This window comes from Colletotrichum chrysophilum, assembly GCF_026319265.1.
Source record: "Colletotrichum chrysophilum strain AFK26 chromosome Unknown scaffold_99, whole genome shotgun sequence".
Lineage (NCBI taxonomy): Eukaryota > Fungi > Ascomycota > Sordariomycetes > Glomerellales > Glomerellaceae > Colletotrichum > Colletotrichum chrysophilum.
In genome coordinates, this window is record NW_026517386.1 from 13048 (window position 1) to 80770 (window position 67723).

The following is a 67723-nucleotide window of genomic DNA, read 5'->3' on the forward strand; positions in this document are numbered from 1 at the left end:
CCGCTGAAACGTCAGCAATGGTGATGTTGACCTTCTCGATGCCGACCTGCACGCCAGCATTGATAGTTACGAGCTTGGCAACCTCTGCAGCGAGATTGATCTCGGCGTTGAGGTTGTCGACGTCGAGCTCGATGCGCCCGACGGAGAGCTCAGGGACCTTGAGGTAGACATCCGCAGGAGGTGTGCTGGACGGGGCCGTGGTCGTTCCACCCCCGCCGCTACCATTTGTTCTGGTTCCTTGCGCAGCTGTCGAGGTTGGGGTAGTCGCGGAGCCGCTTGCTTGTGGTGTTGAGGATTGTTGGTCGGCTGCCGTGGTTGTCTCAGCAGTGTCCGTCGCGGTGGGAGTTTGTGCCACCGCGAGCGAGACGAGGACCGCGAGAAGGAATGAAAGAATGGAGTACCTCATCTTGATTGAGGTGCGTGCTTGTGTGAAGGAGTGAATGAAGGAACGACGACAACACCAGATGGGGAGAGACGAGGAACGGATTGACGCTGGTGAGCTGTAAGATACTCCAGTCACGGCGACAGGGCCGCCGGGGGATATAAGGCGGCATCGTCCTTCAGCGAAATCAAGGTTGTCAATTTACCTCATCGGCGTCCCCTGTCCATCGCGGAGCAGTGACACATCCACACCCTAAGCGGGAATGGTCCAATGCGGTTCCATATCTAGGGCGGATAATGACAACGGTTCCGAAAAGGCGGTGCTGGCAGCTGGCCCCCCGCCGCCCCCCTTTCCAAAGCGTGGCTAGTCATCTCATGCCGAGACATGCTGCAAGCCCCCGGGCCGATGGGCTGCATGTTTTCCTTGGAATCACTTCCAAGTTTCCAAGGTAAAGTGAAATTGCCGTCCATTATGCATGGGATATCGATGTCGCGTCGACGGTCTGGGCCTTACGCCGTGGGATGAACCAGTAGGGTGATTCGCTTGAACGTGGGCTTCGCGTGCGGAGGAGGCTTCCGAGAGGATAACCGACTAAGTGTGGGCTTTGGGGATGGGGAGACTTACCCATGATCTTAGCATGGATTTGTATTGAAGTGGTGTGGGTGTGATGCCTGCCGGCGTTGGGAGAATTCCCTCGTCATCACATCTGGGCCTCGCATCCCCTCCCACATGCCTCAATAGACCATACATCTATCCAGTATTCCCCGCGTCCATGTGAGCAGTAGACCTTGCTCGTCTGCGGCCTTTCTTCCTGTCGTCTCAACATCTTCAACGGCCTGCTGTGCCATTCATTCGTTCCTTACGAGACTTCATCAAATCTTCGCCATGGGCCCCTTCATCAGCAGGGCATTCGCCTTGCTTGCCGCTCTTTCAACTGTCGCCCTCGCACAGGATGACACCAAGGATGATGGCTATTTCGGATACACTCTCGAACGCCGCGGTGACAATGAGTCCGCCGTATACGAGACAGAAAGCACCAGCACCGGCATCGATACGCTCAACCCCATTCCAGATGTGTATCTCAACGCCTCTGTATCAGTCGGCGAGATCAGCATCGAGGTGAAGAACATCACGGCCAAGGTGAACCTCGACGCAAAGGTCCTCAACCTGCTGCACTTCCAGGCTGGCGTCGACGCGAGCATCGATCGTGTCAAGCTGGGCATCTACAACGTGTCTGCCAAGGTCGAGCTCGAGGCCCGCCTGGAGAATGTCGTAAAGATGGTCGACGACGTCCTCACGAGCATCGATCTCAACCCCATCATCGCCACGCTGGGCGACACGGTCGGTGACATCGTCAACAAGACTACCGACGTCATCACGAGCCCCGTCGAAACGGACGCGAGCTCGGTCGCAAAGCGCGACCTGACCTACCGCATCGAGAACAACATCTTGTACTCAGTCAACGACTTCTCCGGTCGCACACACACAAATCGCGTGCTCGCGCAGAACGGTTCGCTGTTCGACGTGTACCTGAACAACAACGGCGACGAGACGGGACGCCGCGTTGTCGGATATTACAGCCGCGACATGACCTTCAGCGGCCACAACAAGACCATCTCGATTGACGGGCAGGTCAAGGAGTTTGAGATGCAATACGTATATGCGCCATACCCCGGCTTGGAGGCGTTCAGCAACATCTACATGGACACGACTGGCAAGGTTGTAAGGACGAAGATCGTGGCTGAGGCAGAGGGAGGAGGCACTGCGACGATTAGCAATGAGGATCAGTGAGCGGCGCAGACGGCCTCACGGTAGAAAGTGAGAGACAGGGCCTCGAGGCGCCAATTGAAATTGATTCCCGTTACCAACGACATCATAGGACCAATGCCATTGTGGACATCGAATTGCCGGTTAAGATGGTGAGGCATGCCAGTCTGTAAGCAGAAGAACCTCCGACGTCTGGATCGTTCGATTGAAACGGGGAGCCGCCTGTGGGACTTTGACACGCCCCCCATATAATGGAGTTGATATTGGTGGGGGCGTGTTCGTGGGCAGGCAGACGGCTGTTTTTTTTCTCGCAATGGAACGCGGTCAAAGCTGAATGCACAGAGATCACATCAGTGGGCTATGCCTGTGTGATGGGAATAACTTGGTGTTGTAAGATAACATGTATACCTGGGCATACAACTTCTTCCCTTCTAACTATCAGTTGTCGTGGCTACATATACGGAGCTACAAGACGTGTTACCACAGACAGTTTCTGAGCGGTTGCAATACTTAACAGCGCTGTTATTTCTGGTCCAGGCACAGGAACAAATCCTCCGCGAACTGCGACGCTCTGAGTTCTCGGGCTAGGGCCGGACGGGCAGATCATTCATCTCAGCCCCCATGTAGCAGCGCACGGCGCCGCCAGCGACCTGTCCACCATCGTTTTGTGCTTAATATGAAAGTTGTGCTGGAGTTATGAGTCTCGGTGCAACTCTTCCCCGCTGCAGCATGTCAGAACCACGATAAATTACCGCAAGGTCGCACCCGTTGGTGACCTGGATCTGCCTTGCGACTGCAACGTGGGCGCGCTCGGGTCGGTTACACCCAAACGATCAACCGTCTCAACGACTTGCTAGTCACCGTTAAGTGGCTGTTGGCAAACTGGAAGTGATCTCGGTTGAAGTCGCTTCTACGGCGCTGCTTAATTGTTGGACCGTTGGTAGTGTGACTGAATTGTGCTTTCTTTTTGGCCACATTTTAGCCCCTGAACCCCGCGGAGGCCGTTGGCACGGGTTTTCTTTAGCCGTGAATCACAGCCCACAGCTCCAATTTACTCAAGTTCTAGCCAATGTCATCGCCCGACCCAGCTTTATTGATGGAGTTCTTTGATGGAAAAGAAAACTTCACTGGATAGAATCCCATGTTGTCAACATGGAGGTAACCTTGTAGGGTGGGCTCTGTGAGGTGGTCCACTGCGCAAGGAGATTATCGCCAGTAGGATCTCGTGGCCTGTCACCCTCTTCTCATCGCCCTGCACGGCAATTCGTCCGACCAGATCTCGATAATTTTTGGAGCCAGTGCAGTGTTGGCAGATGCAGAAATCAAGGCAGAGGAAATTTGGCATGTTTCACACGTTCGATTCTGGCTCTTCGATGATTTCCGCTTTCGTCGACGTGCGTCGGATAAGCGAGTGCTGAGGGTGTGTCGACGCGGTTACGCGGCACCAATGCAAGGGCAGCGAGAGGGAGTGATGCGCTCGCTCTAATGCGCTGCGACGCTGCGGCGTGATGGAAGCTTGGTACGGGTAATAGTTATGCTTGATTAGCCAGAGCGTTCAGATGATCTGATGGCGGCATACTCAAATCCTGCTTTTGAGAAAAGGGGTAATATTAATTAGATGTTGTCGCGGCATATCCTTCTTCATATGTGGAAGACTGCCTCGTCCTCCTAACCCTGTGCTCAGCTGCGCAGCCAACGGCTGTCATCTCATCTCCGGGGAAGAGTTGAGGGGAAGCCCAGAACGGAATTGTCCGAGTCTTTTCCGTGCTTGAACAACATGTCGTCATTAGAATCGCATTTTGTCGTAGGGTAGCATGCCCCCTGGTCGCGGGCTCCTCCTGTATCGCCGATTGTGGAAACCTTCCGAAAGAGCCCTGTCCGTTGGTTTTTGACAAAGAGTTTGCTTCCATGAGTCGTGTCTGGTTCCATTGCATCTGGGACTCTAGCAGCACACGTCAGTAAAGCGCTTAAGGTTGCCATCTGAATTTCAATCCATCAAAAATCTTTTCCGATATCACAGCGCAGACATACATCGGCCAGACTTCCCGAAGCGCACAGAGTGAGATGTCGAACATATGAGGCTTCAGCATGGGTCATTGGACGTTGGCTTGGGCATTATGTTGGGGTTTCAGTGCTCACATTGATGTGATTACTTTTAAGTATTTCAAGCCAAATTACAAAATCTCATTAAAAGCAAGCACCAATTCCTCTTCGCTGCGTGTAAAGAAATACAATCTGGCGTCGCCACTCACAACCGAATCCATCCAACCCATGTTCACGACGCTATGGAACGAAGCATACTTAAGTCAATATCACAAGACAAGAGTCTTTCAGGTGTACCTTGCAGCTTATACAGTATGTAGCTGTCGTCCAACTGCTCATGTTCACTCAGAGTGAGGATCATTGGCAACTGTGTGAGAACCTCCACGTGGCATACCTTTAACAGGTTCGCCTTCGCTCCTGATCCACCAACGATTGGACGCATTCCGAACAGTAGAATTGTCTAGTACTGGACGCTTTTGCCCCGATCTGAGATCTATGTCATGAGAATCTCTCCGAAGACACTCTTGGCGCCCATAGGTTGCATCAACTCTGGCAGCGGTTTCAAGCGCTCTTCGGCCCTTCTCTATGTTTGTGAGTGGCCTTGGGATAAAAACGGGAGTTGGTTCGGGTTGCAGCTTAGAGGCTGGGATCGAGGTTCGGACAGGGGCTGGATTCGGAATTGGTTTGATAGCTGGCTCAGGACCAGGCGGCGAGTTGCCGTTTCTCGTGTTACCGGACGGTTCTAAATGGGCCAGCCTATTGCCCCTAGGTCGTAGCGTCTCAACATGACCTTCCGTCTGAGGGCCCACGGGGGAGTCGAAAATCATATCTCCCATGTGAAGGAGCTTGTGCATTATCCAGATCAACCAGACTCCAAAACGAATGCTGAATTTCATATCTGGCCTAGAATGAAGCACATGTTTGCGCCACTCCGTCGAGCCATGCGTTATACCGTCAGGGTAGTCGTGAGGACTGCGTCTTGAAGGCAAGTCCATGGATATGTGTATCCACCGCGCCATTCCACCGCAGAAGACCAAGAAGGACATTCCCACCACAATCGCGATGAAGAGCCCCAAAGGGATCTTGCGTTCATGGTTGAAGGACGCGACGCCTAAAATTGACCCGAACGTAGCGCCAAGTAGTGCGCTGAACAGAAAAAGGAAGAAGATTCCGAAACGAAGGAAAGCCAGGTTGGCACCGTATTCGTCGCATGACATCTGGGATTCAGACATTGTTATAGCTCTCGAGAAGCAGGGCGACTTCGAGGAAACGATGGGGATGATGTTGACGAGAATATCTCACGCTGCTATGTTGGTTACGTTCGATGACTCCGCGACGATGTGCTCATCTGTGTATGTTCACGGACGCTTCTTATATGTCGTATCGCGACCTCTCTGTGGCACCTGAAGAATCGAATCGTATCTTCAAGGAAGCTTCGTATGAAATGGGTTGTTTCGGATGTGACACAGAGACCGACACACGATGGCGCTTGCATTCAATTGGTCCCCTTTTCGACTGCGTTCCAGAAAACATCGGTGCCTTTCATGAGGAGCACCTCAATCCTAGGTTGTCTTTAGACTCAGGCAGACAACGGCATGTGATATGTAGGCTTAGGCAGATAATGAAAGAAAGGCGTTCTACTTCTCCTTACCCAATGCCAAACGCACAACGGATTTTGTCTCACTACACAAACGCATCACCCAGTAGCTGACCATTAACTCTCTCTGAAAACCTGCCAATTCATGAGCAGCCTCCTCTGGCCGGCAAGATACAGTAAAACTCAAGATACATAGCAGCAAAGAATGTAATTAGTACCACCCCATGTTCTGACCGACACTGGGTTAGACCATAAACAGAGGCACCAATTGACGTTCGTCAGGAACCGCAAACAGAAAAGCCAGAATTGATTAAAAAAACGAAAAGATAAACCCGAATGATTGTGTTGAGTCAATCGCGGTGAGGATTTGAGCCTCACGCGGGGGTCGAACCCGCAACCTTGAGATTAAGAGTCTCACGCTCTACCGATTGAGCTAGCAAGGCGGGCTTGAATTGTTGACGGCGACCGAAAGTTCGAAACTCAGATACTCGGCCTGGCTGCTGTATCTTCGATTCACGCTTCAAGATTCACAATTCCCATGATTCCTTGAGTGGTTGAGCTAAGGTGGAATTCTCTAATTGAGTTTCGCATTCTTCGAACTTTATTTTCGCGCGGTGTGTGACGTTGCCCACACCTCAGCAATTGCTTCTAGCCGCCGTCGGCTCCCGTCCACCACCAAATCAGGGCGTATCCTTGTGAAGACTTGCCCCTGTTCAATAATATCTGTTGTTTGACGTCAAAGATTGTTCGGATGGTATTTTACTTGAACTATATTGACCGTCACGACATCCCTGTTGTGTAAAGCTTCATGCAGGTTCCGACTTGGTCTCGGTCGACAATGATGCTAACTAGCTTCGCGCCCTGTGCCGATGGACCGCCAAAATTCCACAGCATCATGGCGTAGAAAAGCATTGATGGCATTGATGAAGTGCCCGAAACTCTCAGTAAATCCGCAATCTATCGGATCTACAACTCAAGTACAACCTCCGCCGGAAGGCAACCGTAATCTCCGATCCCGTTGCCGGCGAAACCTTAACGGAAGATCGGTGCTCGGAGCTATCCCGTTTCTCCAGATCGCCATCTAGACGTGAACTTGACCGTATCGTTGATCAAGTATGTAAAGCAATGTGCTACCTCCAAAAGCTATTCCAAGACAATTCTTGAGTATTTCATTCTTCACACTCAGCATGTCTTCCTCACAGGTTTCTCTTGCTCCCAGACTGGGATGGATAGGTAAGCCCACCGTTCATGGCCATGCAGATTTATTTTGGTGCAGGTACTGACAAAGGCCAGGACTGGGATCCATGGGCTTGCATATGGCCTCAAACTTGCAGAAGTATCTGTCAAAGAAGCAGGGCCCAAGTCTTCGTTTCTATAATCGCACTGAGTCCCGTGGTGACCCTCTTAAACAACTAGGGGGCACTCCATCAACCATCCCTGACTTAGTGTCCAACTCTGACATTGTATTCATGTCCTTGGCTGATGATTTTGCGGTTGAATCTGTGCTGGACAAGATTCTGGAGGTTGGTCAACTGAACAATAAGATAATTGTTGACACCTCGACCATCCAACCTTCCTCGTCGGCAACCGCCAAATCAAGACTGCAAGAGAAAGGGGCAGACTACGTCGCTGCCCCAGTTGTCGGAGCAAGTCCTATAGCTGCGAAGGCGCAACTCTTGTGGATCTTGGCTGGAAAGGAGAGTTCTATTGAGACCGTACGTCCTTACATCACCGGGGTAATGGGGAAGGGCATTGTTCCGACAGGCGACGACGTTCGTCAAGCGAGCTATTTGAAAGCTGTTGCGTAAGTGCACCAAGTCTCCGGCTGGCAAAGACCACGATTGACTGAACTCACTGTTTAGGAACACCTTATCAATGGGCATGGTAGAGGTGGTGGGTGTTGCCCATACTCTCGGTGAAAAGGCCGGGCTGGGAATCAAAACCGTGGAGGCTTTGCTCCAAGAGCAGATTGGTCCGGTCGGGTTGATGGTTTCGAACCGATTGACGTCCGGTGCTTACATGCCTCCTCGGGGCGAGCGGCCATGGTCCCCTGCTACTAACGGAGTCGCAGCCGGAAGGCAAGCTCTGAAGAGCGGTACACAGCCTAAACTGCTGTCTCTCATTCTGCAGCAGCTGGAAGAAGCGGTGAAATATGCCGACGCGGCAGACCGACAAGTTGATGCTTCAGCGATCTACGGAGTTATCAGAAAGGATGCGGGTCTCTCCTTTGAGACGGACCAAGTCAAAAAGAGGGATGGTTCTATGTAGAAATACCCTGCAGATCTATCAGTCGGGCACAACCAGGCGTAGTCAAATCCCAGTGCGGCCTTTTGAATTTCAAGGTTTCAGTTTAAATGAGATGTATTTGAAAGGAGGCAAACCGCAATTTTGGTAGTCATTACTCACAGTCATTCTAGTACCGCAAGTACTACATGATCATGTAGCAGACCATCGACCCTTAGCGTATGATGCATTCAGAGGGTGCAAGTTGCCACAATGCACAAGTATTATCAAACTACCATATCTTCATGTTGAGTGTCAAATATGCTGTGAAACGTGATAGAATATAACCTAAGCGATTGGCCGCGGGAATTTTGAAGTTTAGCCAAACCAGTCGGCAAGCTGACTTGGCAAAAGAACACGTGAGCACGAAGATTTTATTTTACAGACCATGGCATGCAGCGTGCATGCCATCATGGCCAGTTATACGCATGTAAGCTGGAGGATGACGATGACCCATGAACTCACCCTCGAGCATGTACAAACATAGAAAGAATAGTGATTATGACCGGAACTCCCCGCTTCCTAAGAACTCTAGCCGTTTTCTAATAATCCGACATTATCATTAGTTCTTACTCGTAGGCATTCCATCCCCAAGTTCTGCCAAAGTGGCCTTTGGCTCCTGTGGTGGCGGTGGTGGTACCACCGGAGGGTAATGCTCAACACCGTCTAACTCGCTGACTGTATGCAGCTCGGGCACACCGACAGCTGAAGGATTAATGTGTCTTGCATGCGGGGTATGACTAGTCATCGAGCTGACGTTGCTGTCTGCATATGTCGACATGCGCTGGTTATCGATCACGGGTGAGGCATGCTTCAAGCCGTAGTACGGCGAGTGTGGCGGCGAGGTCGAGGCGTAGGATCCCTGGACGGTAGTCGTGGCGAAGGATGCTTGGATGGTCAGTCATGATCCTTTGGAAGAAGGTGATGAGAGGCTTACATCGGGCCGGGTCATACGGACGGGGGCTGCGTGATGGATCATAGGGTGAAGGGCTGTGTGGCGATGAGGCGAAGCCCATCTCGGGATGACGGCCGGGAGACGCAGGCTCCCAGTTCGGCTCGCGCCTTTCGTTCCGCTTCCGAGCGTGCCAGCCGCATCGCCAGACGATGGCAATGATAACGCCGACGGCAACAGCAGCTCCAATCGCGATACCTACGATGGCTCCCGTGGCGAGACCACCTCCCGATCCACTCTCCGGTGTTGAAGTCGCGGACGCGGAAGCTGAAGGGGTTGGTGAAGCATCCTCGCTGGCGACAAAGAATGCTCTTGCACTAGAGTCTTTGCTCAGTGTGGCCGGGATGAGGTTGTCTATCGGGCATAGCCCGTCTGTCTCGTTGCATGGATTCGTCGCGCAACATCCGATGAACGGGAACGTGTTCGTGTGTTCGTTTTTGCAGGTCCACCAGATCTCTTTCGCGGGTCTCGGATCGTCACAGCTTTGCTCCTGTATATTGGGGTAGACGTCTAGACTGAAGGACGATACCTTCCTGTCGTCGGCCGGGCATTCTCCGCCGTTGGCGCATGGATTCGAAGTACAGCAGCCGAGAAACTCTTTCGCGCTGCCGGTGCAGACGTAGAACTTTCCTCCTCTAGGACAGCTCAAGTCACCGCTATGCGCCATGCCGATGGTGTAGTGCGGTCCTCGATAGATGTATGCCGGAAGCAGGCGTTCCCCTTCTTTGGTTCTTTTGGTGTGCAGAAGAAGAAAGATATGAGATCAATTTCAAACCCTGACTTGGGAAAAGCTGGCACGCGTACTTGATTGTTAGTCAAGACATCCCGTCTGAGATGTATATAAGCGTAATTGAGAGAGGGCCCACAGGTTGGAATGCGAACCAAGCCACCCCAGCCCGATCAGCTTGGCTTGCCCGGGGGCATCATTCGGCGACTTTGATCTTCGATGGGGTGGTGTTACTTGGCCCAGCACAAGAGAAAGCTCGTCAGACGGTCTGCAGGCAGACGGATAAGGCTGTCGCTGTTGCCGCAGGGCGAAGGATGTGCCAATATTGCGCTTGTGGGGGTTCACAGCCTCTTTTTGGGGGCTCTTGGGGGTAGGCTTTTTGACGAGCATGTGGAGGCACAGGCTCACTACTTGGCATCATCAAGAGACTGGCGTTGGCCAAGACTTCGAGTATGCGGGCTGCGGAATCCGGTAAGATGAAAGGCATTGCATGAGCTCCCAGAACCACCGCGGTGGGGTTTCTTGGGCGTTTGGGAATTGGTCTCACAGTGTTTGCCATTCAAGGCTGCATTTTCATTGAATAAGGGTGTGTGTGGGATTGCACCCAAGCCGCGTGGAGGAGACTGAGACAGATCATCACGAGGGGGCCGGCTAGATTAAAGGGTGCCATTGTGAGACCTTGACGTGGAATGAGTTCATTAATGGTCTTGGAACAAGACCGAAGAGCAAACAATATCCTTTGGGGGTGATGGGTGTTCCGCCGGCTATCATGCTGTTGGAGCCAGGGTTGTTGGTTCGAGGTGTTTGTTGGGTGGCGGGGGCTTTGCTCTTGCAGTCTGCACTTTGTAGGATCGCCTGCGGAGGACTTGGCTGCTCAGCTGAAGTATCTGAGATAAGCCCAGCCTGGTTTGCGGTGCAAGCTCTAAAAATACGAGAGAGTTTGTCATCACCGCAAATGGGACGGGTCGCTCAACGGAAAAGGCTGCTGACGGTGGTGCTGACGGGGAATCCGAACTTACGAGTAGGGTGCCTTTGTGCCGACAGCACACCACCACAGCATAATACGGGATTTTGCCTTTGTGAGTGTCCAGAACCAACAAGAATCGGCCCCAAGCAGTGTGACCAACATGCATGCAATGAAGAGATTGAGGCAGGGTTTGTTGGAACAAGTTGGAAAGTGCTGCGTTTGAAGAAGCGATCGGGAAGGTTTCATGATCAAATAATTATCCTTCAAATTTCGCTCGCTGTCTCCCTTGCTGCGGGTTTGATCCCTTGCGTTTGCTCATGGCAGTCTTGGAAAAGTGGCCTTGATGAGGGCATCGCAAAGATCGACGTCGATTGTGTTGTGAATGAAGGACGAGGACCACCACCAGGCAACCATTTTACGTTGCATTGTGACGGCCCTATACTTTTTCGGGGGGCGAAATCCAATAAATTGTCTAAAATTCCATTTGATAGACCTGTGGAGAAGAAGCCGTTGATCGAAACCTTTTCTGATGGTGAAATTCAGCCGCATTCCACGAATCGTCCTAAAATGTAGGCTGTCAAGTATCACGACGAACAAAAAGGTTTCAGTAGATGCCGATTCAAACAAAGCTTTGCTGAACGTGTCATCGTAGACGTGGCCAGTCACACTTTTGTGGGCATCAACTAGATCTCTGCGACGAACTACACGAAGATCATTATAGACATGGTCGGGGTCAATTAGAAGGCCTTGAAACGAAGTAGTAATCCGATGACTCCTCCACACGCATTCAGCGCCCGCGGAATAGTTGAAATTGGATATACAACCATCCGACCACATGAGACAACACCGATGAGTTGCCGGATCAGGGTCTTCCTTCATGGGTCGGCCTGGCAGCGCCGTCCTCTCAGCCGTAGAATACAAAACTTTCGGCCCGGGCCACGAACGCTCAGTAACACAAATACGGCCTTCGCCCGGAATGGCCTGGGCTCCACACGTCACTTGGGATGGCCGCGTCGCTCATGGAACGAACTGGGCCGGGGGATGGGCTGCTTCCGGGCCGGTGTCGAGCAAGTCTTACCGGTAGGGCTTTATGCGGCAGCCCAGGTGGCAGGTATGGCACCGTCGCCGAGAGGATTTTGGAATCTTTAGACGGCCCCATTGCCGACGAAAGGATCGGAATGGGATGCCGGACATCAGCATCCACCCCGAATCCTGTGGGGGTTGCGGAACCGTTCGCTCGGTAAGTTGAGGCCCGATGTGCCTTGCCAAGGGTGCCGTTCACACATGAAATTTGAAGGCGGTTCCACTGAGGCCTGTAATCATGAGACGGAAGCTGTAGCATCGAACTTTGACAACTTCACATCTAAGACTTCATCCTCTTAACATCGTCACATCGAGCTTGCTATTTTCGTTCATGAACCATCACCAACTGAGATCTTCACGGCCGGCGAGCGGAACACTGCTGGAGTCCGGACTGCAATCTGCAAACGCAGTCTCATCTGCGGATGTAGCACTGATCCTCTCGGACGACGTTGAGACTCGTGGCGCCGCCCTGTTCTGCTGTTGACCGGCAACGTAAGGCGTCGATCCTACGATGTGGTGATCCGTGCCGGGATGTGGAGGTGAGCCCCGGGGTACCCCGGCCTCTCTTCAGTCCTGGGATCATCGCTTCCCTCCCGAGGGAATCGGCCCCATCCGCTCGCGCATCGGATGCTGCATTCGTCGGAATAGCGAGAGAAGCGCGAGTAAGGCACGCGAAGTTCAGGAGAGAGACCTCAAAGAGGGGCATCGCGCCGAACGGAAGAGCGACCGGCGTCGTGCTCAAGAACAAGCCCAAGGGAAGCCAATGATGTCTTTGGAATAGAGCCCAAGACCGAGCAAAGGGGGCCCGTCACGGTGGAACAGTCCGCCAGTCCGCCTTGGCCTGCGTCCGGGGCTCGGTCCGGGCGACCTCGTTGAAATAACTTCCTGCAGGAAGGGTTGCGTGGGAGCGAGGTTAGGTTGCGTAAGGTTGGCTGCGTATGTACACAAGCGGCGTCTATCCTTAGAATGTGGATGCGGCGCCAAGGGACCGGCCTGACTTGCACGAAATGGGGGCACGCAACGCTAGCTCAGGGACGATCAGCAGAAAAGAATAGGGATGGACTATGTGGCGCTCACTCGGCTCTCGCTTTTTGGTGCGGGAAGCGATGCGTTGGTCCAATGTGGCCGCAGACTAGCGACCGAAATGGTGTCGTTTCACGGACGTCCGAGAAGCGCACGTCCATGTCCGGCGGTCTCTCCACGGGCCTCCGGTGCGACGAACAGGCTCAGGCACACGCTTCTGTCTCCTGAACCATGGTCGGTCGGTCGGGCGATCTCGACGTTGTGATGGAGACGCGGGAAACAAACCGACGCCAACACGCACACGATCAAACATGTCAACATGTCGTATTTAATACCCAGGTTTCCGTCTCCCAATCCGGTTCTCGAAACAGCTCAGCAGAACTCAATCACCACTCTCACTCAACAACTAATCGACTTCTCCTCGGTCTATCTCGACGATACCTTTTCTTCAATAACAACACCATTTCCCCGACTTAATCCAACCCCTCCAAATCAGTCAAAATGCCTGGCCTTACCTCCGAGTCTAAGGGTTCCAAGTACGACCGCATTCCCGGCCCTCTGGGTCTGGCGTCTGCGTCCCTTGAGGGCAAGGTCGCTCTCGTCACCGGTGCCGGTAAGTCCATCTGATATTTCCTGTTTGCCCTGGACGGTGCACAACTCGATTGCCGGCAGACTTTAGTCATGGCTTTCGTGATGCATCTCGGGGTCTAGTTCGTCCGATCTCGTGAGAAGGTTCATGCAACTAACACTGGCTGCCATAGGCCGTGGCATTGGTCGCGAGATGGCTATGGAGCTTGGCCGTCGTGGTGCCAAGGTCATCGTCAACTACGCCAACAGCGCCGAGACCGCCGAGGAGGTCGTCCAGGCCATCAAGAAGTCCGGCTCCGACGCCGCTTCCATCAAGGCCAACGTCTCCGACGTTGACCAGATCGTCAAGATGTTCGCCGAGGCCAAGAAGATCTTCGGCAAGCTCGACGTCGTCTGCTCCAACTCCGGTGTCGTTTCCTTCGGCCACGTCAAGGACGTCACCCCCGAGGAGTTCGACCGCGTCTTCAGCATCAACACCCGTGGCCAGTTCTTCGTCGCCCGCGAGGCCTACAAGAACCTCGAGGTCGGTGGCCGCCTCATCCTGATGGGCTCCATCACCGGCCAGGCCAAGGGTGTCCCCAAGCACGCCGTCTACTCCGGATCCAAGGGTACCATCGAGACCTTCGTCCGCTGCATGGCCATCGACTTCGGTGACAAGAAGATCACTGTCAACGCTGTTGCCCCCGGTGGTATCAAGACTGACATGTACCGGTAAGCATTCCCGACAACCCATAACACACTTTCCAGCTCTAACATTATCCCAGTGACGTCTGCCGCGAGTACATCCCCAACGGCACCGAGCTCGACGACGAGGGTGTCGATGAGTACGCCGCTGGCTGGTCCCCCATGCACCGTGTCGGTCTCCCCATCGACATTGCCCGTGTCGTCTGCTTCCTGGCTTCCCAGGACGGTGAGTGGATCAACGGCAAGGTCCTCGGCATCGACGGTGCCGCCTGCATGTAAATTGCTATCTAATATAATCGGAGTTACGGATTACTGGGGCGGGTATTAGTAGATTGGATCACCTGTACGTCTTAGACTAAAGATACGGGACTTATAATCAATAAAGGCGCATGCCTCATTAGAAATTAGCATCATTCTCCCCAATAATTGTGATATCATACTTGTTGGATCACTGGATACCAGCTCTATAATATTATCACCCTCAACAGCCTCGTACTAAAGTACTTCCCTGGTGCCGACCTTATTACTATTGCTAATGCATATGTCGGTTTTCATGGTCGTGTTCAGTTGGTCATATTTGCCCGCACCCGACATCAAACACTTTTTTTCCTAGGAGAAACTCACCCGGTGGTGTATCATTTTGATTTTGCATTATCAACTGTGCTCAAACACAACGGAAGTTTGTGCCCTATGTTCAGTGTTTACACGAGAATAAAACCACTGCCATTCCCAACCTCCACAAGGTTTGGCCTCGGCAACTTTTGCCCAGTCTCTATAGCTTCTTCCTCGAGACCATCATCCAACGTCAACCGGCCGTGATTAAGCACCCAACTCAGAAGCCCGGAATACTGGATCTTATCATCATGAGTTCCCAACCAGTACTTTGGCTCGCTCCGCCGTACAATCTTCAGCCCGTTTGTGACCCCGAGCGTTGTGCCTTTCTCCATAAGACCAGTCTTATGAAGCGGGTGTACCATCGCTAATACACTCGACTCCGGATTTGCTTTTTGTGCGGCTTCGACAACATCTGGGTCGACCCCATGCGGAGAATACAGAATCACCTCGCTCTTTCCGTCGGCGCCAGCGAAGCTGAATACCATGCAATGGTATAAAAGCGGATACACACCGCACTCATCTGGGATGCGAAAAACGCATAGCCAGCTTGGTATTTCGGGGATGCTGGGCCACGTCGTGTCTGTATTGCGCACAAAATCTGGTATGATGACGACGTTGTCGAAGTGCTTCCACGCCGAGATAATCGCTGCCGGCTCCTTGACAGCAAAGACCCTGGTGCTAGCATCGAAGGTTCGCAGCGTCTCCTCGTGCAGGTGATCGGTGTTTATGTGAGTGACGAGGACCGCGTCCAGCCACGGCTCGCCCTCGTCTTTCGTGCCGCCCGCCGAGGTCTCAATCTCCTCGATCCAGCTTTCAATCCCGGCCAAGCTGTCGAAGGCTTCCTTTGTTGGGTGGCGCATGCGGAAGATCCACGCATAGAGGGTCAAGGCATCGCCGACGAGCCAAGGGTCCTGCAAGATGTGGTAGAATGCTTTGCCTTTTGCGCCGGCTGGTCGAGGAATCGATATGAGCCAGGTGTTGTCGCCGTTGGCCATCGTCATGATCGGCCTGTGCCGCGAGGACTCGGCCGAAGCCAGCTTTTCGATAATGTCTTTGCGCTCCATGGTGTTTGTACAGAGAGGTGTGAGCTTTCGCGGTTCTCGGCCAGTTGAGAATATGGCGGTTCGTGAACACGCGGTCGAGGGCGGGGAAGGTTTAACTTTAACATTGTCGAGTGTTTATTGTGGCGCAACAATAAGCTAACGTAGCACCTGCTGCGCCACTACTGATGATCCTTGCCTTGAGAGCTCGGGGTTTATTAGAGCTCACGTATGATTTTAGCGCAGACCGTTCGAAATATGTTGCACAAGTATGATTACCACTATTGCGATGAAGCTAATTTGCTGGGTCGGATTCGAATGCAGCCTTGGCGGGGTCGTTTTCACGCTCGAAATTGGTCAACTTCACAAAAGGAATGTTGGCGTTCCAACTAGACGATTAAGGGGATGGTCTTTGCCTGGAGGATTCAAGATCTCCGTTTGGTTGTACGAAATAGGCTTGGCATCTAAGCGCCCACGAGGAGGTAGATAGATATTGCTCGGTGTATGAGATGTCTCCTCATCCAAAAGCATTATCTGAAGATCAGTTTCTGGACAGTTCAATCACGACGTGATTCTGTGGACTCATGTAGACACTTTGGGATCTAATGCGATAAACAGTAACGTGCGCCTGCGACCTTGCAATCGAATTCTGAATCTTCCACGAATGCAATTCCCGTGGACCATCGATATGGTAACGAAGTACTGTGATGCATCACAAAAGTGACACAGATCCAGGCCATAGAACCAAAGGGAAAGCAGGATAACGCCACGTAGAGTCCATCCTCATACCGATGAAGTGGACGAACCGGTGGAGGTACTGAGGTGACAATTGAAACCTCGGCTGACAACCTGTCAGGACCCGGACTGTTGGATTCGGTGTACCGAAAATTCCAGGCCATCGTTCCAGATTCCTATCTAAGTTGCCTTCCATCATCTGGTCTTCGCAAACACGCAATATCACGTCAAATTGCCCAATCGAGTAATCATGCGCTCCCTTATTGGGCGTTTGCAAACTTTCTTTCACGGGACTTTTACCAAGGTGGTGCTGCCGACTCGTCCGACAGCCGAAACCGAGGCCGGTGAAAAGATGGGACGCATGAGCCGGAGCCAGAAGTCGGCGTGCGCCCCATGAAGGGTGTCCGATGCCGAGCTCGGGGACCGGACGCAGACCATAACAGGAAGTGGTTTCGATTCGAACATGGGCCGGCCAGTGGCGGCTCCACTCCGTTTGGGCAGTGAGACTGGAGCTCCGTTGTCGCCGCGTCGGCGTCTGCAATCGACTTAGTCCTTCTGGATTGTAAGTCCGATGCCATACCAGGTATGTAATGCCACCTTCTCGACATATGACAGAGATGGTAATTCTTAAGGATACTCGGAGAAGACTACTGCATCCCAAGGAGCTTGTAAACTTTCGTTTCCTCAAACTTGCCCCCCTTCCATCACATCTTCGCATTTTTCATGGCTGACTTCGCGAAGGGTTCCGAAGCTGAGACAGAGGCCCAACCAAGCGTGAAGCGAAAACGGACCGCAATGCCGCATACAACCGGGGGAATCGTAACAGTTTGAAAAGAAGGCAATGTTACAACAAACTATCCCTGCATTGCAGCGAGGTGACTCATCAGTGAAGCATGTACAGATGGAGATCGGACTTTGCTAACAACACGAAGACCAATCGCTCACCTCGCACAAATCTAAGCAACTTGAAAATACGTTACACATATGCGGTCTATGTATGGTAACGACAAGAGTGCATATAGCAACCACTGCGAAAATTTCGTTAGGAAAGAAGACGAACGAGAGGACAGACATCAAGAGCCATCGACGGGGAAGGGTCTTGTGTAAGATATACTAACAGCTGATGCATTAGCCTAGCGGAAGGATGACTTGAGGTTTTTCACACTGCCACAGACATTCAGGCTGAGGACACGGAATCATAATAGATACCAGACAATTCTTTCTGGTTCAAAGCTATTTACAAGAAAAGGGAAGATGTCGTAGAGACATGCCTATTATCACATTATCTAGAGCCAACGTCTCGCAGGCGCAGTCTGGTTAACACCGCCGTACTGGATACGGAACGGCTGCGTCTCAGTGACATCGTACTCCTCCAACTTGGACGCATCGCCAAAGACGCGGAGCGACTTGACGGCGAACTTGTACTTGCCCGCGGGGGCATAAGTACCATCATCGAGCTGGCCATCCCAGTTGACGGAGAAGACGCCGCGTGAGACGTACAGGTAGGGGAATGAGCGCGGCTGGCCGATGGTCTTGGTACCGAAGACCTCCTTGGTGATGTTGGGCGGGCAGCTGGTGAGCGGCACGAGGTCGGCGCGGACGAAGGGGGAGCCGAAGGCCATGTTGACGGCGAGGGCGGGCAGCACGGCGTCGGTCTCGTTGGCGGTGCCCGGGGGCGGGAGGATGTAAGTGTAGTTGGAGGGGACCTCCTCGAACTCCTCGGCCTTGGCGCTGGTGGAGGTGGTCATGATGGCAACGTCGAGGGTGACGTGGCTGTGGAGGCTGCCGGCGATGCCCTGGTAGGGGAGGATGAGGCTGGTGCCGTCGGTGCCGTTGAGGGCGATGTAGCCGGACCAGACGGGGAGGCGCTCGGCGACGAGGCTGGCGGGGGGCGTCGGGGTGACGAGGACGGTGGCCTCGCCGCCGGCCGGGACGGAGACCTTGTCCTCGCTGAAGGCGAGGGTGGCATACTCGGCGGAGAGGTCATTGGGGAAGGTGGCGGGGAAGAGGTCGCCGGCGGCGGCGAAGGTGTAGGCGGTGGCGGCGCCGATGTTGCTCAGCTCGTAGGTGACGTCGGCGGAGCCGGTGTTCTTGATGGTGAAGTTCAGCTCGGGGATGAAGTTGTCGGTGTCGTTGAAGGAGAGGTTGGAGACGCTGAGGATGGCCGAGGCGTGAGCGGCATCGTAGGCCTGGACGAGGCCGGCACCCTGCTGAGCGATGGGGGCGAGGAGCTCGCCGAAGCCGGTGCCGTCGTTGAACTTGACCGGGTTGGCGTTGGCGGAGAGGACGTTCTCGATGGTGGCGGGGTCAAGGGTCTTGCGGACCTCGGCGATGAGGGCGACGATGCCGGCGGTCTGGGGGCAAGACATGGAGGTACCGGAGAGGACGGCGTAGCTGCCGAGGGCTCTGGGGTAGGTGCTGAGGACGTTGCCTCCGACGGCACCGAACTGGGGCTTGGAGTAGGCGTCCCAGTTCGGGCCCCAGGAGCTGAAGGTAGAGACAGAGCCGCCGGTGGCGTTGTTGGCAGCCTCGGTGAGGACCTGCTCGGCCTCAGCAGGGTCGCCCATGTTGAGGACGACCTCCTGGCCGGCGGCGAGAGCCTCGAGCCAAGGGGCGGCGTTCTCAGGGGGGGTCATGCCGATGGCAAGGATCTCAGGGACGGCGGTCACGGAGACGGAACCAGCGCCGGGGGCGTTGTTGTACAGCATGATGTACTTGGCACCGGCGGCGGCAGCGTTCTGGGCCTTGGCGACGAAGGTGCAGGTTCCGCGCTTGATGAGGACGATCTTGTCGCTCAGGTCGGGGGTGCCGACAGGGTAAGCGTCGCAGCCCAGAGCCTCGGTGGAGGTAGAGTCGGTGCTGACGGCCCAGAGGGGGAGGGAGACGCCGGCCCAAGCATCGGGCTCACCGGGGGTGTATGTGAAGTTCTTCTCCTCGCCGCCGGCGATGGTGTAAGACTGCTCGATGAGGACGGCGGGGGTGATGACGTTGTCGAAGGAGGCGATGGCGGTGACGTGCTTGCCAGAGGCAGCGGTGGAAGCAAAGAAGATACCTGTAGTTTATCTTAGCATGGGGCATTTCAAAATGATTCAAAGAAGTCATCTCATACCCTGATCACCAGAGTTACCAGCGGAGACCGTGCAGGGAACGCCGGCATCGACGATTCTGGAGACGGTGGCAGCCCACGGCTCATCGGTCCAGCCAGAGGGACCACCAATGGAGGCAGTGATGATGTTGCTGCCGTCCTCGAAGGCGCGGTTGTAAGCGGCGATCAGGACGTCGTTGCTGACCTCACCCTCGCAGCCGAAAACCTAGTTCGAACAGTCAGATCGGAACTTTGGTAATAAGATTGTGGGTCACATCCGGCAGCCGGAAGATCATGGAGCAACCATATTGATATTACGTACCTTGTAAGCACCAAGAGTGACACCGGGGGCGGTACCGGTGAAACCGAAGGGGTTGCTCTGAGCGGCAATGATGCCAGCAACGTGGGTTCCGTGACCGCCGCAGTCCATGGGGTCGGGGTCGGGGAAGTGCTCATTGTAGCCGTCGTACGCGTCGCCGACGAAGTCGGTTCCGTAGCTGACCAGGCAGTCGGAGCCGAAGCAGCCGCCGAGCGCGGGGTGGAGGTAGTCGATGCCGGTGTCGATAACGGCGACCTTGATGCCCTTTCCGCTGACGCCGTCGGCGTGCAGCTTGTCGACCTGCGTCATGACGTGCGTCGAGAAGACGTCCTCGCCCTCCTGGCGCTTCTTGAGGTCGATGTAGTCGCGGCCCTGCTTGCCGGTCCAGACGACCTCGGGCTTGGGGATGCTGTACGTCCGCACGGGGTACATGGCCTTGACGGACGGGAGCTGCGCCAGCTTCGCGGCCTTCTCGTCGGCGGTGTCGAGGTTCTTGAACTGCAGCGACGCGCCCTTGAACAAGGAGTAGGTCAGGTTCATGCGGGTGATGGTGTCAGACTCGGCCTCGGCGAAGAAGTCGGAGGCGTCCTGCGGTTTTCATCTGTGAGTACACTGCGCGGTCGAGAAGACTACGAGAAGCTGTGTGAGAAGCATACCTGTCCGTCCTCCAACTCAACGATGAAGGCACCGGGAACGGTCTTGGGGGAAGTTGACTTTCCCTGGACGGCGAAAGCCGCCGCAAGAAGCGGCAGCAAGAGACTGCTACGAACCATGATGTCTGGCTGACGGATTACCTCGGGGAGACCGGAGCTGGCGAGGGAAGAAGCATCATGAACGCTGCGCGTCGGGGGGCACAACTTTTATAAGTCCATCTGCACAACGTCGTATCGCAACCCGTACCTCGGCGGTGGGGGGCTCAACTGGCCGGGGACCTGAGCAAGACAGGCCCTCTAGCGCAGGCGGACCCTCCAGAGAATCAGTCCATGGGCCATGTCGTTGTCGTCATGAAATGAATGGGGGTCCAGACGCTTGCTTGGCCAGGAAGGTGGAGGATGGACGGGAAAATGCGAGCGAGCGAGCCATGCAGGTCGTCTGCAAAGGCGCGGTGCCAGTGGATGGTGGCACGCGATAGCGTCCGGGGTAGGTCTGTATGCTCAAGCAGGGGTTGGATGGGATCACGGAGGGAGCTATGGCCGGGTTGTCTACCCAATGTTCCAATATGGAGACCTCAAGCAGGTCTCGCTGCAGAGGAGAGGCGACATCCCGGCTGGGACATGAGAAATTGCAGGGAGCAATGTGCACAGTCTGCGCTGCTGCAGTGCGTCGCGACGGAATGCGACCGCGCAAAGAAGGAAGCAGAGAAAAAGCAGAGCCTGGCCTGGCGATCAGCATATTAAACGATGCTTTCTGAGCTGCCTGAATGAGGCTCCTTAGTGGTGGAGGGAAGCATGATTGATTAATTGGCCCTGGTCATTGGAGCTTTCTGCCCAGATGGCCTTCCTATCTGGGTAAGTGTCTCCGCATCTCGTTGGTGAGAGTTGAGAGAGAGACAGAGAGTTGTTGTTGCTGTTCGAGCTGGGGTCCCTGGTCCAAGACCCAAATCATGGTGGACCGGGAAATGGTCACTGCTTCTTTACGGGAAACTTGAACGGGCCAGTTGGTGGCGAGTTCGCCGTCGGCTGATGCAGGCTGTCACTTCTATCGCTGGAGGGTGATTGGCAGACGCGGGAGATCGGGATGGGTTCGTTGGAGAGATCTCTGGGCACACGCCGAAGCGGCGCCACCCTTCTTTGTGTTCGTCTCGTCTTTAGGTTGTTGACCGTTGAGGGCGTTGGAAGAGGCGCGGGCGGACAGGGCCAGCCATGCTTGTTGCCGACGGCAAAAGGACATTGGGGCAGACTTAATGCCATCGGTTGACAGTGACAGCTGTGATATCAAACCGAATTGGCCTCCATCAATTGGCTGCCAGGCGTTCGTGGTTGGATGTTTCGTTCACTGCGAGCAACATTGACGGGCAAGGGGCCTGCTCCTATCAGGATTCAGCAAGACACAATCAACATCAGTCGTCATCGATTGTGACCGTCCAGTTTCTCATAAACCTGAGACCATACGACACGGTGCCTGTGATCCTCTGTTCGAAGATGATGGAAAGTTACGCCCAGAGCCAAGAGGCCAAGGCAACTCGACTGCCGTGGTAGTAGTGCATCGCGGACGCTGTTTGGTGCGTACCTGAATGGCCTCGTGTTGTGTGGAGCTTCAGGTACGACGGCAGCATCCACGCGGGGACGGACATCCTGGCCGTGATGTGGGTTCGGGCGATTGCGTTGGACGTGGCATGTGGCACGTCAATGGCAGTGGAGGTGCTGCTGCTGCTCTTTACAAAGCCCCAGAATCCAGAGTTCAGAGTCCAGATGAACAGGAAATTGGGTTTTAGGTAACCGGGCGCAAAGTTGGCAGAAAACAGAAGGTCGTTTGGCCCCGATTCATGACGGCCGAGACGGTCCAGTTCAATCCGGCAGGCCATCTTTGCAGAGGAACCTTTGCTAGCCGCCATCGCCTATTCTTCCGCATCAATAGACCGGTCTCCGCACAGCTGAAAGGCAAAGTGGACGACACGGTGGAGGGGGCATTGAGTGATGGGAGGGAAGACGAAGACGGCTCTGGAAGGGCTGAGTGAGGGGGCGACCACGGCCCATCATCCCATCATTCATGGCTGCCCCCGTCCCTTCTGGGGCCTGCCATCCGATTCACCTGCCGAAAAGTCGATAACGCGGTGGCCACGACCCCGGCCATAGCCCGGACGCACACAGAGAGAAGCTTGCGGGATGTGGACGGTCGACGGGTCTGCAGAGCAACGCTGCACGGCTTAATGTGAATTTGACACCACTCGAGCATATGGATGAGGTCGTAGTAAAGGCATGCTGAATGTTTTGCATTCTATGAAGAGGGGGAAACTGAGGGGGGTACAGCGTGACAGTACACGGCATATCTGGCTCAACTCCCAAGAGGACACAAGACGGGACGATGCGACCGGAGGTGGAGGTCGCAGGGGAAACAAAAGAAAGACGGCCCAGTATTGATACGCCCGGACCACCGTCTAACGGCCTGTTTGTTTGCTTTAAACCGAAAAGGGGCTGCGCCCCTGTTGGCTCTTCGGGGGCGAAGCTGGGCATCGGGAACAGGCCGCCGGTCTTCATGACTTTCCGGAGAAGCTTTGAATTGGACTGAGCAAGTTGACGAACTTTTGATATGCAGGTGTGGCGAATGAGTACCCAATTCATTTATGTTTACAAAGCCACAAGCGGGCTCTTGGGAGGTTTCGGGAAGGTGAACAGAATGCCATTTCCGCGGCGCCATCCACTCCATTAACCTAAAAATTGCTTTGAGGGGCTCACTGATTCTGCTTCTGCCGGGGGCAATCGGAAGATCGCCGGGCATTCCCTACCTCCCAGTGGTCAGCGCTATGAGCATTCCATCGCCCACGAGGAATTGGTTCCGGCGGTTATTGGTATTTAACCTTAATGAGATTCTTAACTCTGTTCGCCGCGGAACACGCGAGAGGCTCGGAAGCTAGGTTTAGGCTTAACTTTCTCGACCTCGTGCGGTGCTTTGCTGCCGATTCAGCACCATACCTAGACTTGCACCTGCTTAGGGCCAAAGAGCCTGCAAGACATGATCAATTGAAATGCAGGAGGTCCAAGTATCCGTCGCAAGAAGCGCTTCATCCAGAAATTGTAGAACGTAATCTTGACTGAGTAAACGACCCCAAGGGCCACGCCTTCAACGGTCGGTTCATCCAAGACAGTTACACGCCGATGACCTCAATACATGTTTCAACCGGACGCTGTTCAACCCAGACGGGGATGAAATAGACAGTGTTTCCGTCACACTCAAATCTCGGGATGCCGGCTCTTTCTCATGTAGAAGACTGTGGCGATCTTTAAGGAACCCCAGACTAGAGGAGTGGAAGGTGGTGGATGCATGCCACTGCTCGCGTTAGCTGATCAACCCAGCTTTCCAGGATGATATGGAGCTGTGCCTTACAGATGCCACCGTCGTAGCCCGGTCCGCTGCGTGCATCCGCCGGCTGGGCATTCTTGGTTTTTGCATGGCAGAACAGGCCCTGAAAGGCTGGCCAAGAGGCAAGAGGGTGGATAAGGCCAACATGCTCCACTGAAGAGAAGCGTGGCAGACGGAAGGTTGGTCGGCGGGTTCCATATCGCATTTTATTCTGACGAACTTTGTTCTGTTCGTGTGTTGCTAGTGTCCAATGAATTCACCCAAAGCTGCCGGAGGGTCGCTCGTAGATGGTCGCCACTCATTTATCCAATACATTCCTCCACGACGTCTGAGCATCATGAAAACGGGACTTCAGATTGCCGCTTGCTGTAATGAGGATGTACAACCTTTTGATCCATCTGTGTTCCGAAGATTCTCTGAAAGACGGCAAATACATATGCAACGGGTATGAATTACTCTAGAGAAACAGCTTTTGACCTCTCCAAAAGCCCAAGCATCTATGACAATCTATCATGCAAGTAGCTCCCTTGCAACCTCGTATGAGTTGATGTACTCAATTCCCTCTTTCCTCCAGGTATCATCTTCCACGAAGCTGTTGCTGGCATTCAGGACCAGGTTCTTCGGCGCCGCGAGGTCATACTTGGGCCAGTACGGCAGCAGCCCGTCCCGCTTTGTGACATTACCAGCCTTTGCATTGGGATCCAGGTCATTGACGAACCTCACATACGCCTGCCCAATACCCCGCGCCAACTCCAGGTGACTATCGTACTCCGGCGACGGGCCCAACAGGCCACTGATGTTCTGGAAACTGAACGCGACATTGTCAAAGTGCTGCACGCCGTCCAGCTCGGCCCTGTTCCACAACCGCTGGTCGAACCGGTAGCTGTACACCGGCTGCCCCGCCTCGCCCGCGTACAGCTCGCACATCTTCCGCCGGCCCGAGATCATGACCAGGTCCCCGCCGATCGAGGCACCCCGCCGCCACTGCAGGCCCTTGGCGGGGTACACGGAGCAGTTCCAGATGGAGTGCGGCGGCTGCGTGCACGGGTCGTTGGGGTACAGCTCGAACAGCTTCCGGATCGTCGGCGGCGAGAGCGCGTAGGAGCGCCAGAACATGAACCCGTTGAGCAGGTTCTGCTCGGTGTCGGGCTTCGGGCTGTTGGGGTTGAAGTTGATGCCCTCGTCGCTGTTGGCGCCCGTTAGGAGGGGCACCTTGACGTACTTGCCCTCGCGGATCAGCTGGCTCGGGTACCCCGTCAGGAAGTCGCCGTCGACGAGCGGGTTCCAGACCTGGCTTGGCTTGGCTGCGAAGAGGTCGTCCTGGCTGAGGCCGCGTAGGCAGGCGAGCTGGTCTTTGGCGGTCCAGCAGCCGGTCGTGCGGGTGAGGTTCTCGACGGGGACGGTGTAGTACGCCAGGTCCTGGACCTGCGCGCCCGTCGGGCCGCCGCTTTCGAGGATCGCGGCGCGGTAGAGGCCGTCGTCGCGGCCGTCGTAGCTGAAGAGGTGGTAGGCGATCGACTGGGCCCCGGCGCTTTCGCCCCAGATTGTGACCCGGTCCGGGTCTCCGCCGAACGCGGCGATATTCTCCTGGATCCACCTGAGAGCCAGCCTTTGGTCGAGGAGGCCAGCGTTGCTGGATCCTTCGGCTAGAAGGGCCGGGGTTTGGAGGAAGCCGTACATGTTGAGACGGTAGTTCATGGCGACGCTGATGATGGGCTCACCCATATCCTGGCTGACCTTGACGATTCCTGACAGGTTGTACTGAGGGTCCGCCTGTTGCATCGTCAGTCAAACTCAGACAGTGTAAGTTGAAGTTGAAAATCTCACAATAGAGCCTGTGTACAGACCACCTCCGTATATCCAAACAAGAACCGGCAAAGGCTTCTCTGGCTTTCCAGTAGGACGGACGACGTTCAGCGTCAAGCAGTCTTCCGACATGTTGAAGGTCCCACGGTACTGCATACAGCTGTAACCTTGCTGTGTCGCATCTCGGACCTCATCGAAAGAAGTGTTGAGGCTTTGAGGCCAGCGGTACCTGAGCTGGCCAACTGGAGGCTGGGCAAAGGGGACGCCTAGGAAGGCATCTTGGTCCCAGTCTGAGAGATGTACGCCCCTGTATGTGCCGTTGACCACCTGAGCTGTAGGCTCCTGAGCAGCCACAGCCCGGAGGCAGGCCAAAGCTGCAGTGGCTAAACAGTACAAACGCGTCATTTCAAAGAACCAGAAGCAGCCGCCTGGCCTAACAACTCTTCTTGCCATGATTCCATCGCTCTCCCCCTTTTATACGGCCGACAGCGCGCGGACATACCGCTGCGCTGCTCATCAACTCGTGGCTGAACCATAGGAACAGCATCGTTGGCCCCCTGCGTGATTGGAGGAAAATGAACAACCGCAATGAAAAGCTCATCGTCCTGATTAACCAGGGGCCGGAAGAAATAAGCGTCTACCGTCTGAGGTAAATCATTGGGGAAGAATGCGGGGGATGCGGGGACGCTGTCGATGGCCTATGAGCCGGCCGGGGAGCGATCTCGACTTGGGGTTGAGGGCCAGGGGGCGGACATTACCAAGGACGGTGATAGGCGTCATGGGCTTTCGATAATGATTTTCCGGCACCACGAGGCGAGTCGCTGCAGGAGGGCGTCTGCATCTCGAGAGAGAGCCGAGGGTCGGACGGAAGAATTGACGCCATTCAGGGTAGCACTGAAGTCGGGTCTCTGATGGCCAAATATGAGAGCCTGCTGCAATTTGTAAGCTTGAGATTGAGATAGAGGATGCATGCTGTACGATCTTACCTTGGTGATTGGTTATCTGTGAGCATGGCTGCTTCTTGTGAAGGCATGTGATTGAGATGAGTTGACTTGGTGGAATCGTTCTCACGATGAGACGCTGGAGTGAGACACCGTGCGCGTCACCGCATACTGTCCTGGCACACAGTAAGGGTCGGCTAATTGTCGGATGAAGATCGCCCGCTATTGACGTCAACCGAGCCGAGCTTAGAAATTTGGGATCAAAGCTTCCGATTCTTAGCTCGTCGGGAAAGTCAATTTGACGTCAACGGTCTTAACATCACGACCCCGCCAGACGATTGCTTTTACTGCAAGTTCCAAACAGTATATATACGCAGACTTTCGACTCGAAATCTCAACATGCTCTGCAGATCGTGCCGACGCGCAATTGCGCTCTCCAAGCCCGCATCAAACACCCTCGTCGCCAGGGCTTCCGCAACAAGCTTCCCGATCGCAGCGAGAACCTACTCCTCTTCCGCTATTTCTCCTCGAACGACCGCAGTCTCTTCCCCATTTACATGTCAATCCGCATCTACATTGAGGCCCGCGACACTCTCCAAGCGCACCTACTCCTCCGCGACGGAGACCGCACCACTCGAGAAGCCCGACCACCTCGATGCCGCCGAGTCGACGATATGGGACAAGCTGGTCGCCGAGTTCTCCCCCTCAGAGCTCATTGTGCAGGACGTTTCCGGCGGCTGCGGCTCCATGTACGCGATCGACATCACCTCGGCCAAGTTCAAGGGCGCCAACATGCTGAAGCAGCAGCGCATGGTCAACGCGGTGCTGGGAGACATGGTGAAGCAGTGGCACGGCATCCAGCTGCGGACGAAGGCCCCTTGAGCTGCGTTCACGGACGGAATGATATACAATGACGGAAAGATGGAATGCTGCGGCGGCATGATTGTACTATAAACGGCGGTGTACGGACATAATTATACCTCAATGGCAACTCCCCTCCAAGAAAGGGCTGAGACGATGGAAAATACAGCATGAAAGGAATTCTACGTTGGTACGTCTTATGCGAGTGACTCAATGGCGTATTATCACAGTTCGGAACGGGCAAGAGGCGTTGGTTTACGCCCAGTCGTGTGTTCCTTCCATCCTGCCCCACGAGTATTCAACGGTCAGACCGCGGTCAAAAGCGATGCGGCTTTATTCCTGCAGACAGCACCACATGCGCTTCTCCAAATCCCAACTCTCATATCCTAGAATCTTCGAAGCATCTGTCAAGATCTGCTATTTTGACTTTCGTCGGGAATCTGGCCAATGACAAGCGTCGTATTACTCCTCCTGCTCGCCTATTGGGACCCTTTATGGGTCGTCCGGACTTCTTTCTCCAGCCTCCAGGACCTCCGTCCAGGGTTGGGGACTTTTTTCTTCAAGGGACTTGCTTTATGAAGCTGACAGGCCTTCGGCGACATTCGGCTTCTGACAGTCTGGCAATGATCCGCCGTGGACTCGGCCGAGATCGTCAGCTTACTACAGGTCTCCTCGGTTTCCTTGCATCCTCGATTCAAAAAATCACAAAATTCTTCTTCACGCTCAGCAGACGCATTCCGAGCTCCCTCGCATCGTCCAATCAAGCGATCGTCGTATCGGCTCATGGAAGTGCCGACCCTTGCTGCGGCAGCACGCCCAGACAACACATCAGCCCTCGATTGGCTGGGTCGCTTTGGCGACAGGGGCAGGATGCAGTCAGATTTTGGCGAACCCTTAGAGAATGCAACGCCGGGACTTGTGCTTTTTGGTGGACATTCATACTGCCTGGAACAATGATGTATGTGAAATCACTGGACGAGATTCGAGGATGCGCCCATCGTGCCCCGATTTGTGAATGCGGCCCGGACCAGAAGACCCATGAGACAGCAGGACCCCGGCGCCGAGGACCCGGAAGTCATCCTGGACCCGAAGAGATGCTGTCAGCATCGTCATCAGACCCAGAACGATGTGACAACAGACGGGGATGCAATGCTTCTGCCCCTCGTTAGACGTAGCACGAGAGCCGGGGCCGAAGGGACCATAGAAGCCAGATAAAAGTGCTGTATGAGGTCCGTCCCGAGTGGGATGGCTCTTGATCCTTGATCCCTCACCAGCATCTGGTGTCTTCCGCCATCATGGCTTTTCCAGACATTACAGCCTCAGATATCTCCGGCTACTTCTCGCCGGTCTACCTGCTCCTCGCCTTCGCAATCTACTACATCGCCACGTCGATCGCAGCATGGCGCCGACTGCGAGCCTTCCCCGGCCCCGCGCTCGCCCGGTTCTCTTACCTCTGGAACATCCTCAACTCCCGCACCGGCCGCCCCGCCGAGACCTTTACCCGCCTGAACCGCGAGCACGGCCCCCTGGTCTGCATCGGGCCCAATGACCTCGTCACCGACGACCCGGACATGTTCCGGCGGATGAACGGCGCGCGGTCGACGTACAACCGCTCCTCGTGGTACAACGCGGCCAAGTTCAACCCGCACGAGGAGGCCATGTTCAGCATCCGCGACATCCGCAAGCACGACAGGATGAAGGCGCAGGTCGCGGGCGCGTACTCGGGCAAGGAGAATGATGCGCTCGAGAGCGGGATTGATAGCCAGCTGGCGGGTCTGACGGAGCTCATCCGAAGGAAGTATGTTACCGTGGGCGAGGACGTGAGGCCGATGGACTTTGGGAGGGTGGCGCAGTACTTTACGCTCGACGTGATTACGGAGATTGCGTATGGGAAGGCGTTTGGGTACATGGCGACGGACTCGGATATCCATGAGTACATCAAGACAACGGAGGATGTTGTCCAGATTCTGCAGATGCTGGGCGAGGTGCCGTATCTGTGTACCTTGTTCTGGTCGAAATGGGTGTTGGGGACTGTTGGACCTAAGCCAACGGATAAGTCTGGAATGGGAAAGATGATGGGGTGAGCTCCCCCTCTGCTGTTGCAACTCCATTGGCACTGACTGGCCTGCAGAGTTGCAAGAGACGTGGTTGCCAAGCGGTTCGGGCCTGATGCCAAAGATGAGCGCGACATGCTCGTAAGTCTGTCGAGACGCTGTTGCTGCGAGAAGTCAGACTGACTTTGATAGGGCTCTTTCGTCCGCCACGGGCTCACGCAGGGCCAGGCCGAGCAGGAGGTTCTATTCCAGATTACAGCCGGCTCGGACACCACTGCCACGGCTATCCGCACGACCTTTCTTCATCTCTTGACCTCACCCAATGCATACCAGACCTTGAAGAGAGAGATTCACACTGCGATTGCGGAGGGTCGCGTGTCTTCGCCAATTACAGCTGAAGAGGGCAAACAGCTGCCTTATCTGCAGGTACATATCCACCAATTGCTCTCGGTGAATGTCAGCTAACGCGAACCCTGCCAGGCCGTAATCTACGAGGGTCTCCGGATGAACGCCCCATTTACGGGTCAGTGCTCCAAAGAAGTCCCTGCCGAAGGAGATACCATCGATGGTCGCTTCGTTCCTGGTGGTACGCGCATCGCGCAGAACTTCTGGGGCGTGATCCGCCGGCTTGACGTCTTCGGAAAGGACGCAGACCTCTTCCGGCCAGAGAGGTGGCTTGAGGCGGACGAAGCGACGAGAGACAACATGGTAAGGACCACGGAGTTGACGTTCGGTCATGGACGGTGGGGATGCTCTGGGAAGAACGTCGCGTTTATGGAGCTGAACAAGATCTATTTTGAGGTAGGTCAGGCCTGTGTGATGCGAATAGGACACAACGCTGACGTTTTTCATACAGCTCCTTCGAAACTTTGACTTTCAGATCGTGAATCCCGGCAGGCCATGGCATAGCATCAACCATAACTTGTGGATGCAGCATGAGTTCTGGGTGAAGGTGACTGAGTCTGCTACGAGCTAGACGTCGAGATTTAACGGGGTATTATTTAGACGACAAGGAACCTGAGAAGATATCTTGACTTCGAACGAATTATGGCTAGACAGGATGCACTAATAAGTACGACGTCTCGATCGTTGCCTGTGGGCTATCACGAGAAACATGTCAAGACACCTTCCCAAGAGACTACACTAATGAAAATTCCAACTCCCGGGTAGAATGATGTCGCAGGTTTGCTACAAAATAATGTGCACTACTATGTTAGCAGGATTTGTTGCGGTTCTGAGGTCTTGGTCGAGGTCCAGCAGCTCGCTCTAGTTGGGGCGCGGTTGAACCAGGCCAGCCACGGACACTAACAGCCAGGTGAAACAAAACCTTCTCTTAGCCGCACTTTGCACTCAGCACAACTAAACTCTGTCAAATTCTATCGCTTCCTCACAGAAACAACACCAGCGAAATTCCAGTACGCGACACTCTGCGAGATGATGCTTCGCACGAGAAGCCAGTAGGCTCAGCTACAAGAGGCGATGAAGTGAATGGAATGACATGGATCTCCTAATGCCTTGGTGGCTCAGTGGTAAAGCGTCTCACTCGTAATGAGAAGATCGGGCGTTCGATTCGCCCTCGAGGCAACAATCTCATCCTTTTGCTCGTTTTGGCCTGCAACGCTTCATCATTTGTTATTTTTACTCGGTTCTGCCCTCTAGCTTTTGGAGAAACTCATGACCATCGACTTCATAATTCCCTGGTGTTCGTCACTTCAAGCAGATTGTCATTTGAGTTACTCAACTACTCACTGCGAATCAAGTGCTTGAAGAACTCGCCCAGGAACAACGCAGATCGCTTAGGATACCGCGTCTTCTCGGGGCTCTCAAAGTCAATCCACGTCGCACCGAACCTGTCTGAGAACCCAGCCGCCCACTCCCAATTGTCCGTAAAAGTCCACCCAAAGTAAGACTTGATCACCACGCCCTCCTGCGAAGCCTTGGCTACTTCCGTCAAATAGCTCTTGAAGAAGTCAATCCGGAACGGATCTTCGAGAACGTCGTCCGGCCCCTTGGGTTTCCAGTCGTGCTCGCCTTGTGCCGTGGTCCCGTTCTCAGTGATGTAGATGGGCACGCCGTACCGGTTCCAGATCCAGCGCAGCAACTTCGCCCACCCCCACGGCGTCGTGCGCAGCCAGTACGTGTCACTCATCGGCCCCCGCGGCACGCCCTGCTTATTCTCGTCAAACTGCTCAATGTTGCCCTTGTGGTCGTTGATGTCCGCCGGCCCGTCGCGGTGGCGCACGTAGAACGCAGAGTACGAGTTCATCCCGTACACCTCGGAGCTGCCCAGCACGAGCTTGCTCTCCTCCGGCGTGAATCGCGGCAGCCTGTCTCCGAGCTGCGCCCGCATCGACGCCGGGTAGTCGCCCGTCTTGTACAGCGGGTCCGCGAACCACGCAATCTCGAACTCGCGCGCGCGCTCGGCGGCCTCGACGTCGCGGGGGTCCGCCGCGTCCCAGGGCTCAGACCAGTTGCCGTGCAGCGTGATCATGACGGTGCCCTGCTGCGTTGGCTGGAACTCCTTCTTGTACATGTCCGCGGCGTACGCGTGCGAGACCAGCTCGGTGTGCGCGACGATGAAGGGCTCCGTGCTGGAGTCGCCCTCGTCGTTGAGCTCGCGGAAGCTGGAGCGCGCGGGGGCGTGCACGCCCGCCGCGTAGCCGGCGAGGGTGTACACGCCGGGCTCGTTGTAGGTGATCCAGTTCTTGACGCGGTCGCCGAAGCGCTCGAAGCAGATCCGGGCGTAGCGGACAAAGTCGGGCGTGTAGCGGTCTTTATCAAGCATGCCGCCATATCGGTCCTCGAGCGCCTGCGGGGTGTCCCAGTGGAAGAGGGTGACGAAGGGGGTGATGCCGTTGGCGAGGAGCTCGTCGATGAGGCGGTTGTAGTAGGCGATGCCTGCCTCGTTGACTGGATCGTCTTTGCCGCCGAGGGGGATGATGCGCGACCAGGAGAGGGAGAAGCGGTACCCGCTCACGCCGTAGCGCTTCATGAGGGCGACATCTGTCTTGTACAGGTCGTAGGAGCGCACGGCGTCGTCGCCTGTGCTTCCGTCCTTGACTTTGCCTGGTGTGTGGGCGAACTTGTCCCAGATGGACTCGCCTTTGCCATCTTTGTCCCAGGCGCCTTCGACTTGGGCGGCGGCTGTTGCAAAGCCCCAGGTGAAGTCGGGCGGGAGGGCGCCCTTGATGGACTCGTCGAACTCGAACTGCGTGGCCATGATGGTCAGTGGGTGATGTGAGTGAAAAGAAGACGGCCAACTCACTGTGTTCTCTACATTGTGCAACGCATCTCATGTACGAATGCACGACTCAAACCCCACCTCACGATCATGTGCTAATAGCTGGAGCTTCAGAGACGCGATTTCAATGGAGGGGCATTCCTGCGTCGGGATGAAATGACGATGATTCGTGGAGAGGGCATGTCGGTCAGAGCTGGCCCGACGGCTGTTGAGCGGATGGACGGCTGAATGTCACTTCAGTGGGGTTCTCTGAGCTACATGCAGCATGTTCAAATGACGTAGCGGCGCCGTGTCTGGGAGACTCAAGAAGACTTGAATTCTTGCAGAGATTAATTGTTTCTTCGTAGCTCATTTCATTTCAAGTCGATGCAAACAGACTGAAGACTCTCAGAAGGTTTAGGGCTGGGGCTCACACTGAGACAGGTATGAACAAATGAAGGCAGACTAGACAGAAGCTTAGCGCTGAGGGTGGTGTGTTGGGGCCTCAACTCACAGGCGTGGGGGTGGTTGTAGCGTCCCCGAACCCATGGAGCGGGCCGTCGTTTCTCGGCGAGAGATGCCGGTCGGTGTGTTCAACCACAGGTCTTAGTAATGAGCCGAACCATCGTGTTTGAGCCTCAATACTGCAATAGGAGTCTTGATATGATGGGTTAGTCTCTGTCCTATTCGGTTGGTTGTAACAGCTTACCGCAAGAGCCTCATAGGGCTTTGGCTGGACAGCAGGTGAGCACTGATCTACAAGATGGCTGGAGGGCAGTCACGACTGAACATGTGTTCAACATCGACCATTTTCTCTGAACAAAAGTTCACTGGAATCTTATGCGAGACTTCAGGCAAACAACAGTTCGCTAGGGATAAAGAAAAGCACTTCAAGACAGAAAGAATCAACGGAGGGCATTTGGTCGTTGGCAAATTGGCTGAGGAAAACCGCAGCACCATCCTCATAGGTAGTTGTTTGAAAACATGCCTCGTCATCTCGGTCTGCCAACGCTGTCCACCCCGCGATATCCACCTCTCAATATGACAAGCTGGGATGTTACAAGTCGATCAGCAGGGTCCATCTGGTGGCTCAGCCAACTTCAGTGCATGACCCCTCGAGCGGCCGCACGAGCCGAAACGGTTAGACCACCACGAGAGGGCATAAAGTCGCGCCAAGCATCTCACCACGTATAATCCTCACGACTTCAGTTAGCCGTATACAACCGCCAAAAGATCCATCAGCATGGTTCATCTAAAGATCTCCGAGACACGACGCGGAAAGAGCGGGCGTTTGACCATTCTCGTCGAGTTAATGAATACTAAAAGGGCGCGAAAACCCCCGGTTGCCTGCCTGGCGAGTTCACCAATCCTGAAAATCGCTCATATACATTTTGAAGAAAAACCCTCTTTTTTAACCCTCTGTTTTTATGAGAAACTCGCTTGGAGGCCTCCCGAATATCTTGCGGGATACCCAGTTCGGACAATCATCGAGAGATGACGCAGACGATGGTTGTGTCATGAGGGATAATTCGCCGACACATCCACCACCCGCGCCCACCGATCCGAACCGGCCCCTGAGCGAGCTATCCTCAACCCGGGCGACCTGAAAAGCCGGCCATGCGGGAATTTTTCAGACATCACTTCCAAGGTAACATTTGCGTCGGCCTCTTTAGCATCGACGACTGATCATCTCGTGCTAACGAGGGCAGATGGTCTGCAACGGATTCAAAGTTTATGCTTTCCGGTCTCTCCGTCCAGCAGCATCGACGCGCAATCGTCCGTGTCCCGTGCCCCCCAATCGGACTCAGAGGCAACCGAAGACGGCCTGCCAACGGACGAAAAGCAGCGGCCCATCCGCTCGAGGACGCGAGGGACCTTGGGGCTTCTGAGACACACGATGCTGTCGTCCTGGCTCAACGTGCTGCTCGTCTTCGTCCCCGTCGGTCTTGGGCTATTCCTGTCCAATGCCAGCCCAATCTTGGTGTTTATTTTCAATGGAATCGCGATCATTCCGTTATCAGCGCTGCTCACTGGTGCGACTGAGAAAATCGCAAGCGATGCCGGGGATACGATAGGCGCGTTTCTGAACATCAGCATAGGAAATCTCGTGGAGTTGATCTTGTTGTAAGTGCCCCCTGGACCCGGTCTCTCGGTATGAGAATTAACATCCGTTCTCTTGGTAGCATGTGAGTGATACTCTAGTAGCAGCGATTACAGGAACTAACAGCTCAAGCGTGGCTCTCAAACACAATCAGATTCATGTTGTGCAGGCGTCCATCCTTGGTTCAATGCTTGTGAACCTTTTGCCCATTCTCGGTACGGCCTTATGTGTCAACGGCCTATGGCATGATGACCCGGTCCTCAATACAACAGAGACACAACTTTTGAGTTGTCTACTGTTCGTCTCTGTGTTTGTCTTCCTCATTCCGGTATGTTGAACTTGAGTATTACATTTGAGGGCATCACTTAGACAAGGCAGACAGCGTTCTATCACACCTTCAACGACATCGAAGACGCCGGCGAGGCAATTCTGAAGATGAGCCGGGCATCAGCATTGATGGTACTACTGATTTACATACTCTACTTCGTTCACGAGTTCAGGACGCACTCTGCAAACCGTTCATATCACGCAGCCCCGACACACTCCTTCGACCTGGAAAGCCTCCCCACCTCCCCGACAATAGCGCCACAACATGCGAGGCAGCAGGTTCAACAGGCTGTTCCTTCCAATCAAACGATTCGCTTCGCAGACGAAGGGACACCAAAGAAAAGTCAGGATGCACCTGATACAACAGGATATTCATCGCAGCTGGACGGAAACGAGGCATCTGAAACCGACTCGGACGATGACAAACCAGACGAGCGCCGTGGTCGGGAGGCTTGGAAGTCGCGGAATGCTTTTGATCGGCCTAGCTCTCAACATTTCATGGCGAGAACGCACAGTCGGTCGCTGTCACTTTCCGGTAGCTCTCGCTGGACAACGTTCAGCCGAGAGGGCTCTTCCGTCGGAATCGAACATCGAAGATTAGTCAGGTCAGGACTCGCCAACCTGCAAGCTCTTCGGAGTAGCCATGCAAGCTTAGACACCGCCCAAGTCGGACAAGTTCAGCATTCAAAGTCCATCATGGAGAGGCTGGTTCCCGTCATGATTCTCATCATCAGCTCTGGATTGATGTCCATGTGCGCCGAATTTCTGGTTAGCACGATCGACGAAGTAACCCATCAGGGGCATCTCTCCGAATCCGTTATCGGCCTCATCATCTTGCCAATTGTCGGCAATGTCGCCGAGTACGTCACCGTTGTGACGGTGGCATCGAGGGAGAAGCTGGACCTTGCCATTGCCGTCGCCGTTGGGTCCTCGATCCAGATTGCCCTTTGTGTAGCGCCCTTGACAGTGATCTCAGGTTGGATTCTCTCTAGAGACCTATCTCTCAGTTTCACTCTCTTTGAGGTCGCCGCGCTGATGGGGACAGCACTCTTGGTGAATCTGTTGATACTGAGCGATGGGAACAGCGTCCTGCGAACAAGCGGACTCAAGGGCGGTCTCATGTGCGCGTGCTATGTCATCATCGGGTACGTCTAGACTCTTGACAAGCATGCCAAGTGACTTGCTAATAAGGAACAGATTTGGAGCATATCTTTCTCCGGAACTAGACGGGTAGACATAGAAATAGGGGAGGTCGACTTTGGCCCGCCTGAACGGCCCATTGGTCTCCTGGATATGTGATTTTGCATAATAAGTAATATAAAATAGCGACCCGATTGATCCAGTTGTCTCGCGATACATTTAACTTGAGATTCGTTTTATTAGCTGTGTCACTGATTGGGCGAGGCTCTCCAGCGGTATATGCAGCGTACTTGCTGACTGACCCCATAGTTCTTCCGTCTTCGAGCGAGTCCTTGTTGTTCCCGTGATCCTGCAGTAAAAATGCCCTGTTATAGCCGCCGAACGCCTGAGTGGGCTGGTCAGCTGTTATCCTGGCTTACGGGTTGTGTGTAACAAGACGCTCTTAGCGATTGGCTATATCTGATTTATCTTCAAGCAAATCCTTAAAGCCTGGCCCCTCACTCGATTGCGCTCGCAGGCCTTTATCTCAGACCACCCGGCGCGCATATACGCAATGTCGCAACCGCAACCACTTCGACGACGGAGTCTCCCGCTGCTGCTGCCGTCTAGCAACATCTAGCTTCAATTAATAACAGCAAAGCCTATTAGTAGTAGCTATAAAAGGAACTACTCCTTACTAGTATTTACTTCCTAAAACTAGATAACAGTGTTAAGGCACTACTTATCAACTTATAGACAGTATCAGAAGCAGGGCAGCCAGATAGGACGTATATTTATATAGGCGTTAGTTAGGAGCAATAGGACGTTCTACGCTAACACCCTTTAATTAAAACGGTTCTTTATCTCTAACTAAGAGGCGTTATTAAGGGTAGGGTCTTCAATAACAACCTAGTAGAGGTATGGTTCAAGTAGCTCGGCATATCGACGCTATTTGAGTTCATCATAACAGAAGCTCTTGAGCTGTCGAGTTAGCAGTTCCCGAGTTCGTCGTCGTCATAGATGCAGCGGTAGATGACGAAGCCCCACGTGTGTATCCCAAAGTGCGGGCGCGTCCGAAGTTCTCAGATTCCATATTGTGCCGGCGAGGTGCTTATCTGTTGGTTGGATTTGTTGGAAGAGGGCGGTCAAGGCCAAGCCGGGCATAGTTGCGATGGACATTGCTTTTTCTAGCCGACGTACAGCCAAAGTACTACGCCCCTGCAACAGATACCGAATACGTGGTAGTTGTTCTGCAATTACACAGGCGATCATGAGACTCTGACTGGACGTCGCTTAGAATGCCACAGCTCTAGCAAGGACTTTAAAGGTTTCACTGAGCTTGCCTCTGTCAAACTGCGGAAAAGAAAGCGGAAATGAATCAATCCATTAATTTCATTAATAATCTCAATGGATGGAGATTATTTGCTACGACAAAGTCGGACATGTTTAAAATGCTGCAAAAGGTGTGTACCAAATTGCGTTAGTCAATCAATCAAACCCAGTGAGCCAAACATATCTAGATGCTCTGCTAAGCTCTAGTGATTGCAATAGGGACCAGTGCAACTGTAAAAAATGCATAGCACACAAATTACATACAATCATCGAGAAAGAAAAGTATCCTTATCTATGTAGCTTAATGTATCTCAGTCTTGCCGTGCAGATAAAATGTGTCCGAATACCCATGATTGCATCTGCTCACCATCTTGTAGTTAAAATTGGCTCTTTCTAACGTTGGTGTGCTCTAGTAGCCGTGGACATCCTTGATCGGCAAACTTACGCCATGCGTTCGGGCAAAGCAACCAATCAGGTAAAGCTTAAATCACGCACTGTCGGATCGAACCTTGACTCATACGATCAAAACTTCAAACCCAATCTTTGTTTTCCACAGCCTGCCTTCGTGCTGCCTTGAAGGTCACGACCATAGTCGGGTTTCTTATCTACAGCGGAAGGATTCGCGACCGCTATGATCTGAATACGTCACAACCATACTCAACTTTCTACCCATCAACCTCATACCCTCACAAATCAAGTGGATGATCTGCATTGACGGCGACACATGACAGTCAGACAGTATGCAGTGGCTTTCACAGGCGGAAAGGTCCTGTCACCACTCCCCAACCAAGGACTCTACCCCGCCGACGTGCTAGTGTCCCGCGATGGCACTATTGCCTATGTCGGCCTTGAGAACCGCGACGAGGTCGCAAATGCCGACGTGGTCATTGACGCAGAGGGGAAATGGTTGCTTCCTGGCTTTGTCTCTGCCCATAGCCATCTATGGCAGAGCAAGTTCGCCGGACAAGCCCCCAATAGCAACGTGACTGAGTGGGGAGACGGGATCTATTCGGAAGCCCGCGAGTTGCCAGCATCAGAGTTCTATGACCTCACAATGCAAGGCGCGAGAAACCACGTCCGAAAGGGAATCACGACTGCTTTCAACTTTACGTTTTCCGCCCGCTTCCGCGAGGGCCAAACGGACCGGGCGCAGTTCGAAGGGGCTCTGGACTCTGGAATCCGGTTCTTTCATGGGTTCAACATCGGAGCCATCAGAGAAACATGGACTCCAGAGTTAGCCTTGAAGCGCGCTCGACTATTTGTAGACTGGGCGTCTACCTTCAGCCACTCAAATCAATACCTCGGCACCATGATTGCACACCACGGGATCAACTACGATACGGACATCAACACACGCATGGAGGCTGAGGTCATGCGAAAATTGGGCCTGGGGGGACAAATCCACTACTTGGAAAGTCCCCGGCCAGTAGATGTCAATCTAGAACAGTCCCGCTGGAAGTGGCTCAGAGATGCTGGTGCAGTCAACTTGAAGCTTATCCTAGGCCATTTCCTCCATCCAACCCCCGACATTCTTGACGAGGCTTCCTCATCCGGGCTCAAAATGAGCTGGAATCCAATGTCCAACGGACGCCTCGGGTCTGGGATTGCCGACATTCCCACATATCGAAGACACAATCTCCCGATCGGCATGGGTGTAGACGGAGAAGCGAGTAGCGACCGGAGCGACCCGTTCGAGAACATGCGTGTGGGCCTGTACTCCGTAAGAGGCAAGTATGAAGACCCGTCGGTGTTGGCTCCTCAAGACGTCTTTCAGATGCACACGCTGGGTGCTGCGGATGTTTTGGACGTGGTTGATAAAGTCGGAAGCCTCGAGGTCGGCAAGCTGGCGGACATCGTTCTCCTTAACCCCCCTCACATGGGCCATCTAGGGGATCCCGTATCGGCCTTTGTTTTCTCGTCTGGGGTTGAGGATATCGAACGCGTGTTCATTGGAGGAAAGGAGGTCTGGCCGCGGACTCCTCCACTTGCGGAACCCACAAGCAACTGGCCGGCTTGGGAGTTTTGATTCGCACAAGACACAGAGCGACAACGAGACAGAGTCGGGGTTGTTAATAATCAAGAAAGAGTTCATCTCCCGAACTTGTTGCGGATGTCAGCAAGCCCGGGGAGAAAGTCTTAATCCCGAGCTCGGCCGTGGCGAATCCGAAAACTTGGCGCGGTCCCGCGGCTCAAAAGATCGTCACGCCACAACCCGACATTGCGGTCGAGAATGCTGGGGAACCTGGCTCAACCACGCTGACTCGCCCGACCAAACTGATTTCGCTACCAATTTTAGACTTTCTTCTTAATTGCCTTTAAATGGATCAGACAAGCCATTTAAGGTTTCCCGACCCGTGATACAAGCATTCCACTAAACTCGAGACGAGAATTCTAATCCACTGCGTTGTTGGTGCAACTTTAGACGAGCAACTTTCGAAACTTCTACATTCTATACGCGGCTTTTACGACTGCATGCTTGCAATGACGTTTGTGTAACAGCGCCCTATTGATGACGCCTTTTAGACTAGGCTGCGATCTGCAAATCTGGAAGTCTCCGCCTAAACCTGACGACCATGCTGCAACTTGCTCAATCACAATGACTCGCTATGTCGCTGTTGTCAATACGAGTCAACGCTTCAGTGAAGACATCGCCAAATCTGATCCACAGATGACTTGCGCCCCGTATCAGCCAAAGGAGCCAAGACATCTGCAGCGGAGCAGATGTTGATCCCAATCCTCAAGAGTCGTCTTCCCTGGACTCCACGCAAAGCTCAACAGACAACAGCATTGCAGACGATGGTTCATCTAAAAGTATTAATACGGACCAGCAGCGTTACCAACTGACAATGAACTTACTCATCATCACCTTCAGACACTCAAACACTTCCAACTTCTAGACACTCCTTCAACTTCAATATCAAAATGCTTTTCCAGCCGACTCAGCTCGTCATCCTTGCCCTCGGACTCCTGTCCGCGACCGCGACCGCTGCTCCCACCGAGATTGAGCACTTGGAGGGCCGCGCCGAGGTCAAGGACATTGGTGCTTGCTACAGCTCCAGGTTCACTTGCGCCTTCCAGGGATGCCTTGCTGGTTACACCTGCTCTCAGCACACTGGAGGCACCAGCTACTGCTGTGTCAAGTGGGGTTGTGAGTCACGACCTCCGCCCTACTACTCGTCGAATAAAACTAACGCACATCAGAAACTCGCATGTTTATGCTTGATTACCACACTTTTAATAGCCACAGGTGGTGGCTTCGAACTATTCAAATGATACCAAGACCAAGCCTGTACATACTCTAGAATACGGTCTAGCTAGTAATCTGCCCTTGAAGGGCGCTTCAGAACTTAAACCGCTGAGGCCCTGCGATACAAACCCATGACTGCGGGGGATTTCTTTCTCGCAATTGACCCACATGGATGACTACCTGACAATATGGCATGACTCCCCACTAGCATCTGCCCTTGAATGCGTTGAAGATTCACGAGAGTCAACCTAATTGTCAAGGCTTTCTGGGTCTTGCAAGTCTTCGTCTCTCCGCGAGTTGTCCTGTTCCCAACCCTTCCGATCATCTTTGGGCATCCTAATAAAGCCAAAGTCCAATACCAATGCCGCCGCAGACAGGGCCATAGCAAAGTACAAGGCGGCGCGAAAGCTCGTGACGTGACTTGCGCCATTCTTAATAAGTTGCGACTCAATGGTTCCAGCAAAGCCGAGGCCTAGACTGTTTCCATAAAGATTTAGCGTGCCGATCAGGCTTCCAGCAACGCCTTGCTCTCGCTTTCCAACGCTGTTACTGGCTATGATCTGTGCAGCCACATAAACGAAATCGGGGCAGAGAGATCCGATGAAGATGGAGGGAAACGTCTGTGCCCAGTAAATTTGCTGCTCCGGCATTGTTGCCAGCAGCAAGCATGACACGATGGAAGCCAAGATCCCGATTGCCATGATGCTCTGCGCTTCGATGCGGGGGATCAACCACGCCGCCAGTCCAACTGACATTGAGGCGCCTACAGCGTAGGGAATCCATCCTATGGCAACATGAAGGACAGTCCAATTTCGTAGGAGCTGTTGCCAGGCGACCATGTACCACAGGCTGATGCCAACGGACATGTATGTGAGCAATGCCACGAATATTAGGGCCGTAAATGTTGGGGCGGCGAAGACTGTCAGGGGCATGATGGGTTCCTTGGCAAACTTGCTTTCCCAAACCATGAAAGCTATGAATAGGAGAAGGGACACGATGATGGTGGAGATGACGGACGGAGAATCCCATCCAATAGATGGTGACTGGCTGAGTGGTTGTTAGATGGCGCTTTTGAGAGAGCTTAGTTATCAAACTTACTTCCAAGCGAAGTTGAATAGCAGCAGGCCACCAAGACTGAATACGATACCCAGATAGTCGATACTGCCCCCCTTATCCACAGGCTCGTCATGTGGAAGCACAAGAAACAGGGATCCAAACATAACGGTTCCCAAGATAGCGCTATCCTTTGTCAGGTCGGTCCTGTTCAACCATGGGTTAAAAAACTTACATCACTATGAAAAACCATTTCCATTCGGTATACTCTAGGAATACACCGGCTAACAGAGCTCCAACGAGTGCGCCACATGGTGGTGAAGCTGCAAAAGCGGCAAGCGTGATGTTTCGGCTCTGTCCTGGCGGAATCATGATCGTGAGGACTGCAACAGCGTTCGGCATGATGATACCACCGCCGATTCCGGTCATGGCCCTCATAGCCACAAATGACTCGTAAGTCTTGCAAAAGGCGTTTCCTAGAGAAAAGACGACAATAATTCCACCGCCGAGAAAGAGCATGTTCTGATGGCCATAGATGGCCCCGAGTCGGCCACTTATTAGGACGAAAGCGCTTTGAGTCAGTCTAACACAAGTCTGTCAGCTCAATGCATATCATCCAGGCGTTTGGGATGCAAGACGAACGAGTATGCCGCCCCCATCCAGTTAGCCTGCCCAGGTCCAAACTCTCGACCGAGCTCAGCGCTGAATTGAAATCCGCCTGCAACGGTAGAAAACATGGAGATAAACTGGATAATCGTCAGCGATGATCAAGCACTGCGGAGGGCAGCCTCACTTGTGTCAAGTTGCAGAGTATCACCAGACATGTAATGACAATTTGTGAAGGTTTGCTAGGTTGCGGTGCCGTATCGATTTCAAAAGTGGCTCTCTCTACGGGAGGAACTTGTGATGTGGCCGTGGCCACGCGGTCGATAACGGAGGCCTCGACGTCGCGAGATGCATCTTTCGTATCCTGATCCTGAGATACGCGTGGTAGGATTGTTGTTGATTGCATTGCTTGACAGAGGCCTGGAATCATTTAGTGTAGTGTTTCTAAGGGGTAAAGAGGTATGAAGGCGAAATACGAAGGTGCGTTGCTTCCCTCCCTGTCTTGGACTGTTGCTCGGTTTTTTACTTCATTTCTTACTCCAACCTAGGAATAAAGGACCAGACGTTTCAATTATGGTCAGTTTGATGACCAATTCGAATAATTCAAAAATGACCTAAGACGAGGCATGTCTATCTCTATGAGGTAGTGGAAGCCTATGGCACAGGAATGCTCCATTTGGACCACAGTGTTTTATTGGATACACCGAAAGGACGTCCCAAATGGGTTAAAGTTGCCGATACACCAACGAACTGGATGTTGACTTTTAGGCGGGGAAGCGGGGCAGATATTCCAACAATAGCCACACCGGCGGCGCCTAATACCAGCATGGTGCGTCCCGGGGTGGTAGGATATCAGAATTTGCTGCATTTCTGCCTTCTCATCGTTCCAGTCGATCGGTGCCTGTCTACTTCTCGCGGACGAACCAATCATCAACACGTAATTAGCATCCTCATTGTGGAATTCGTCGTGATAGTCAAAACATCGAACAGTAAGACTCCGCGACGCGCAACATGTTCGTTTGCTCATGTAGATTTCCTTTCCTACTCTCCATAAAGTCGTCGACAGGATCGTTGGAGCACGGTATCTGTAATCTTACTTGAGTCTACCAAGAATGATCACCAGTCATCGCTGCAATGGGAATTCTAGGACATGATAAAACATCACGAATAAGAAAGAGAGTCATCGAGATAATAATTCTTCGTTTTAAGAAATCATATGCCGATTAAGAGGCGACTAAACTAGGTCCACAGGGACGTACTTCGACCAGTCTCCCTTCGCCTTGAGGAAGTCCAAGGGCTCCATGTGCTCAACCGCTCCTCCGTAGGGCCTGCTGACGTACCAACCGAGGAATCTCTGGATTCTTTCTGGAAACGTCTCAAGAACTTCAAGTGGAATGGCCAAGTACTGGTTCTCTTCCTGGCGACACCAGCCCGGAGTGGAGAAGGCGCTAAGAAGAACACTCGGGGCCGAGGAAGTGTTCGAGGTCACACCATAGTAAACGGACCCCAAGCTGTCGAAAATTGTCAGTGAGCATATGATCTTGTAAAACTGCAGCCAACGGGTATGCGAACTTACCAGAGAAGAGCATCACCCTTGCGAAGCTCTACGAGCGTCTCGTCATCGTCCGTAGGGTCGCGAATGTCGTTCCATCTATTGGACCCCAAAACCACTCTGATAGCCCCGTTTTCCTTCGTAATATCCGTAGCGGCAAACGCGATGCCGAAGTCCGTCTCGCGCTTTGCGGGATGCTTGGTGTGGTGGCACTCATCTTGACGGCGGAGACCCCATCCCGGAAGGCCGGGTTGCGCAGTCAGAGCTGTAGTCATCGAGACCTGCGGCTCGGCAGTGGAGACCGTTCTCTCCTTTTCGTAGTAGATGACACAGGTATCAGTAAGGAGACGTTTGGTGAGTTCGATGTACAAAGGATTCATCAGCATCTCGGTGGTGAAAGTTGAACTCTTGCCGGCGAGACCATAGACCCGGCTGTCAGAGATGGTGCCAAGTTCGGACAGGGCTTTGTCGACAGTCTGGACGCTGGCTGCGCCTTCGATGATGACAGCTCCATCGCCTTTGATGGCCTCCAAGACATCGCCTGCGTAGGCAGTAGGGGAAAAACGCTTAACGGAAGCCATAGTGTCAAGATCGGGTTGGTTTGGGAAGAGCTTAGCGAGACGTGGTAATGATTGCGACGAGAATGCAAACTTAGTTTCAAACAGATGTTTTGGACATTTTGATGTTGTGATATGAATAATTATATAGGACCGTAGGCTGTTTGGCAGACCAAGACGGAAAGTCGTTATCTTCAATACTTCGCAACTTGATGCCAGTCTAGCAGTTGCCCAGTGTTTTCTGGGCACAACGCGGAGCTATCGCTTAGGTTCGCTTAGGTCTGTTAATTCACATCGCCTTATCAATACCCAGCATAGGTCTAACTTGCGAGGCCTACGGATATTCCCGATCAGTATTTCGCATTTCGTGGGGCACCTGGTCTCGCAGATGAGTGCTTCAAGAGCCAGGGGTGTGTCTGGGTCGGTGTTATCGCACCCAAAACCCGGTTCCTAGCCTAGCATTGCCACTTTGGGAAGTGCAACCGCGTAACACGCGACAAGCCAGTGGCGCTCCAACCAGGCCCGCACTTTGGACAGACTAGCCGTGCAAATCGAAGATGGCAGTTGTTCTTGAATCTATGCGATTGAGAGAACGATAAATAATGAGGCTTATTCTGTACGAAATGACCTGTGAAAACTCCACATCATCAGCTCGCTAACCGCCGCACAATACAACGTATCAATTGCTACCTTAGATTTACATCAGTCTCGTTGTCAACATGCCCAACCCTCCTCACCAGGCCAAGAACCCGGAGATCACCTCCCTCCCAGCGACTGCTCCGATTGAGGAGATTGCGAATGTCATTCGGCGAGATGGCGGCATCATCATCAAGGGTTTCGTGACCCCAGAGGATATTGATCAGATGGATGCATAGTCTGCTCCCTGGTTCGAGAAGCTAAGGACGCTCAAGTACGAGGGTCACCTCTTCCCCCCCTCGGACCCTCCTCTCAGGTATGGCAGTATCAAATCTTTGAACAGACCACTTTTGATCCAGTTACTGAGTTTGCTTCCGTAGCAATTTTGCGGGCAAGTCCAGGACCTTCTCCCACAAATGCATCAATCACCCCACCTACCGCGACACCGCAAAGGAACTGCTACGAGAGGTTTCGTAAGTCTTCCCATCACGCCTTCGATACTTTGCGTGTAAGCTGATGTTGACCCATACAGGCGCCCATTCCGTGACGGCAAGAGATACGAATGCGTCTCGAACCCTGTTCTAGCAGTTTCGGAGGCCTTCTCTCGCGGCAAATCTGCCGCTCAGCCCCTCCACCGCGACGACATGGCCCAACACTTTGACCACATTGAGGGCAGTGGCGAAAGCAGTCTGCTAGGTCTCTTGGTTGCCGGTACCGTAAGTGAAGTGCCCGAGGTCCCCTCTGACACTGGGAACGCCACTAACCATCTTGAAGCGCTGCATCTACGAGAACGGGGCGACTCAGATCATCGTTGGTTCCCACAAGTGGCCCAAGGCTGATCAGAGGGGTCCTGCCGATCGCTCGCTCTGCTCCACCGCGGAGATGGACAAGGGTGATGCTGTCTTTATCATCGGCAGTGTCTGGCACGGTGCTGGTGCCAATCAACTCGAGAACGAGAGAAGAAATATCTACTCGTGTCACATGACCCGCGGATCGTACCGCGCGGATGAGAACCAGTATGTTGGCATCCAGCACGATGTCATCAAGACGTACGAGCCCCAGGTTCAGGCTCTTCTGGGATACTCAATCAGCGAGCCGTTTTGTGGCCATGTCGATATGAAGGATCCCATTGAACTTCTGGGCAGTAAGGAAGACCCATTTCAGTATGGCACCTTTGAGGGCAGGCCTCTGGCGACTACCGTCGCGGCTTGAGGTAATACGGGATGTCGGGCTGGAACTGAGATAGATTGAGTAATTCAAATTTAAGGTTCTGAGACTTTCACTATCCCACATGTTTTGGTCTTAAAGAACCTTCATCCAAATGTACTTTAAGGTCTAATTATCTTGTCCAACTGCAATGCGAAAGCGATCGGGTATTCAGAAACTGCCGATGAAAGTAGCATTGGATTGCTAAAGTAAAATATTCAATTCCATCCCCAGATTTTCCATGACAGTCCTCCACTTGGCCGTGCCGGAGCCATCGCTGTCGAAAGTTCCCCAGAGACTTTGAAGCACTAACACTATTGAAAGTGGTGCAGTGAACCCCAACGTAGAGTGCATCTTCTTGAACGCATTTTCACAAGTGGATCTCGCAGTTTCTGTCTGCGCATGAATGGCAATCATGAAAGCCGGCCAAAGACATGCTTGAAGCCAGGACAGCTTCTCAAACGCCACCAGAGATACTTCCACGCATGCTTGAATCCAGGAACTACTGGAGCTCAGACCATAGATCTCGTGATATACATAACACAACATGCCTTGCTTCCAGATGCTGTTGAAATGTTGAGTATCATCCATGTACCCTGGAGTCACTGAGGCAACACCTGGCTGCCAACCTTCGATCTTTCTCACCACATCCGCAACCTCGGGCATCATTTGCAGAAGCTGTTCAGTGCTGTCGGGCTGAGACTTAACGTAATGGACAGCGATGGAGAGATCGGCGACTTCACGCAGCAGAATATGCATGCTGTAGTCTGGCATATTTGCCCGCCAGTGGTGTTGCTGGACCATGAGATCGGGGATAGTGTTGAACCGAGGTTCTTGGACTAGAGAAGACATATTAGAAGAGACCATGGAGCAGAGGCCATCATCTTCTTACTTGGGAGTATCTCAAGGGGCGCGAGATCATCCATCATTTGGAGTTGCTGGGTTCCTAGGAGGAGTGTCCGCCCCATCGTCGACATCCAGTTGTACTGTATTTGCACACACTTCATCTCAGAGCTGACCTGGCCTTTTGATCTTGACAGACCCTGTTCCAGTAGTCGACGGCATCCCACCAACTTGGAACTCCATGAATCCATCCCAGTGCCAATTACCTGGGGTATATTGTCAGTTGAGTGGCCGAGATACTGAGACCCAAAAAATAGCTTACGTCAAAGATAATCGACAAGAGAACTGTAGCCCCTAGGCTCCAAATCTCTTCGTCTGCCTGGAGCGCCTCGCGAAAAGAGTCCCTCATATCTGCTCGATAGGTCTTAATCGTGTCGTGGGGAAGATCGCCAAGTTTAGTTAGATGAAGGGTCGATGCGAAAAGGATGGCGTTACGGAGGGGTCGAGAGCCTCTCGCCAATGCCCCGTACACGGTCTTGTATGGATTGCGGTAGGGCTCCACTACCGGAAGAAGTCGTGACGCAAGATTGTCGAGAACTTTTGAGGTCGTCAGCACCAACTTCGGAATCAAAGAAATAACCGAGTAGGCGATTGAAGGACATCTTACAGTGTTGCAGGAGGTAGACTTCCGAAGGCCGACTTGACCGAAAGATGGCCAGTGGTGGACTTGTCGAGCGCACAGGCCTCTGATCTCTGTCCACGATTTTGCCATCGCGTGCTCGCTTTCCGACTTCATTTGCTATACCATCGCCATCTGTGCCTGTTCTTTGTGTGGGTTGTGCCAGGGCGGCTGTCTGGAAACAGTCCCACGGCATGGTTGAGAACATTGACTCGTCGAAAGTGGTCCAGAGTGCCGAACCTGCCTCGATATCTTCGGGACTTGACATCCCGGCCAAATTTGCATCAGAATATACTTCCCACCACCTGTCCATCACACACTTATCTTTGCCCCCTCTTGGGGTATCTGCGTGATCGGTAGACTGGTTGTGAGATGTAGCAGAAGATGGGTCTATGCTTGCGTCGTCATCCGAAGACCGCCCCAAGTGATTCTGTTCTTCTGATTGCTCCTTGCGCAGTGTTTCTTGGCCATCAGCGTTGGATAGGGTTGTGGGTGAGTCGCCAACGCTGGCTGATGGCAGGGAAGCACAAACCACAGCAGGGGCTTTGACACTGGGCTCGATAGCCGGGATGTTCTTCTGCGGTTGAGTGGCATTCTGCGGCTTTGGCCCACTTGCCGCCTGTTGCGACTCATTGGGCTGTTTGCGACTGCGGCCTTGCCTTGGACGGGATTCGTTTGGTGCTCCTCTCACTATCTTTGACACCATCTGCATATGTCCATGAGACCCGCCGCGCGAGGTGAAGTCTCCTAGTTTGACCCCATACCCCCCGCATTCTACGCCTCTCAAACGACAGTTGAAACACCCCGGTTTCCCTTCATCGCACTTTTGATGCCTCTTTCGGCAGGTCCAACAGCCTTTGTTGAAGGTTAGTAGGGTTGGATAAGGAGCGACTGATAGGTAAGGCGAACCGCTTCTGGATCTTCTGGTGTTCATGGCTGGTAAGGGGGCGATTGAGTGGGATCTGGGCTTACGGCGGCTCGGCTTGATTCTGTAGCTTTGTGTAGAGGAATGCAGAATGTATGTTTGAAGTTGGCATCCAGAACGGCACAGAAGCCGTTTCCCAGAGCCGGATAAGACAATATCCAATGCGGCTACACTCGACGCAGCGTCAGCTCCATAATAGCACGCTAGGGCTACCGATACCCGCTGAGAACGGATACAGGGATGCTTATCAACCCCGCGATCTGGTCACAAAGTAGGTGCTTAAACTCATCCGGGGTGTGGTTATCTGGCCAACACATAATAAGGGGACTTCGTAATCTTCAATGTTCCAAATAACATTGGCCGTTGAGAGGCATTGCCCCAGGAATCGGCATAATGCGCAGCCAATCGGAACGGCTGCAAAGCCTTTTAGCACTGAACGGCCACACATGGTTTTCCCTAACGCAGATAACATTAACGAGATAAGCATGCAGCATCCATGGATCCTGCTGATAGTCAACTGAAACCTGATCGGGACTAGCTTTCGCAGAGTTCATGCCTGTGATGCCCTAATCCCTTTCCAGTAAAATTAGTGCTATCCCAACGAAAAAACGTCCCTATCGCAGAATACAACGAACAAGATTGCCAGCTTGAATGTCTATCACGACTGGCTTCACATGTCGCATCCCGCAATGATCCACACAGGTCTTGAAGCAACAGTTGAGTATTGAGGTGATAGGATGCTTTTGAGTAAATTTTGTAGAGCATCAAATAGACATGCTCGCCGACGTTTGAAATCCTGTTGATGATCAAATGTGTGATTGAAACCTGTAAAGGAAGTATTACAAGCAGCCGTTAAACCTCTTTGCAGCAACTCTAAACAGCCAAAATGTCGCAAGTTGAAACCCCCAGCGACCATCTTCCTCATACCTTTGGGTTATGGAGTGGAATCAGCATAGGATGGCTGACTCTGAACGTCTTCGGAGGCATGTCCTTCATACTCTTCGTTGGGCTTTCAGCGGGAGGTATTCCAGCTATTCTTTACGGCTTGTAAGTTAATTGCGAGGTTTCTACAGAAGTAAGCTGATAGAAAACTAGCATTGGTTCCAGTATCTGCGTGCTACGCATCATCATTACCTTCGCCCAGTGCGCGGCCCGGTACTCTACCGCAGGTAAAGCTCTTTTCTTTACTTCCGACCGACAAGAAAATGACACTAATATCATCAAAGGGGGCGCCTACCACTATGCAACCTTCTTGATCCCCGAAAGATACCGCCGTCAATGTGCCTATCCTCTCGGATGGCTCAACTACTGTGGCTGGGTCTTGACGCATGCTGCTTGCTGCGCCATCGTCGCGACATTGACCCTGGCACTGGTCAACTTATGTCAGCCCGAGTTCGACGTGACTACAAGATGGCAGCTGTTCTTGGTATATCTCGCAATGGTGTTCGGATGTTGTTTGATCAACCTATTCGGGCTGAGGGGAATTCCCACACTCGAGCTGGTAGGATGTATGTTGCTCTGACAAGGTTGAAATTATGAATTGGAAGAAACTCAAGTGTGCTGACAAAAGACAAAGGCTGGGCTACAGTGTTCGTTTTTGTGGCATATACAATCGCCCTCCTCGTCAAAGCACCCAAAGCCACACCGCATTCTGTGTTCGTTCAGACGAATAATGACACAGGGTGAGTGTCAACGGCACAAGAGAGTGACACATGCTATTGAGAAGCTCTAGAGATTGACGATGAATAGGTATTCCTCCACGGGCTTTGCTATCCTGCTGGGATTGTTCAACAGTTTCTCTACGCTGATGGGTCTCGACTGCCCCACGCACTTGGCCGAAGAAGTGAAGAATCCCAAAAAGGTCATCCCCAGGATTCTTCTGATTGTCATCATCTCACAATTCTTCGTCGGAGTTGTTTGGATTCTTGTCCTGGGCTTTTCCATCGGCGACCTACCCACCATCATCGCAAGCCCCACTGGGTAAGCCCTCAACGTGATGACTGCATGTCCTCCGGCTAATCTGCAACCCAGTGTTCCAATTCTCGAGCTTATCAGACTCGGTACCGGAAGCGATGCTGCAGCGATTGTGTTTTGCATCATCCTTATCATCAACCAGGCCCCTTCTGCCCTGGGAAGCGCCGTGACCATGCGCCGGCAAGGATACGCTTTTGCCAGAGATGGAGGATTGTTTTGGAACCACAAGTGATTTATCTTGCCAGCTGGATGATACAAGAAATCGAAAGACATACTAACGACTGACTGAAAGGCTTACAGAATTGTCGCCACGAACCCAGCTTCCGGTTTGGTCCATCAACGTGCCCTCAGCCCTGGTCGCTCTGATTGGTTTGATGTAAGTCGTGAGCAATTATGGAGAGTCAAATGCTAATGCTATGGCATAGTTACTTATTCTCAAACGCCGCCTTCAACGCAATTATTGGTTCGCAAGCGGTGTGCATGATCATCAGTTTCGGTATGAGTGACCACCAACCGTGTGGAAATCAACGCTTACGAGGAACAGGATGCCCAGCGCTCATCATGCTGCTGACGAAGAGCTCAACCCTGCCAGAAAGCAAGAGCTGGAATTTTGGCCGACTTTCAACACCTATCTACGTCATTTCCTCCTTGTACTCTCTTCTGGTTGTCATAGTTGCCCTGGTAAGCCTGGTAGGCCTTTGCGATCATTTGAAGCGGTTCGACTAACGGAAATCTCTGCAGATCCCCCAGGTCCACCCGGTTACAACGCTGACCATGAACTACACGAGCTTGATAATGGGAGTCTTTGGTACTGCCATGACAGTGGCATGGTTCTCCGAGGGCCGAAGGCTTTTCTCGCCACCGACGTATCACGAGATTGGGTTGACTGTCATGGATGGCTTATCGTTCAGCGAAGGACAGGACGAGGAAACTGGAGAGAAACGTGGAGGGCAAGTAAAGGTTGGAGATGGACAGCAATTTGTCAGCGAGGCAATGACGTGAGCTGGTACTGAAGATTCAACTCCTAAAGGCATGTCCAAGGTCTCACAATCTACCCCAGATATTTCATCATGATAGAGAGGCGACCCATAAGATCGAGTGCCAACATCGGCTCTGCAAGTCAATTAGGGTTAAAGAGACAGTGTGTGTGAAATACATAATAGACTAGTCGAAACTACACCCGTTGAAACGACCATGCCTGCCTGGCGCACAATGTCTATTAAACTTTACAACATCGTGAAGGTTCTCGGAGGATTCCCATGCTGTGACCAAACCTCCTGTGGCTTCCAGGGGTGGAGATGAGCTGCTAAGAGCCGCCGTGTGAGTATGGCGAGGCCAGCGCAAAGATTCGCCAAATCCAAATCAGCTACGGCTCGCTGGGCACAAAATGTAAAGCCGGTGCTCAGTACAACTGCAGTTCATGCTGAGTGCGTAAAGGCGCGCGGGATTCCTTGCTATCACTGTCCATGTTGGGCAAAGCTGCTAAGCGATACCCGCGGGTAACTTAGCCGTTTATGGCGAGTTCCGGGGCATTGATGAATTTGCTCCCAGAATACGCTCAGGCTATGAACACCTATGGCATGCATCTTCTCTTAGGATTTGGGAGTAGCTGCCTGCAATGTAGGTTTCCTCCACCATGCTCACATACCATATATCGGCAAGGTTTGAGCCTTCGACTGCGACCTCACAAGCGTGCCCATATCACTCACGAACCACATCAGCAGAAGAGCAATGGCACCAACACATACTATATCCACGCATCTGAGCAAAACCTTGTCAAATTCATGGCGAGGCCTTCGGGCACAAACAGTCAAAGCTGGCACAATCCAGCAGCCAGACACTCAAGACGAACTACCAACCTTTTTGTACATCGAGTCGCGAAAACGATGCAGTCTTTCTCCCGACACACTTGCAAATTCAACACCGAACCATAGATCTCGCCCTGAGCCTACACCCAGGACGAGTTGACCGAGGAAGCGGCAGTCTGTGGAAGGAATTAGCATTTAGTGTAGCACACGAGGCGACGCAGATTTCCACAGAGATGGCATCGAATTGGGAATGTCAGAGCACATGTTTAGTGGAGGGCGAAGATGGAAGGGTCGATGTCCTCAATCAAGGAGTCTTCATGAATCGTAATCCAACATAATTTTCCACGAAATCACACTTTCAGTATGTCTTTGTGGCCATCTCGACAAAGATGAGATGTCCTCAACATTCCGAATAATTACCCATGATGCCGTAGCCAGTAGAGACCTCGTGTTGCAGAGCTTTCCCCAAACCACCCACCCACAGCAACCTTTCCGTGCCCCCGTTCGTAGTGTACCAATGAGCCCTTCTTGCGTCTCTCATGCTGCGCCTCGATGCTTTAAACAGTAGTCGAGGGCCAGCCGTGTCAAGAGCGGCCCTCATGGCGACAAATGAACCTGTTTCTTCACCCAGTCAGCAAATGAGTCAAGACCCTACTGGTAAGCCACACTCGTCACCCCCTGTTGTGTTCCCCATTTCAGAGCCTGCATCTTCGCTATGCGGCTCAACAAAGAGGCTGCAGACCGTCGCGCACCGCAGGAACATCCTACTGGCGAGGTAGGACTGCCCGACACCCGACTTGCTAGGAAGAATGCCGAGTCTTTCTCCGGGCGGCTGCCTCACGGCAGAATTGGCTTTAAACTACAGGCTGCTGATGACGTCGCGAGTGTTATCGGTTACCCGCACGCGACGCATCGGACACGAGCAGAGCCGGAAACGAGAGTGAAGGATGCTCGGCGAGCCCGATTCCCCCCGCGGCCTTCGCAGGGCTCGACGTCATTGCATGAACCCACTGGACCGCCCCTGAACGTCTTCGTGTGTGACTGTTCGGGTTATGCGATTTGATCGCTTCGCGCCGACAGTGGGAGGGAAAGACGCCCAGAGGAGTTTGAGACCAAAATGCCGCTCATGTCCAAAAGCAGTCCTCGGCTGCAGCGAGAGAGTGGTTGCCCCTTCCAAAACGGGTGGCGGTCTGTCCAAATGACCCATGGCAATCGGCTCGCGTCAATCTGCACTTCCATATCCGAGCTCTCGACAATCTCAAGGTCCTTAGGGTCCAGCGGGCAAGATGGGCAGGTGGGGGAAACACGGAAGGACGAGTGCTGGGACACAATAAAATGATTGTGGTGCTTACCGCCGGAATTCGAAGCCGTTATGGTAGGTAGTTTCGCCTGAAAAGGCGATGTCGGCAGCGACAATCGCGTCGGAACGGGGGAGGGACCTGAAGGAGCTTGTGTCAATGATAAATCGTGAGAGTGAGGTTAAACTGGGACTTACCAACGCAATCCAGAAAGGTCGACATCAAAATAAAACCCGCGACTAAAAGTTCGTGAGCGGCGAAAAGATGAAGGACGTCGAACAAGCTCAGGCGATGGCGGCGATAGGATCGAAAATGGCTAGGGAGGCGGATGGTAGGTGTGAAAATTGAAAGGCTCCAGGCAGAAGATGGCAATTGAAGAAGATGGGAAAGAGGTGACAGCAAGAACAAAGGCGAAGAGAGGATATTGGCAAGGAGTTGTGGGACTGGTGTTTGGGTAGATCGGTGGGAGGGGAAGGGGTTGTCGAGAGTGAGAGGGAGGCTACTTGTAGGCCAGGGCAAGATCCTGAGTAGCGACCCAGAGACGCACAACCCACAAGATCAAACAAAATCAGGGGAAAATGAAATGAAGTGACCGTCCAGAAATAAGAAGCGCACACTGGATTGTTGTGGCAGGTGAACCACAGGAGTTGATGGAGACAGGGTTTGGGAAAGAGGAGACAACTGGAATTAGAAGGAGCAGCTCTTACAAACCTCGACACTTGAACGCTTAAATGTGAAATAAATGACATTATCGAGCGTTCGAAGGTAGGAAGAAGCCTTTTATGAAGAAAAAGGATGAGAAATAAAGAGTCGGGCGACGTGGCGATGCGTTGGCGGGTAGTGGTGAGTGAGGCAGAAGCCTAGCCAAGAAAGTCGGGTGTACCTGAGAAATAAATCTGAGGAGAAAAGTAAAGTACGGTTGAGCCGAGGTGGATATGACGTAATCTACTGTTCGGTAAGAGATCAGAATTTTCTGAATAAGTAGGCAGAGGAAGGAACGGAACTCCTGAGAGGGCAGGAGCAGCTCGCGGGATGGCCATGAAGGGCCATCTATCGAAGAAACCAACATAAGGTATCCAACCCAGCCAGATCGCAATTGTGTAAATCTCACGATAGGGAAGGCACTAACCGATACTCAAGTTGATTGTTCCTGCCAGGATTGTTCTAAAAACATCGACTTACAGAGAGCCAAAGAAAAAAACAAAGCAATTGTATGTGTTGAAAACAAATGACTAACAACAGGAAATAAAGGAGCCCAATCTTTGTTGAACAGTTCCTTCCTCACCTGGACCTGCTGAAAAACAACCTTGAAAGCTTAAAAGGCGCGCTTTTCGTCCTCTCAACTGCACGTTTCCTCCAAACCAAGCTGATCAGCAAACCTTCCTCAATCCAATAACAACAACAAACCCAGGTTCACAACAACCATCATACCAACCTTCATCTTTCTTTCTCATGCATACTAGCACCTTCAACATGGCGGACATCAAGGAGCCTGGAGTTGTGATTGCCGATGTGAGTATGAGCTTGGTCTTTTGTTCCACTTGAGCTGACATCATGCCTGACAGATCTACACCATCGTGAAGGGAGATACGCCATACGTCTTCCCTGGCCTTGAGTTTGCCGTGCCGACTGTGGAGCTCAAGGCCGCCAAGGCTCAAAAGGAGAAGGAGGACCGAGATGCCTATTACACAGGCTTCAAATCTTGGAATGATGTTCCTGATCCTATGGTGGTTGCCTTCCTCCATCAGGTGAGTCTTCTGGCGCTTTTTATGTTGTAGTCTCTAACATAAGGCAGGGTGAGGACGCTTTCAATGATATGGAGACCGCAGCGGTCGCAGACGCCTCCCTGCGAAAGGCAACCCAAGAACTGCAAGAGATGCACCATGCGCAGCTGGCTGCCTCAGAGGAACAGCAGGATGTTCTGCGCAATGAACTGGATAAAATGAAGTTGCAGTGCGCTGCTTTCATGGAGGCCATCAACAAGTTGCAGGTGGAGAACCAGAACCTGGGCGACAAGCTTGCTGAGTCCACTACAAAGCACCCTCAATGATTGCCAGGCACGTTCTTCATGCTTACCTTGGACAAAGGGACGACAATGGGTGTTTTCAGGAGTTCAATGGGTACTGGTCATCATGGCGGATCGAAAGGGACGTTTGAAGAACGGGTCATTTGATTCGATTCGTAATTACATAGGCACACTAAGAACAAGCTTTGCCCTTCAACTAGCCTTTTCGAGGCAGTTCAGTCGCAGCAGGCGCTTCTAAGGGGATGATTGTGAAATAGAACGGATAATTGAGGTAGATATCAAGTTCCGGGTCTTCGATATCATCACCGATGCCGTCGCCGCCGTCCGCAGTAGGAAGTGTCGTGTTCGCTGCTGATGATGTGGTTGATGTTGCCGTTGCCAAGTTGTCATTCAAAGATGCAGATTCAACGCTAGATGTTGAGGGCAAGATTGGCACTGTACTCAAGGTTGAAGGGACTGAGGTAGGTGCCAACGACGTCGACGAACCTGATACTGAGCCACTGTTTTGGACAGAGGGCGATAGTGTGCCTGTGGATATGGAAGGAGTCGAGCTCGGGGCTGCCGGACTTATGAATGACGCCCCGAGCGCGTCGCTAGCAAGTAAACTCGAGGCAGGCGTCAACGATGTCGACGAGCTTTCTGCAGGGCCACTGTTTTGGACAGATGATGCGCCTGCAGAGATTGAAAGGGTTTGGTCGGGGCCTGTCGGACTGATGAATGACGCCCCAAGCTCATCAGTGTTCAGCGAGCTTGAGGCAGGCTCGGACGATGTGGACGAACTGGTTGCCGGGCCGCTGTTTGGAGCGGAGGGTGATGATGCGCCTGCAGATATGGAAGGAATTGAGCTCGAGGTTGTAGGACTAATGAAGGACGCCCCGAGGGCATCGCTTTCCGGTAAACTTGACGCGGACGCGGTGCCTGTATTTCCTGAGGCCGAGATACTACCAATGCTTGATGAGCCAGGCGTGATCTGAATGCCTGGGACACCTGCTGAAGTTTGGGTACTCGACACGGCTGGTGTGATTTGGCTATCTGGCACGACTAGAGTGGATGGGCTATTTGACGCAATAGGTGTGGCTTGGGTGTTTGAAACCCCTGGTGTGATTTGACTGTCGGAAACGGCTGGCGGGGTTTGGATGCTGGGCGAGCCTGCGTCAGTTTGCGAGGTTTCGGGGCTTGGTGTGACCTCGATGTCCAGATCCAACGTTTCTGGTGTTTGACTTGGTTCATCTTGTGTGGTTGATGGCAACCCGATCGACGAGTTTGTAAAGGGGAACGGCGGAGAAAATGTGCTTCGAGTGCTGCTTGGGTCAAGGGTTGGGAATTGCTGAGAGAGAGAAGGGCTGGGATCCTGAGTGCTAGCTGTGGTCGAGGGCGCGGGAGTAGGTGTGAAATCCGGTGCACCGCTGCTGGTGCTAGAAGAATCTGGATCAGATGATGCTTCCGGAGTCGTACTAGAGGAAGGGCTGAAAGTTGTTGCAGCCCCAGCAGATGTCGTGGTAGTTGCGGAATCCGTGTCTTCAGACTGTGCTGTTGAAACCAGGGGCTCAGTGGAGCTGCCAGTAATTGCCATGGAAGTTGAAAAAGGAGGGTCCGAGGACGATGACAAGATATCATCGTTGCTAGACTGTGTGCTGCTAGCTTCACTGTTGGTAGTGGGGCTGCTTGTTGTCTCTGACTCCGGGACAGGCGTTGTGGATGTATCAGTCGACAACACGCTGGTTGGTGAGGCTGAAATGATATCGCTGCTGCTCTCAATATCGCCATCAGAAGAGCTGGTGGTACTCTCAGTTACTGTGCTGCTGGAGCTGGTGACATCGTCTGTTGACGATACAGTGATGCTCGTACTGGAAACACCAGTCTCTACAGGGCTTGATGTGGACGAAAGTTCATCAGCTGTATTGCTGCCACTAGGAGTGACAGATGTGCTGGATATGAGGTCGGAGCTTGAGGTATCAGAGCTTGTAGTAGCACTCGAACTTTCTGTCAAGTCGGTACTCGAGCTAGAGCTGGCCTCCAGAGAAGTAGAGGACTCATCCGTTGAGCTTGATGGTGTGCTGGAGCTAGATGTCGTATCAGAGCTGAATGCCGTGCTGGTTTCTGTGTCGGAGCTAGATGTTGTATCGGGGCTCAGTTCTGTGCTGGTTACTGTGTCGGAGCTAGGTGTTGTATCGGGGCTCAGTTCCGTGCTGGTTGCTGTCTCGGACGTTGAACTCGACTCGCCAATTGAACTTGATACTGTGACAGTGGAGGATGCGTCATCTGTGCTGACCTCAAGAGTTGATGAGGATGTAGAAGAGGTCCTGTCTGTGGATGAAGTTGTTGAAATAAGAGGATAGTCGCCGCGGTAGTACACGTTGGCTATGACGACTGTTGGGTCTTCCGGATATCCACCGCAGAACGCTCCCGCTGGACCCCCCGAGCAATCAATATAGCAGTTCGATTCATCTGTCGGGAAGCCATTTAGGGAATTTTGGGTATCGCAGTAGCAATCATCGGCGACCAGAATGGCGTACAAGCGGCTTGGGGTTGCGTCCACGTAACATGCCTCCTGGCAAGTAGCCGGCGTCAAAGCCTCATCTGTCAGGACAAGTTCTGTCGTTGTGCTGAATACATAGATGTTGGTACACCCTATTGCAATAGCTCCGGGTAGAGCGTAAGCCTGCTGACTGCTGGTTTGTGCCAGTGTCAAATTCGGGCTGAGGAGAAGCGGCAGCAGAAATCGCACCCAGAGCAGTGGTCTTGGGACACGAAGACCGAAGCTAGAGGTCATTGTGACGACGGCGAGAAGGATAAAATTCTGAGAGAAACCCGAGTATTGACTAGCTGAGCATTAGCCTGATGCTCAGGGATATCGACCATTAATACGAGTTCGTACTTACTTACAGGTCGGGCAAGTGAAGCCATCATTCGAATAACTTCGGATACAACCCTCGGCCCGAGCCAAGGAGCCAAGCAGGGATGAAAATGTCACAAAGTGGGAAACAATGCGGTGGCGCGTAAATCGTAAGACGAGCTAGGGATAGCTAAATTTTCCAAAGGTAATGAGACCTCACGCAAGGTCGAGACACGAGATCTGAGTCAAAGTCGGCCATGCCCGCGAACCAGCAAACGCCCTTTTTTTGTCCAGGGGAGGCAAGACAAGCCCACATTACTGCAAAGGAACGACAGGGTGGAGGAAATGGTGACCAAGAATGCGATGGCAGGCTCACGATCCCTGGGCATTGGTGACGGAACCCATCCCTTTTGCGACAGTCATCCTAACGGCTGTCTTGCCCAGAATTTCGGAAGGGCATTGTTACTCAATGGCTTGTTCCCCAGCCAATCATGTTAGAGCGATGTCATCTCGAGGGGCCATTCACTCCGAAGTGACACTGGCCGTCTGCTGTCTGCCTACCCGGGCGAAAGGCATTGGCATGGTCTAGTTACCTGGGACGAACGGCTGTTTGCCCCGGCACCCTCCTTTGAGGAAATGCCATCGAGACACAATTCATGAGAGAGCGGCATGTCATAGATGGGCGGAAGTATTAGAACTGTGCTCCGGGCGGTTTGATATGGGTGATAGAGGAACGATCCGTATCATGGGAATTGAGTTTGTATTCAGCATACTTGAGAGAGATTTCTTGAAGCAGTCAAGCGTGTTCTAGGCTATCTCAACCTTAATACACGTGGCTCCCCACACGCATGAGGTGTCACAGTTTGCTACGATAAGAACACGATCCAAGCTTTATTAAAGATCGAAACTCAGCCGAGTACCGGACGAAGAGATGCTTCTTGGGGAATGAAGGAGGGATGGAACCCGAAACTAGCCTAGACAAGGATGAGCTCTTCCCCTACATTCTATTCAGTCCCGCTGTTTACTTAGACTTTGATGTACTCGTCATACTTCTCTCAAGGCATCAATTGAATTCAGGGCGTCGTCTTCCAAGAACATACAAGTAGGTATCCTGAGAGGGCCTCCAATCGTTGGGACCCCATCAGTGGCTTTGAGCTGAGGCCACAGTAATTTCTGTCAGATTTCACTTCCACATCCTCAACTGATACGATGTTGCCGCTGAATTCAAAGCCTTACTTCTTCCTCCGAAGGCTGAATCTCTGAGAAATCTGGTGAATGCTATGCCTGAATCGAGATGTGGGCCAATCCTTCTCCCTCTTTGTAGAAGGATTGCGCGCTACCGTCTTTTCCGATCCCATTTCGCGTGTCAAGCCTTCAGCTTTCTCCATCTCTACGTCTTTTTCGTTGTCGCTCGATTTGCCCTTGATATCCTTGAATGTAATGATGCCCGAGTCCAGCAGCTCAGCCATAGCCCGAGTTCCATGTTCTAACACATACTCCGTCAAGAACTTGTGATTCGGATTGTCCTTAAGAATGTAGCCTGTAGACAGCTGTCGCCTAACATATTGAGTCAGAGACCGAACCACGGCATAGTCAAAGAGACACCAGACTCGGGCGGCTTTACGCCCAGCGTAGGGGTCTACCCGTCTGGTCCAATGGGGAAAAGAGAAAACCCAGTCTGTCTGCGAAAAGTCCGGCGGAGGTTTATCGCCGCCAGGGCCGCCCAAGATAGCCTCAGCTATCTTGTTCATTTCTTCTAGATACGGAACGTAAACGTCTCGGTTTTGTCTCTCTAGCCAATGACACTGGGTGGTGAACTCGCGTAAAATGTCTGCGAGAGATTCCATCCCTGTCATGTCGTCTTCAGTCGGGCGAATAGCCCTGGCGTGCCGGATGAGAGCTGCGCAGAGAACCACGTGCGGGTCAAAGGAATCCTCTGTTGTCAGGAAGTCGCCCCCGCCTCCCTCTTCAAGGAAGTCTTTGACTGTGCGGTGCAGATACTCGACCTTTGACTCGGGCCCTGTGGTGCTGAAGGTGGGTACCTCGAGAAGCCCCTTGCAGCGGCTTTGTAGCTGTCGCCGCATTACTTCGGCTCGAATTCCCTGCTCATGGCGGCCCATTGTTCCCTGACTGTCATTCCCCAGCGCCTCCTCGGGGTCTTCGTCGATAAAAGAAAGGGAGAGCAGTCTCAGAGACGACCACGCCTCGTGACTGTCCCCTTTGACCTCGATTGACTTGTACTCTCCCACAGCTATCGACGTCCTTGGCAGATGGGATGCCCGAACTGATTGGAAGATTCTTGATGACTGCTGAAAATATGAAGGCTCGAGATCCTCCAAGAGCTTTCTGAATAGCGACTGTAGATCAGGCGGAAGGTCGTCTAGTCGCGATCGCAGGTCCTGGATTTTATCGCCATCTCGCAGTCCTTCCAAAAGAGACTTTACCACCAATGTAACCCACAAGAAGACACCAGAGGCTTTCCCCGAGACTTCGTCAATCAAGGCCCGAGTGCTTTTGTCATCCAACCATTGCAGTTGGGCGAACATAGTATTCTCTGTAAGCTTCTCTGTTGCGAACAATGTCATGTCCTTCTTTGTGAAATCTTCCATTTTAAGGGATGGCTTCCGCCGGAAGCTATCCTCAAAAACCAGCCACGGCCGGCTGGACACACACGCTTTGATGTGCGGTCCCTGGGAGAACGCGCGCAACAAGTAGCTTGTCATCTCACTGCAGTCTCCGTCTAGCTCATCTAGTCCGTCTACAATGAAAAAGAAGGCCTTGGTCTTGTCAGACAGCATCTCCGTGAATGCTTGAGAGAGCTCGGACCACGACCAAGAGCGGGAGTCGTAACCGAACAGCTCCTGGTATTCCCATCTCTCTGGGAAAAGCTTGGGAATGTCTTGAGGAAAGTTTCGAATAGTCTGATGAAGGAGAGACTGTAGAAGTCCTTCTCGAGACATCTGCATCATTGTTCCCGAGTTCCAAAAGAAGAAGCTGGCAATGTGAATGGGGACCTTCTGCCGGCCTTCCAGCTGGGGTCGGAGGCGGGCGTCATCAGACAGAAACTTCATCAAAGTCGACTTGCCTGAGCCTGGCTTGCCAGTCACCCAGTATAAGACCTCGTCCGATGTCAGCCAGCCATGGAAATTGTCCCACAGAGGATTTCTTCCCTCTGGGGGCGATGTCGATGGCTCGCTAAATATCCACTCGAACGTTTTTCGGTGGGCGACAGGGATGCGCTCATAACGGTCTCGGATATCCGCGAACTTGAGAGACTCAAGCGTACGACGTTGCATGAGCTTGTCTCGCTCTTCCTTGGCGCCGGCAGATAGGGAGGCTGAGACAAGATCAAGATAGGCAAGGCCTTCCGATGGTCCTGAGTCCAAGCTCCTCCGGGCCGTCTGGACCAGCTCGGCCTGCCACCTGCTCTTCGGCTCCACGATTGCCAGGGTCTTGTTGAGATTCTGCTCAATCTGTTGGTTGCGGTCGCGTGTGTCTTTTGTCAGATTCTCGAGCTGCTCTTTCATGCTCGCAAGCAAGATTGAATCAATCTGGCGACGATACCTCTCCAATCTCTGTGCCAAGTCGACGATGTCTTGCTCCTTCCATACGCTTCGCAGGGCTTGCGTGAAGCTATCCCATCGCGTGGCGGAGTCGGGTTTCTGAAGTGCTTCAATTGTATCGAGGAGATTCTTGCAAAGATCGCGTACTCCGTTGCAGAGAGTAGATAGATCTTTTCCAACATCATCTTTCCCCATAGGTGCGCCGACCAGCTGAATGGTAATGCGGCGACTGTGGGATTGAAGAGTTCTGGCGATGGATGCCAGCTCCTCATTCTCGACAAGGCCGCGCTGGGCTGAGTGATGCAATTGCCGACTCTTGGATATGAGATCGCTGGTGAACGTGATCGTTTGGACGATACTTGCAGCAAGACCAAATGCCGATGCCGGGTCCATGGCTGCGGACAATAGCTTCTGCGGTGTATGTGGAGAGCAACGTGAAGATGGCGCCTCGCGTAAGACCGCATTTCAGCGCTGATCTCGTCAACCAAGGTTCCATAGTTTTCATCCACAGCAGCCATTCACAGCGAGTCAGCCACTGTCATGGAAAATATGTGGCACAGCCACGGCAACCGCCGCACGAATGCATTCCCTGTCGCTAACCGATGGAATGCGATCTTCCTAACTACACACTGAGGCTCATCATATCTAATTGTAGCTTGTTGAGTATGTGAAGCTGCGAATTTCATGTAAATCAGACCGATCAAGCCTTGCTGTGCTCCTACTACCACCGGCAAGGAAGCCACTTGACTATCGGCGTTGATAGTCAACGGCTCCGTGTGGGGCCGGGGCAGCCCTACTTGGCGGCCTCGTCTCGCCGTCACGACTCGGAAACAAATGGTTCAATATTAGATGGTATTAGCTAGCGACTCTATATTTTGCAACTGGCCTTCGTTCAGACCCAACTCATACAGAGTCTTCACAGGTAGACATAACAGTAAGGTCCAGAGAGTGTGCTAAGCGCATCTCCAACAGTGATGCGAGAGTCGGATGCGTAGCCATAGTCCAGAATGTCCTCAAAAGTAGTGTTGGCGCTGGGAGGCGTGTTCAAGAACGTGTTGGTGCCGGAAATCGCGTTCTCGGTAAACTGGCGGTCGTGTGGGGAGAGCATCTGCCACATCCACCAAACACGGTCAATCATGGCATGGTGAAGGTAGAAGACTGGGTCTCCCGGACTGGTGAAGAAGTCGCGAGCCGGATCGCCTGTACGTCGATTAGCTGGGAACAACGAAGATTGAAGTGTGGAAATCACGTACCGCCAAAACTGTAATGTCCGCCTCCGTGGATACCCAACATGGTGACTGATGTCTCAGTGAAGCCCTGCATCTCATACTGGAAAGTTGAGATGTCTTTGGGGACGACGATGTTGTGGATCACAGCCGACGCATTGCAGAAGCGACGGTTGATCTCAGTGGTAAGGTCACGCTTGAGACACCTTGGGTTATAGGCAAAAAGTCCATCTGGGTTCGACTCGCTGCCTCCGCCTGGAAGCGCCAGGGCGACGGGGCCGAGGTTGACCGATAAGTCCTTGAACGGTCCGGACTTTACGCAACCACCACCAGTTCCGGAAGGGAGGCGAACAACCTCATTGCCATCGCCATCGGTAAGAATCAAATCACCCTTGCCTTCGATAAACTCTCCGTCGCCGGAGATTGACGTATCACTTCCGTCGAAGACCGGAGAAGTGTTGAGTCCCGTAATTGCAGACTTGGTCCAGTCCCAGTACTGTCATCAAGGTCAGTACGCGTCTTCAGACTCTGAAATGCCTCTTACCGGTTGAGTGCCAGTGTAGCCGCACTCCTCTCTCAGAGCCTCCTCATACAGCCAAGTAAACTGCCTGTGCCACGATAGGAAGGTTCCAGTCAGATGAATTGAGAAGGTCTGATTGATGTGCGTGGCGACGAAGTCATCGAATCGCGTCTTAGCCCCGGGGACAATCTCAGAAGGAGTTCTTGCAGGCTTGGATGTGAAACACTTGACAGCCTTGAGGTAGTCAAGTCGCTCTTGCTTGCTTAAGGCGCCCCTATAAACAGATTAGCTCAACCCGACTAGCTATTATGGCGTGAATACATACCACTCCTTGCGGATCTTGATGTTGCCGGGCGTACAAGTGCTCCCTCGCTTCTGTAGCTCTCCGCTGTTGAGAAGCTCTTCAGACTTCGCATAGGCAGACTGAGCGAGAGCAGCCAGTTCCTCGACGCCTTCAGCGGCGGCAATGGCTCCTGCGTCCGCTTGAGGCAACGGGTTGGCCAAAGCAACAGAAGTCGTCTGTAAGGCAAAGATGCCGAGAGATAGGAGGTGCATGTTTACGAAGGAATTGGAAGCCTGAGCCAATGAGAAACCGGGACGACCCAGATGGAGAGAACCTGGCTGAGTGCAGGAGAAAGCTCTCTGCAGAAGGGGTGACTAGCTTGGTGCCAGATATATGGACTTCCCATAGACTGGCATCTCTATTATTTCGGGGAAAATTCTATATCGGTCCATCACCAACGTGCTTATCGAATACTGTAGTCGGGCGTATCAATCATGCCGGACACTTTCTCAAAGCGTTGGAGATCCTTGCGAAATTTCGGTGGACCATGTCGGGTAAAAGACGACTCGTCTGAGACGAGTCTTGAGCATTGCCACCAACCAACGAGAACTCCATATCTGCAGGGCTTTTACGAAAGATCCATCCCACAGCCAATCTTGTCAACAAGTCAGCACTAAAAACGCAGGAAACGTACCCACCAGTGCAGGGAAGTTGAAGGCGGGAACCGTTGGCGATGCTTGGCTTTCTCCTCCGAGACCAGGGTTGCGGAAGGGGCGGCGGCGTGGTCAATTCGTCATGCAGACCTATGCCGGGATTACTCGACCGGCACACGGTCCGGACCCTTTGGCGACCCGGTAAATAGATTCCCTTGTCATGACCTCTTGCCCGTTGGGGAGGTGTGTCCGATGCTCGGCTGTGTTTAACGCGGGACACGAAGCATAAAAGAACCCCAGGATCTAGTCATACCTTGATTTAACGACCAACCAGAAACCAAGACAATATCATGCCATCTTGGAATCTGCAGAGCCCCTGCGTTTTGATAATCCCGGTATCGCAAATTTTGACACATTTTGCCAAGAGAAATGCCACCAACCGGCTTGCGATGGTGGCACCGGTGGACGTGGCAGGTACGGTGCATCCAGTCCAGTCCTGGCGCTTCATCGTCTCGGTTCGTCAACGAGATAGTTATCGCCTAGAAACAGGTGGTCAAGGACTTGGAAGTTGCTGTACGTAATGGCCTGATAACATTTTTCATGAGGATAAAGCGCTTTTCATGTGACGCTGGCCAATTGACTCTCGATCCAGGAGTGACCAACGGCGTCTCTATGTGGCTCGCTGTAGGCTGATTGTGGTGGCGGAATTGGGGGATTGGTTGAAAGACTATTCAGTGTTTTTACCTTTCGTCGACTCTTTAGACTTCTGCGGCGAAAACATCTCTTCTTCTCTCATGTGATGATTTCTTCGACAAACTGTGCAAGATGGAATTTGTTTCCAATCCTGCTGACAATGAGGGCCCTACGGTCCTAGCAGCGACGCTGACGTTAACATGTGTGGCTCTTGTTACGGTGGGGGCACGCTTGTACGTGCGTCTTGGTATGATTCACAGCTTTGGTCTTGATGTCTGTTTGCGTCTCTTCCTGCATCTCACCAACTCGGTATCACTGACATTGTACCCAAATCCAGGACGGGTTCATGACACTTGCGATGGCTATTGCCATCGCTGGCGAAGGCGTTCTTATTACTCAGGTTCGGCATGGAGTTGGTCGTCATACCGGAGATGTTGACCTTTCGGTTGACTACCCCATCGCGATGAAGATGTCTTTCACCTCGCAGCCGCTCTTTCTATCGGCTCTGTGTCTTGTCAAGCTCGCCGTAGGATCTTCCTTGCTCCGCATTGCATCGAAGAAGCTCTACAAGAGTATGATCATTGGCATCATGGTTTTTATGACCGCATACACGATTGCCTGCATTTTTGTAAGACACAATCTAGAAGCCAAATCCCAGATCACCATGAATCATCCTGCTTACTTACATTTTCCTCACATGCAGACAATCGTATTTCAATGCACCGATGTCCGAATCTTCTGGGACTTCAACGTAGACTCGACGTGCTGGGACATCCAAACGATCAAAAGCCTTGCATATGCCAACTCCTCCGTCAATATTCTCACCGACCTTCTATTCGGCATCGCGATCCCCGCCCCAATGCTATGGACTCTCAATGTCCCTACCCGTGTCCGAATATCTCTCATGATTATCCTAGGCCTCGGTGTGTTTGCATGCGCAGCAGCCTGTGTAAAAGTCTACTATGTGGTGACGGCGTACGGGAAAACATTCGATCCCCTATGGGACTCACGAAATATCCAGATGTGGACGGTTATCGAAGCAAATGTCGGAATTATCGCTGGCAGCTTGCCCACACTCCGCCCTTTATTCAAGGATTTCTTAGGAAGCATCTACGGAAAAGGGTCCAAGGCACCGACAGGCAACACTTACTACGGTCGAGGGACGCTGCGGAGTAGAAACAGCAATTGGCAAACACTCTCAAATTCTCAATGGCCTGTGGGAACAGGCGAGGGAGACAGGGCCCCGAGGCCACGCAAGGATAGAACAGGGGACGACTACGAGATGGGAACATATGCCTCACGGCCAGTTGGATCAACCACCGTTATGGCGGGTGGTGGAGCGGACGACAGCGACGAGAGCTTGCATAAAACTGGACTGCGGAACGGTCCTGAGAGGCAGGGCATCAAGAAGACAACTGTCACGACGATCATGTATTCTCAGAACCAGAAGGATGGTCCCGGAAACTAGTTCCTCGCGAACCCAATGAAATTTCTCTTACACGTCCGCCCTCAAGACTGGGAGCCATGATGAAACCTTGGTTGATTTTGGACGGGAGGAGGAAGGTTTGTCAAGGATGAGCCACACCCCGGCTGTTGAGGCGACAATGCCGTACGCGTGCCTCTTTCCTCCATGTTCTCTGCGGCTTTTGTTGCGCCACGGTCTCCTTGATTCATATCCGATGCCGGCTAATTGCTGCACATCCTAGCTTTCACTTCGCATTACTGCATCGTTTGACATTTCCGGAAAAGAATCCCGGCGGGTTGGCCGTCTCATTGGCCCACTCGCATCTAGCACTATTAGCAGAGACGGCACAGCCAACAACGTCCGGAGCGATCGCTGCGCCAGTGTGGCAAAGTCGGAGTCGAGT

At 52.9% G+C, this 67723-nt stretch overlaps 19 protein-coding genes and 2 non-coding genes across 21 annotated transcripts in view; 11 read left to right on the plus strand and 10 right to left on the minus strand.

Annotated features, from left to right (window-relative positions):
- COL26b_009835 (uncharacterized protein) overlaps positions 1-406 on the minus strand; it is a gene marked incomplete at both ends in the record, with an annotated part of 921 nt that extends 515 nt beyond the window's left edge. Inside the window, one exon of the mRNA XM_053182552.1 lies at positions 1-406. This exon is cut by the window's left edge and continues 515 nt beyond it. Within this exon, the coding sequence (XP_053033458.1) occupies positions 1-406 (406 nt within the window).
- Positions 407-1267: 861 nt separating this feature from the next.
- COL26b_009836 (uncharacterized protein) lies at positions 1268-2173 on the plus strand (the record flags this gene model as incomplete). The annotated part of the gene is made up of 1 exon (XM_053182553.1): positions 1268-2173. One exon carries the CDS (start codon positions 1268-1270, stop codon positions 2171-2173), a length of 906 nt encoding a protein of 301 aa, XP_053033459.1.
- Positions 2174-6159: 3986 nt separating this feature from the next.
- COL26b_009837 lies at positions 6160-6232 on the minus strand. The gene has a single exon. It is a non-coding gene; the product is annotated as a tRNA-Lys (tRNA).
- Positions 6233-13325: 7093 nt separating this feature from the next.
- On the plus strand, positions 13326-14375 carry THR1 (Trihydroxynaphthalene reductase; the record flags this gene model as incomplete). Its single annotated transcript, XM_053182554.1, has 3 exons — positions 13326-13437; positions 13586-14123; positions 14177-14375. 3 exons carry the CDS (start codon positions 13326-13328, stop codon positions 14373-14375), a joined length of 849 nt encoding a protein of 282 aa, XP_053033460.1.
- Positions 14376-14797: 422 nt separating this feature from the next.
- COL26b_009839 (uncharacterized protein) lies at positions 14798-15775 on the minus strand (the record flags this gene model as incomplete). The annotated part of the gene is made up of 1 exon (XM_053182555.1): positions 14798-15775. One exon carries the CDS (start codon positions 15773-15775, stop codon positions 14798-14800), a length of 978 nt encoding a protein of 325 aa, XP_053033461.1.
- Positions 15776-17772: 1997 nt separating this feature from the next.
- Positions 17773-20663, minus strand: COL26b_009840 (uncharacterized protein; the record flags this gene model as incomplete). Its single annotated transcript, XM_053182556.1, has 4 exons — positions 17773-19538; positions 19596-19797; positions 19894-20478; positions 20547-20663. 4 exons carry the CDS (start codon positions 20661-20663, stop codon positions 17773-17775), a joined length of 2670 nt encoding a protein of 889 aa, XP_053033462.1.
- Positions 20664-24420: 3757 nt separating this feature from the next.
- COL26b_009841 (uncharacterized protein) lies at positions 24421-25848 on the minus strand (the record flags this gene model as incomplete). Its single annotated transcript, XM_053182557.1, has 2 exons — positions 24421-25683; positions 25738-25848. The coding sequence occupies 2 exons, from the start codon at positions 25846-25848 to the stop codon at positions 24421-24423; spliced, it is 1374 nt and encodes a 457-aa protein (XP_053033463.1).
- Positions 25849-27056: 1208 nt separating this feature from the next.
- COL26b_009842 (uncharacterized protein) lies at positions 27057-27539 on the plus strand (the record flags this gene model as incomplete). The annotated part of the gene is made up of 1 exon (XM_053182558.1): positions 27057-27539. The coding sequence occupies one exon, from the start codon at positions 27057-27059 to the stop codon at positions 27537-27539; it is 483 nt and encodes a 160-aa protein (XP_053033464.1).
- A 1274-nt stretch (positions 27540-28813) lies between these two features.
- Positions 28814-30548, plus strand: COL26b_009843 (uncharacterized protein; the record flags this gene model as incomplete). The annotated part of the gene is made up of 5 exons (XM_053182559.1): positions 28814-29598; positions 29650-29713; positions 29765-29998; positions 30053-30373; positions 30429-30548. The coding sequence occupies 5 exons, from the start codon at positions 28814-28816 to the stop codon at positions 30546-30548; spliced, it is 1524 nt and encodes a 507-aa protein (XP_053033465.1).
- Positions 30549-31084: 536 nt separating this feature from the next.
- COL26b_009844 lies at positions 31085-31156 on the plus strand. The gene has a single exon. It is a non-coding gene; the product is annotated as a tRNA-Thr (tRNA).
- Positions 31157-31313: 157 nt separating this feature from the next.
- Positions 31314-32792, minus strand: COL26b_009845 (uncharacterized protein; the record flags this gene model as incomplete). The annotated part of the gene is made up of 1 exon (XM_053182560.1): positions 31314-32792. One exon carries the CDS (start codon positions 32790-32792, stop codon positions 31314-31316), a length of 1479 nt encoding a protein of 492 aa, XP_053033466.1.
- A 3124-nt stretch (positions 32793-35916) lies between these two features.
- COL26b_009846 (uncharacterized protein) lies at positions 35917-36454 on the plus strand (the record flags this gene model as incomplete). Its single annotated transcript, XM_053182561.1, has 2 exons — positions 35917-36365; positions 36418-36454. The coding sequence occupies 2 exons, from the start codon at positions 35917-35919 to the stop codon at positions 36452-36454; spliced, it is 486 nt and encodes a 161-aa protein (XP_053033467.1).
- Positions 36455-38395: 1941 nt separating this feature from the next.
- Positions 38396-39697, plus strand: COL26b_009847 (uncharacterized protein; the record flags this gene model as incomplete). The annotated part of the gene is made up of 1 exon (XM_053182562.1): positions 38396-39697. The coding sequence occupies one exon, from the start codon at positions 38396-38398 to the stop codon at positions 39695-39697; it is 1302 nt and encodes a 433-aa protein (XP_053033468.1).
- Positions 39698-40593: 896 nt separating this feature from the next.
- Positions 40594-40944, plus strand: COL26b_009848 (uncharacterized protein; the record flags this gene model as incomplete). The annotated part of the gene is made up of 2 exons (XM_053182563.1): positions 40594-40819; positions 40913-40944. The coding sequence occupies 2 exons, from the start codon at positions 40594-40596 to the stop codon at positions 40942-40944; spliced, it is 258 nt and encodes an 85-aa protein (XP_053033469.1).
- Positions 40945-41166: 222 nt separating this feature from the next.
- On the minus strand, positions 41167-42490 carry COL26b_009849 (uncharacterized protein; the record flags this gene model as incomplete). The annotated part of the gene is made up of 3 exons (XM_053182564.1): positions 41167-41965; positions 42017-42178; positions 42207-42490. 3 exons carry the CDS (start codon positions 42488-42490, stop codon positions 41167-41169), a joined length of 1245 nt encoding a protein of 414 aa, XP_053033470.1.
- A 1321-nt stretch (positions 42491-43811) lies between these two features.
- COL26b_009850 (uncharacterized protein) lies at positions 43812-44710 on the minus strand (the record flags this gene model as incomplete). The annotated part of the gene is made up of 2 exons (XM_053182565.1): positions 43812-44088; positions 44154-44710. The coding sequence occupies 2 exons, from the start codon at positions 44708-44710 to the stop codon at positions 43812-43814; spliced, it is 834 nt and encodes a 277-aa protein (XP_053033471.1).
- A 695-nt stretch (positions 44711-45405) lies between these two features.
- COL26b_009851 (uncharacterized protein) lies at positions 45406-46534 on the plus strand (the record flags this gene model as incomplete). The annotated part of the gene is made up of 4 exons (XM_053182566.1): positions 45406-45560; positions 45703-45795; positions 45855-46038; positions 46097-46534. The coding sequence occupies 4 exons, from the start codon at positions 45406-45408 to the stop codon at positions 46532-46534; spliced, it is 870 nt and encodes a 289-aa protein (XP_053033472.1).
- A 4976-nt stretch (positions 46535-51510) lies between these two features.
- On the plus strand, positions 51511-51951 carry COL26b_009852 (uncharacterized protein; the record flags this gene model as incomplete). Its single annotated transcript, XM_053182567.1, has 2 exons — positions 51511-51630; positions 51691-51951. 2 exons carry the CDS (start codon positions 51511-51513, stop codon positions 51949-51951), a joined length of 381 nt encoding a protein of 126 aa, XP_053033473.1.
- A 3577-nt stretch (positions 51952-55528) lies between these two features.
- COL26b_009853 (uncharacterized protein) lies at positions 55529-56105 on the plus strand (the record flags this gene model as incomplete). The annotated part of the gene is made up of 3 exons (XM_053182568.1): positions 55529-55567; positions 55621-55803; positions 55851-56105. The coding sequence occupies 3 exons, from the start codon at positions 55529-55531 to the stop codon at positions 56103-56105; spliced, it is 477 nt and encodes a 158-aa protein (XP_053033474.1).
- Positions 56106-60149: 4044 nt separating this feature from the next.
- Positions 60150-62873, minus strand: COL26b_009854 (uncharacterized protein; the record flags this gene model as incomplete). The annotated part of the gene is made up of 1 exon (XM_053182569.1): positions 60150-62873. One exon carries the CDS (start codon positions 62871-62873, stop codon positions 60150-60152), a length of 2724 nt encoding a protein of 907 aa, XP_053033475.1.
- Positions 62874-63396: 523 nt separating this feature from the next.
- On the minus strand, positions 63397-64781 carry COL26b_009855 (uncharacterized protein; the record flags this gene model as incomplete). The annotated part of the gene is made up of 4 exons (XM_053182570.1): positions 63397-63680; positions 63734-64202; positions 64251-64500; positions 64552-64781. The coding sequence occupies 4 exons, from the start codon at positions 64779-64781 to the stop codon at positions 63397-63399; spliced, it is 1233 nt and encodes a 410-aa protein (XP_053033476.1).
- Positions 64782-67723: the final 2942 nt, after the last annotated feature.